The sequence below is a fragment of the Perissodus microlepis genome, chromosome 22 (assembly GCF_051167445.1).
Source record: "Perissodus microlepis isolate ML-2025 ecotype Zambia chromosome 22, ASM5116744v1, whole genome shotgun sequence".
In the NCBI taxonomy this organism is placed as follows: Eukaryota; Metazoa; Chordata; class Actinopteri; order Cichliformes; family Cichlidae; genus Perissodus; species Perissodus microlepis.
The window spans coordinates 9845578-9916323 of NC_140481.1; the positions used below are offsets into that span (position 1 = coordinate 9845578).

Here is a 70746-nt window from a genome sequence, read left to right on the forward strand (position 1 = left end):
CTCTGCTTTTTTCCTATAGTAATTGGTTGTAGAAAAACCTGATAATGCCCAACTCTAGGTCGGGCATTATTTGCTGCCCCAGTTGAAGGACTTTAAGGAACTTAGGGTTGGGAGACTAACAAGTAGATCATGTGGCAAGTGCAGTGATATGGAAAAGGTACTGGTCTGTGATGGTGTAGCCATTGGCTCTGTTTGTCTGGGCTGAGGCTTGGTGGTGAAGACAGGGGCTCAGTCATTCAGATGAAGCTCAGGTCAACATTTCAACAGTTGCCTCAAGGTGCTTTATATTGTAAGGTAGACCCTACTATAATACATACAGAGAAAAACCCAACAGTCATAAGATCCCCTAATACGAAGCACTTTGGCAACAGTGGGAAGAAAAAATGCCCTTTTAACAGAAAAAAATACTTCCAGCAGGCTATGGAGGGGCAGCCATCTCCCACAACCAGTTGGGGGTGAGGAAGAAAAAACAAAAGACATGCTGTGGACAACATCATGCAGTGATATAAAATCAGTTTAAGAACTGTCTGCCTGTTTCTCACAGACTCTGTATGGCTTTAGCTGATGGCTTCTTTGTTTGAGGAGATTTTGTTTTTAATGTGCTTTCATGAATCTGATATTATTTGTATAAAGGTTTCTAAAAATGTGTCTTATCATCGGTGAAAAACTAATACCGCTTTTTTCCAGAAATCTGCATTAAAAGGGACTTCCTCTACAAACTACAGCTGGGCTCACAGAGGAGACCAGATTGAACCTCGCTTTTTAAACTTTTTTTGTCTGCTGCATTTCTGCCTTGAATCAAAGCGGGCTGTATGATCTTAAAAACAGATAAAACTATTGTGTTCAGAATCAGAATACAAAATCTGTATTTGTGTTCAGTTTTAAGAACAGAGTGGATGGTTTCTGAAAAGTGTCTTAGAGGTGGTGAAAAACTGTAAGACTGCAGGTCAGCCGGGGTCTCAGCTCAGCTTGGCAGCAGAGAGACCACTCTCATCTTTCAGTCCAACAATACAAGTCTGTTTTAACCAAGAAATTAATTAGAGTTGAAAGCTGAAACCCTGGGAGAAGGGGGGGTTGAAGGTTATATGGCCTTTAAGGTTTTGTAAAGTGTCTATAGTTGTGAAAAGTTTTATCATTTCTTTATTTGTACATAGAAAACAAACAGAAAACACAGCTGCTTTAAAATGATTTGACATGCACATTGGTCCCTGACTTTTTAAAGCCGTTTAATGTCTTTAATTTATTGTTTTGCGTTCATGACCACAACAGGCTGAAAATCCAGTTCATGGCATGTTTTTACTGCTCCTCTTTAACAGAGGAGTTTCCCTGTGTAATAATGATTACGATGCAATAAGCACAGACACTAACGACAGAATCTCTGTTGTCCTTGTGACACATTGACAGTGTGGAAGCCCCCTTCATAACAATTTTTTTTGGTTCACCATGAGTTGAATATGTGGAGGAAAATGGATGGATGAATGGCTCATTATGCGGTCAGGGTGAAGTTAGCTGGTTTGGCCAATCAGCTTTTGATTCCTACATGATGTCAGAGCTAGTCGTAATTTTTTTTGAGCTACTCATAATTGAATCCGAAATTGAATGACACATCCTCCCAGATCAGACGTGTGTCCCTGGATGATGTCATTCCTGCTCTTAACCCTGCCTACAAAGCTCTGATTGGCTCATTATAGCTGCCAGTTAACACAAACACAGACTTCAGAGTAACTAACAAGCCTGAGATGTAGTGGAGTGATTTGAAGGTGGGTTCTGCAGGTAACAGGTGACCAGCAGGTCACATGAGTCACAGTAGTTACAGCTCACTTGTTTTCACTTGATTGTGTAATCAATATGTTTGACTGGAAGTTAGCAACAATTTCTACCTGTCTAATCTAAGGTAACCTCCAGGGGCAGACCTGAACATCACCTGGTTAGGATGGGTCACCTGCTGGTGAACCCTACTCCAGTGCAAAATGGGATGGATTTCAGGGCCAGTGAGGACCAGGAAAGTAACATTCATATAAGAACCAGTACGTGATCTAGTAGTTTTAGTCTCAGTTGTATTTGCAGTATTTTCATAGATAGCATGAGCAGCCCCTCCCTTCCTGTCTGAGTATAAATACGAGTGTTTGAAGGAGGAGCTGCAGCTCTTCAGGTGCGTCTCTTTAGCTCAGCACACACCTGTCACACAGCAACATGCTGCCAGCGTGAGTATTTGTAATACTACTATTACTACAAATGTTACTCTATGTACTGCTAAAGATACCAGCATGAGTGATACTACTAATATTACTGGATTTTAAAATAATAATACTGCTCTACACAAAGCTATTGATGACTACTCCTTCATTTTATTCTTGTTATACTGTTATCCTCCTGTGCTTGTACTACCAAAACTGTTTCTACTGCACTATATACTTTTGATACTACTGCTACTAACAATAGTATTAATAATATTAATAATAATAATAATAATAATGCACTTAACATTGATAAAACTACTAATGCTACTGCAGTTTAAACTGCTTCTTTTGCCACAACCATTATACTGCTAACACTAATGATACCACCGCATTTTTACTGCAGTAGTATTAATAGTCTACTATTACAACTACTAATAATAATACACTTTATACTGTGAAGACTGCTGTTACTCATATGACTTGTACTAGTGCTACTATAACTGCACTATACAACAAACACTGCTGCATGTCGGTGTTGTAATACTTTAGTACTTTTGCAGTTCTGCTGTGCTTCATGTAGTTGAAATCATTGGTATTACTTCATCCTGACTGGATGCAGATTATTACTGACTGTTTTTGACTGTCAGCTCATTTGTCCAATCAGATCACTAAAAAAGTTTCTTGTTTTTTGATCCAATCAGAGTTCAGCCATCGTCATTCCACGTGGTGGTGGTATTGATTATATTGACAGCGGTTTGTGTATTGATTGATTTCAGCAGAAATGGACTCATTACTAATGATCATTGATAAGGTTTATTGGTGCTGATTATTTTATTGTCCCTGTATCTTATTGATGAGTGTATGTGAGGCTGATTCTGACAGTGTTGGTCAGTACTGATTAATCTCCTCTGTCACAACAGAAATCTATTGATCATGTCCATGGCCGTCTTTTTGACAACAGCAGTTTCTACCGCTCCCTTGGAGGGTAAAAAAAAGAGAAGCTATGTTTTGTATCTTATTTCATTTTATTATTTCTGTTTGGAGAGAAGACTTTCTGTGTGTCTTCCAGAGAAGGAGCTGGAGGAGGTGGAGGTTGAGGCCACAGAGGAGGGGGAGGTGTCCGAGGAGGAGGAGGGTAGGCCTTGTGTGTGTGAAAGAAGCCAGCTTTTATTGTGAAAAGCAGATTCGTGTCAAATTGTTCATGAAGCATAAACTCAGAGTTCATACTGATGATAAAATGAAACCAAACTGAGGTCACACGAATGGAACCTGACCCTCACACAAACCTCAGAGTGAACAACATCATCATCGTCTGTGATCTTTTCAAACGGTTTAAACTTATCATAAAGACACAAACATGTCACACATTTCAGTCACAAAGCTTTTTAAGATATCTCTTCAGGCAGTGGGATTCTTTCTTTATTAATGAAACACTATATAACCATGACATAACCTTAGGTAATCAGTGTTTGCCAAATATTACCTGGTGTTGGTTCTTGGGGTTTGTTTGGGTGAGTAAATGTGTGTGAGACATTCTCAATGACCCCTCTTCGGGTCCCTGTTCAAAGTACAGTGGGTGTGAGACTGTAGGGCTGACAGTGAAGGTTTGGAGAAGGTGGTGTTTGCTGTTTTTGAGGGAAAAATGACAAAACCCAACAGCTTTTTCACAGTACTCAGTCTTAAGAACATCACCTATCTCTCATTTGTGTACTAAAATGTTTTTACTGACACAAACCACTACATCCGGGTCAAGATAATATAGGTTTTCTTTGTTTATTGTTAATTTGTTTGTGTTTGACTGAATTCATTTCAGTGTAACTCCTGTAGGATGCGTGGCCTCTGTCCAGTAAATGAAATATTAGAAATCATAAATCTGCAGTGAGTGCAGCACATGTGTTAATGCTAAGCTAGGTGACATACGCGCATAGGGGAAAGTTCAGGAAGCCAGAGGGAAAGGTAGAAGGAGTCAGAGTTTAAAAGTCAGAGCAGAAATAAAAAGACACTAAAACAGAGAAGTGTGACATTTGTTTAAAACTTCTAATTAGACATAAATGTTGGATGTCTTCTCTTTCCAGATGATGATGACTCCAAGAGTCAAGATAAGATTGAGGGTGAGAGGCAAAACACACTGTGACCTTTGCCCTGTAGTTTTATCTTATAAACCTGCATAAACACAAAGAAATGAAAAGTTCAAACATCAGACTGTTGTTTAAATGAACGTGACGTGAGAACCTTATAAACATCTCTTTAAAAATCTGTGTGTAATATATGTTTTTCAGTCTTATCTAAATGTGTCACAGAATGAATCTCAAATGATGCCTTTGGGTTTTTAATAATCTCTGGAAACACAAGCTTCATTCATGCCGAACACCTGACAGTTTGCTCCTCCCCCTCCTGCAGGAGCATTTGGTGGGCAGCGGACCACCACGGCAACGGTGGTGGCAGTGGGGGCTGCTGGGGGTTCAGGTGAGTAGACCCGATCAGGTTTTTCCTTCCTGAATAGTTTTTTTGTTTGTTCCAACTGGTCTCAGGTTTAATCCAGATTAACTGGCTGCTTTTCAGATCAGGATTACCCTGAATGGGTCTAGTCCACTTCCTGAGCTCCTCAGGTTACTGCAGGATGTCCAGAACCACGGCATCACGTACAGGACAAACTCTGCAAAAGCAAAAGTAGCAAATATGTTACTAAACACTCTCTGCAGTCTTTGAGAGACTAAAACTCTTAGTTTGTGTTTCTTATATTCATATGTAGCTGTGTACAGTCTAATTTCAGCTAACTGTAATAATCTACTGCCTGTTCATTTTTTAGCTTTATTTGATAAACACGGTGAAGAGAAGACAGGAAGGCAGGAGCAGAGAGAGAAGGAAGAAGGCATGTGGCCGCGGGTTGGACTCAAACCCAGGCCAGCCGCTCTCAGTCGTATGGCATGTGGTTTCCCGCTCAATGCATTGAGCAAAGCGCTCCCAGACTGTTCATTTTTAAAAGAAATATGAAATCACCATTATGTTAGAAAGTACTGAAAAATAATATTTAGTTTTTGTATTTCACACAAGCAAATATTGAGGAAGAAATGTAAATGTTTGATGATAAAATTGTGCTTCTTTTTTATGGAAGTAAAGATTATAAATGTGGAGGTTTTTCAGCAAGAAAACATGACGATGAGTTTTTGGTGACATGCGTGGTTTGACTCAGGTGTATTTTCTCTGCAGGTGTCTCCTCTGACATTCAGGATCTAAGTGGTAAGTTCAACTAAATGTATAGTTTCTTGAAGATGTTAGAGAAAAGTACAGAACGCTGATAGCTTATCAGAGTCTATCCCAACTTTATTGAGAGACATTCTCTTATTTGATTGAAATATTACTGATATTTCTGTGTTCTGTGTGTTCTGTGTTAGGCTTTTGGCTTTGGGACCTTGTGTAGTCATAGAAAACAGAGCTTCTCTGACATTTAGTTGTTAAACTAAGGTTCACGAAACAAAATAAGTAAGAGTTGAAAATTCATGACGGTTTACTGTTTTTCTCAGAGCCTGCTGTACACCCTGACAGTTATCATTAGAAAAAACACTCAACGTCAAATCCCAGAAACTGCATCATGGGAAGCCCCCAGCAATCTGAGGCTATTATAACATAACTAGCAGTCAGGCTCACCTGACTATATCCATTATCAAAGAGGAAAGTTTTAAGCCTAATCTTAAAAATAGACAGGGTGTCTGTCTCCTGAATCCAAACTGGTTGCTGGTTTCACAGAAGAGGGGCCTGAAAGCTGAAGGCTCTGCCTTCTATTCTACTTCCATTCTAACTCTTCAGTCTGAGAGCAAATATACTTGTTTAAAAATTATGTTTATTTTCAGCTTCCAGTGGTCAAACAGCAGGGGGAAGAACACATGAAGGAACAGCAGGAAGCTCAGCAGGTAAACCAGGTGAATCTCATCCAGAGAGAAACGCGATGACAAATATGAACATCTTAGACAGTAAAATGTTTGATTTGAATGGTAATCAGATTTCAGTCATTCTGCTCTGATCACTTCTCTGACTTTTATTAGGTTACAGTCTCATCAGTGGAAACACTCCCTACTTAAAGGATCGCACAGAAATCTGTGTGGCAATTTAATACTTTTAAGAGACATGTTACACTCCAAACTCTTTACAACGGTTGAACTATCCAGTCATTTTGCTACATCAATACAGTGTAGTGCCTCTACTCAGGACCAGTAAATATTAGATGGATTCTATAGCGTTTTTCTACTCTGAGCACAAAGCAGGTTCTACAACTTGTCCCATTCATCCATTCTCATAAGCACTTTTTACTTATGCTATTCCTATGTAAGTGTTTCTATCTAACATTCACACATATTGATACTCTTGGTTGCTCTCAAGTGGGGTTAATATCTTGGCAAATGTCTTTGGCCTGTATTTGCATGCAGACTGGAGCAGACAAGGCTCAAACGACCAACCTCCCTATTAGTAGGTGACCTGCTCTATCTCCTGAGCTACAGCCACCTCTTATTGTACTGCAATATCAATTTCAACACAGACTCCAAATATCTACGTAGGTTTGGAAGGAGGTTTTGATTTTAGGCTCTCAGGAAAAAAGTCATCACTGAAGTGAACAACTGGGACCCTGTTACCTTAGGAAAGCTCATAAACAATACACAGTACACAGTCACACAACCTGGAAAATAACACCTGCTCTTCATAGGTGTAAAACAAACAAAATCAAAGGAGAAATGAAATAAAATTAATAAAACAAAATAAAGTCTTCCTGTTGTAGAATGACAGAAGTCCAGTCTGAATTGTCTTTTAATGTTCCTTGTGACCCAAAAAGCAGTGCCTGTAAGGAAGTGTGTGTCCCTTCAAAGCAGTGCTTTAAAGCACAACTACCCATCTACTACCCGGGTAGGACTAATAAAACATCTGAATCCCAAGGAATAGCTTGACTCAGCCCTTCAGAGATCTCCCACAATCCAATCGCATGGCTGGCCACACCATTTCACCATCATCCAGAATGTAATTGGGCTGTACTCACCATCAGTGGTTCTCTACAATCCTGTGTTGGTATTTTTCAATACTAATATTGCAACACCAGTTGTTTTTTTCTACTCAGAATTCATGGCCAGGATCTCTTTGTCTTGCTCTGATACACACTTGGCCACCATTACTGGAAACAATCTCACAAGGAAGTGTTAGACAATGCTTCCTGTGCTCAAGACATAAGTTCATTGCACAGTCTGTAAGGGCTTTGAACATCTGACCATTTTACTTTGTTGTTTTTAATCACTGATTTTTGTATTTAGAAGCTAAAAACTGCTCCTGTTGTTACAGGTTCTGCAGCAGCTGAGATCTCTGATGTCTCCACAGCTTTGATCCATTCTGCAGGTAAACAGCCTGGACTTTTTTAAAAATGGCAGATATGTGGACTTTTATTTTGAAGAACAAACAGGGTGCAGTCAATAACTATTTGCAGCCTGTATCCATTTGGATGGAATAAAACTTCATGTCAAAACACTGAAATCATCATCAAATGGCATCATGACATTACAAAAACGTAAACACAAGAATTAAGGTGTTTATCATTAACGGGGAAACAAATCCAAGCCTATGTGGCTCTGTGTGAAAAAGTGATTACCCCCTAAACCTAATAACTGGTTGGAAAACCCTAAGCAGTAATAACTGCAATCTAGTGTTTGCAATAACTGGAAATAAATGCTGTGGAGGACTTTCCCTCTCATCTTTGCAGAATTGTTGTAATCCACCCACAGTGAAGGGTTTTCAAGCCTGAACCACCTTTTTAAGGTCACCCCTTATCTCAACCAGGTTCAGGTCAGAAATTTGACTAGGCCCCTCTAAAGTCTTTGCTTTATTTTTCTTAAGCCATTCAGAGGTGGATTTGCTGGTGTGTTTTGGATCATTATCCTGCTGCAGAACCCAACTGCACTTCGGCTTGAGATCACAAGCAGATGGCCAGACATCCTCCTTCAGGTCGTTTTGGTAGACAGCTGAATTCATTGTTCCATTTACCACAGCAAGTCTTCCAGGTCCTGAGGCAGTAAACAGTCCCAGACCATCACCATACCGGCATCATATTTTACTGTTGGCATGATGTTCTTTCTCTGAAATTCTGTTACTTTTATGCCAGATGTACTGGACATACACCTTTCCAAAAGGTTCAGCTTTTGTCTCATTAATCCACAGTATTTGTGAGCAGAGGTTTTCATCTCGGAACTCTCTTTTTTCCCCGTCTTGTAGAGTCATGAACGTTGACCTTAACTGTGGCACGTGAAGCCTGAAGTTCTTTGAAAGTTGTTCTGGGGTCTTATGACCTCTTGAATAGTTGTTGCTGCGGTCTTGGAGTCATTTTTGTCGGTTCACCACCACACCATCACACCTCTTCCTTCATGGTGGTAACCATGTAGTAGTAGTAGAGACCATCCTTTCACAGCGGGTGGAACTAAAGATCTAAAATTTGGACTCATCAAAGGAAAGCAGATTTCTACTCATCTGATGTCCATTCCTTGTGTTTCATGACCAGAAACAAATCTTTTCTGCTTGTTGCTTTTCCTTAGTAGTGGTTTCTTAGCAGCTTTTTGACCATAAAGACCTCATTTGTACAGTCTCCTCTGAACAGTTGATGTAGAGATGTGTCTGCTACTGGAACTGTGGCATTTACCTGGGCTCTAATCTGAGGTGCTGCATAACATAACTGAATGTCCCAACCCCATTAAGAAGGCAATAAATTCCACAAATAAACCCTGACGAGGCACACCTGTGAAGTGAAACCCATATCAGGTGACTACTCATGAAGCACACTGAGAGAAGGCCAAGGGTTTGCAGCACTGTCAACAAAGCAAAGGAATCTAAACTATAAGACATATTTAGAGTTATTTATCTTTTTTTTCTTTGCTTAATAATTCCATATATCTTGCTTCACATATTTGATGTCTTCAGTATGTATCTACAAGGCAAAAATAGTAAAAATAAAGAAAGTCCATTAAATGAGAAGGTGTGTTAATCAATGATTTCTGTGTTTTAAGGAGACAAGCATTCCTCTGCTTTATCTCACACAGAAACAAATGGTAAGTCCAATTATTACTCTGCTGACATTTTGAGAATTATTGATTCATTAAGCTCAGCACAACAGCTGACTGTACGAGCCCTTTAGCATAGAAAGCTTCACATCTTTAAACCTGGTCTTTGTCTGCAGGTTCTGCAGGAGCTGGCTCAGAGACCAACAGTAAGTAGCTTTCAAATCCCTCAAACAGAGACCAATCAATAGATCATTGATTAAACATCAATGAGTTGAAGACCTTTCAATATGTCTGTGAAGATTCTCAGTTCATTGTAGTCTAAGGAGCTTGGAAAGAAAAGCATGTGGACTTCTTTAAGTTTCCTTGAAGAGGTTTCACCTCTCATCCGAGAAGCTTCTTCAGTTCTTGGGTCAAATGGTGGAGAGTCCCAGATTTAACCCCTGTGGGAGTGTCCCCCCAAGAAGGACAACAGACCCCCTATTGATCCTCTACCTAATCACACGAACCAAGGTGTGAAAACGGGTGTAGGTCACAATCAGCCAAGGTTTTTGGTGAGCTCATTGTGAAACCAAGCTCCATCCTATTATGTGATTTCCTGAGGTCAAATGGCCAAGGACGTGAGTGGGCGTTAAGGCATCTGGGAAGCGATCTGGATTATAGATGGTAGACAGTTGGTGTCATAACCCACCGCCTCTGTTCAAGGATGGTCATTCACAGTGGACATAGATGGCATTGGCATCCTCGAAAGAGTGACCTTTGTCCTTTAGATGCCATTGTCCCTCTCATGGGGAAACACCCACAGGGCTTAAATCTGGGACTCTCCACCATTTGACTCTAGAACAGAATAAGCTTCTCGGATGAGAGGTGAAACATCTTCAAGCAACTTAAAGAAGTCCAGACGAAAGATCTTACAATCTCTTCAAAAAATTATCAATTCTTGTTTTGTTTTGTTTTTTTGAGGTAATGGACAGAAGCTCCTGAATGGAGGAGGAGGGGGTGGAGCTGGCAGTCAGACAGGTAACGCGGTATGGAGAGGGGCTACAAGGGAGACAGGTGAAACCTATTTTTTAAGAAGCTCAGAGACATTAAGTTCAACTCTCTTTTCCAGATGCTGTGGGATTCTTTCAGGGTGACGTTTCTCACCTGGGTCTTACAGGTGAGTGTCCAGGTGAGGTGTCTGTGACATCACTTTTACTTCATCAGATCCAAGTCAGATTTTTAAGTGCTACAAAGGCAAAGAACACTTCTATGGCTTTAAGGAGGAATCTCTCAGCAGCTGTCATTGACTTTTTCTCTTTTAGGATCCATAGAGCCATCTAGCCATGACTTCCTGCTTGGCATGATGGGTAAGTTCAGCTGCTCTCATTTTACAAACCAATAATTTTCTTAAATCTAAAGCTTGATTTGATGATAAACTCTGAGGTCATTCCAGATACACACTGACTCTTTTGGTCTTTTGCTCCAGCACTGACTCACAGAGGGATGTGGCGACACAAACAGGCTTTCTCTGCAGTAGCGGGCTCAATAAAACCTTAAACCCCAGTCAGAGATAATGATTATCAGATTATTAGTCTTCTTTGTTAGGCCAGGCTCTCTGCTTCACTCCCTGAGAGCCCTCAGACAAAATGGGTTATTTCACAGGTCATTTGTGAGTGACACATTATCAGATGATGATGATGATGATGATTAAAACGTCAAGGAAGAATATAAAAATATCACATAGAGCAAGATGGGGATGTATGTCACAGAGCAGTAAAATATTTTAATTACAGCTAATTATTTTACCTATGAGTATGGTCAATGCTGCTGTTTATTTCTGTAGACACTAAAACTGGTGAGCCAAATTGTGTTACAGGAAGTTCTTTAAATAAAAGGGGATCAGATTCCCAGGGCGCAGAGACTACAAGTCTAACAAGAAAAAGTTTATTCGTGGAGGTGGAAAGCAGGAATAAAAGCAAACAAAATTCTAAAAAACGTATGCAATAAAATGTTCTTGGTACCCTAAAATCCCCCAAGAACAAATAAAAACAATTCTTAAAACTACAATAAAATGTTCTTTGTACAGTAAAATCCCACACGGTCCAGCAATTCAATTGTCCTACAACCCAATACGAATGTTCCTTATATGTAAAAGTTAAAGAGAGGAATTCCTCTTCTGAAGTGGGGACCACCCCAGCCTAGTCCTAGGAGAAACCTCCCATCTCTGTCTCATCCCTCCACTGGGCACCCCACATCACAACCCAGCTTGCACTCCACACTCGAGTCTCTCGCTCGCTGCATCGCCCTGTAAATAAACATACTGGCCAGAACCATCGTCTGACCTGGCTAATAGCCATGTCATATCTGGCCCTTCCCCTTGCTCAGCCAACTTTCTTTAAACAAGTCCTTTCCCCAGCTGATAGGCCACACCCACACCTCAACAGACGCCTGCTATTTGCTAACTGTCCAGAGTCCACAGTGGATTAAAACAATATCATGCAAAAAAACAAAAAACAAAAAAACAAACACTAAAAACATGCAATACAAATATCAGAATAAAATCATGCAAATATAATCAGAACCACACTCACAAATAAACATTAAAATCAGAATAAGACCAATTATAAAGAAAAAAACAAAATACATCTCCGTGACAGCTGCACCTTAGTTGTGAGATCTAAAATTGGATCTATTAAGGCTTCCTGCTACCTGCTGCTCTCTGGCAGGTATCTCCATGCCCTCCTGGGTTTCAAATGCACCTTAGACCACACATGCATCAACACTACATATGAGCGGGTGGAGGGAGGTTTGGAGTCTTCACATACCCCCGCTACCCCCACACCCTCTAGCAGATCATTACATGAAGGAACTTTTTGAATACAAGCACGCTCATGCTCACAGGTGTACACACGGGTGCTCACACACACAAACTGCACTCTTTTTGGCTCCTACCTCAAAGCACACTGTGCGCTGTCGATCTTACGTGCTGCATAGTAATATTCAATATTTAGTATTTACTGTTATATTCACATAGATTATTGCGATGATGTTGTTTATTATATTGCTCTCCTTTTTTTTGCTTGTTTGATATATGTATTTTTTGTCTGTTTGTTTTGTTTGTTTTGTTTTTTGCTCTTTATCACCATTCCTCTTCCCTGCTGTTCGCTCTTCCCCTACCTCTCTTTCATTCTCCCTTTTCTTTCCCCCAGTCATGTCTGTCCTGTGTGTAGCAAGTGAAAATAAAATAAAATAAACAATTATATATATATATATATATATATATATATATAAAAAGGCTTCCTGTCCCACAGCCTGATGAAGGAGACATGGAAATCAGATCAGAGTGAATGAATGTGATTGGTTGAACAGGTGTTCTTGGCGTCGATGAGACTTAGCAGGAAATCATAATCACGTAGAACAATATTCACACATTTTCTAAATAATCACATGAACACATTCTTGTGACAATGTGGTGCACAGCTTGTGCTTCATTCAGTGAGTATGGTATGATTTACCACACATAAAAAAAATATTCCCACGGCAGAGAATCTATATTACACTCAAAACATGCTGGAAATAATTAAAATAAATAAATAAAAAACAGTGACAATGTGGTTGATTCAAACCAAAACTCTGAATATAACATTTTACTGATCAGGTGATATTTTCATATAAAAAGAGAGCCTCTTTCATGAGATATAAAGACAAGACACAGATAAAAAGCCATTAATGTCGCTTTGTAGTATACCTGTCAGATGTCTGAGCCAAGAAGAAACACAATAAACATAATTCTGTATTTTATTGTAGTGAAATGTTTCTGTGTTTTTAGGTGGTGATGCTTTCGGTCCAGATGGTCACGTTAACATCCCAGGTTTGATTTCTTTCTGAAACACTTAAAGTGATTCTTTGATTAGTGAACTTAACCATGAATACTAAAGCTGGGGAAAAGGGCTCTGATGTGATTTAGGGTTTGTTGTTGTTGTTGTTGTTTGTTTGTTCTTTTTTGATTGTTTGATATTGGTGTTAATTATTGTTTTGCTTTTTGTTTCTGAATTATCACAGGTAACATGACAGCACCCTCTCACCTGGAGCCTTCAGGTATGACTTCCTCTTCATTTAATAATGTCTGAAATTGGACAAATCACGCTGGTTGATGTTTTTCTTTTGGTTCAGGTGTGACAGCAACTCCACATGCAGATCAGAACAGTCTGAACTCACTTGCAGGTGAGTACAGACTCCTCCCCCACTAACGTCATCCAAATATATCACATGATGTTTTTGAACTGTCCAATTGTTTTTATTCAGCCAAAAGCATTATGTAGCTGCTAGTGGCAGTTCAAACACAGCATCTGTGTTTGTATCTCTGCTGTTTCCTTTCCTTGCTTGTTAATCTTTCCTACCTCCTGTTTCCTGGTATTGAAGATCTTGTTCATCATTCTGATGCCACCGTTGATCAGCCAGGACCAGATCAAACTTTCCTGAGTTCAGGACCTGACCAATCATTACCCAGCTCTGTATCTGGCTCCTCCCACTCTGCAGGTTGTGAAAGGAAAGACTTTTACTCTGAAAACCAGATTAACTTTTACTCTGAAGTTTACCTTCATCTCTTATTTAGTAAAGTAAAACAGCATCTTTTTCCTTTTCAGGGGCAGTGTCTTCATCCTCAACACACATTGAAGCTCTCAGAGACCAGAAAGGTGATCTCACACTGTAGCATAAATGTAATCCCAAAGGTTTTAAACTTTACATTAGCTCCACTGTAGACTTTTCAATGTTGTTTCTTTTTTTCTAAACTTAAATTTAAAAAAAGACACATTCTCTGGCACCTGAACTAAGGAAAATATCAATAGTCCCGATCCTTCATTATCTGTTAACCATATTTCATATTGGTGCTGTATTTGTCCTCACAGATGCAGCTGATTCAGCTGATACTGATGGTAATTCCTCAGAGCTTCATGCTCTTAAATTTACTGCATATAAAAATACCTTCAACTATTTAATTATTGTTTGATTTTCTGAATTTACTTTGTGTTGTTTAGGAAACGGTCGACAGACCCTGTTGACAGACACAAATGGAGGTAAACGTTCACCATTTTAGTTCACTTCGATAAAAATATTCAGATCTGCAACAGAACACACCTGAGTAGACCAGATTATCCATCTGTCACCCACCTCGATGATTTGTCCATTCACGGTAGCAGCAGGCTAAGCTCCAGACATTATTCTCCTCAACAGTATCTTCCAGTTCCTCCCTGAGAATTAAGAGTCTCTCACAGGCCAGATGAGATATATTACCTCTTTGATTTTCTTCATAAATAAATGAATCGTGGAACAGAGGACCCCAAAAAAGGAAGAAGAAAATCCCATCTTTAATCGGAAACAGGCATTATTCATACACTCTGCGTATGCAAAAGGCAAAATTTAAAAGAAAAAACTCCAACAGGTCATATGTGAAGGGGGGAAAAAAGAAAAATCTATCTTTCCCTTATCTGGATTCACTTACCATAAGATTTATGATCAGGATAAACGTTCACATGAAGCTTACTATCTGTCACATTAGCCCAGGGTTTCCCCTGCATGTTTACATAAAAGTGGTAGTGTTGGCTGAATCTGATCATCACAAAGGTCTCGTGACTCTTGTTCCACAGAAAATGATCTGTGAATGTTACTTACTGGGCAGCACAGTAGTATGGTGGTTAGCACTGTTGCCTGCATTCGACTCCACCATTTGGCTGGTTGTATGTTTTTCCCGTGTTTGTGTGTGTTTTCCCCACGCTTCTTCCCACAGTTCAAAGATATGCAATTAATGGGATTAAGTTAATAGGTGATGCTAAAGTGTGAATGTCCCCCCGTTACCCTGATAAGGATACGTGGAAGAGAACTGCAATTGCACTCATCCACTGGTCCATCTCAATCATCACTCAAGATTAAGATCCTGAAATACTTAACTTCCTCACTTGGAGCAGCAACACGGAGGGAGTAATCCACCATCTTCTCGCAGAGGACCATGGCTTCAGAGAAGGAGGTGCTGATTCTCAGCTTGGCCCTGGTGTAAGATAATGGTCATGTTCTGAAAAAAAACAACAGTACTACCTCATCTTCAAAAAGCAAAAGCCCTCTGTATTAATTTAGTGATTCTTCATTTGAACACAGGTGAACATAAGACATTTGTTGAAAAGTCAGATAGTGGGTTCAGAAGGATTCCTGGCTCAAATCACCCCCTTAGATACTCCTCACACCACCTTCATTGCCAACATTTGTTTCTTGCTGTTTGTGTTTCTGCAGCAGAAAAACTGGTTTCCTTCAGCGATCTTTATACTGATCTCACAGGTACAGTCTAATCAAGCTAATTATTTATACCAGATTATATGTTGGAATTCAGTGTCTCCATTGTTCCATCGTTAGACTAGTAAACTGTTAACATTATGAGCTAAAAGAAGCTAAAAGTCCGGAGTATGTAATGTTCACGTCACCAGGTCAGGGAGTGGTACTGCTCAACATGAAGCTCTTTAAATGGTTTGAACACTTCTTACAAAAATAGCCTCACATTTTAAGTTATACAATTTTCAGTCAAAGACAAGGCGTACAGGAAGTACAGGATAACAGCCAAAGTGCAGAATAACTGGAAACCACACCTGAGTCACCTTATCCAGTCGTTAATCTGGAATCAGGATTGTATTTTAAATGATCAGTGAAATAATGCGATAAATAAAACTGTGCTGATGATGTCATCAGGTGGTGCAGAGTCAGTAACCAGGATTAACGTCAATCTCACAGGTGAGGTGAACAGATCAAAAAAATCTGTTTACTGATAAACAGTGTTAGTAATGGATGAAGCTCTGTGTTCTGTCATTTCTAGCTTCAGGTCTTGGATTCGGGCATGATGTCACAGGTACTACTACTTACTATGACTATGAAGCTCATTGGTTCATAATCCGGTGTGGGGGAGGGGGGTTATCCACTTTCTGTCACATGATCATGTGTTACAGAGTCTCCATCCATTATGATTCAAACTGCGTCTGTCGATGTCACACAGACACATAACCCAGGTACACATATCTTTACATTTGTCTTTACAGTTGTCCCTGGTTCTCTTTGTGCATTTGTGTGTATATCTTTGTGTATGGCCGTCTGTCTCTACATCTGTCTTTCTGTCTGCCTGACTGTAAATCTATCTGTACATCTGCCTGTCTTTCTGTAGGTCAGCCTTTGCATCTGTCTGCTTCTGTACACCTGTCTGTACATTTGTCTGTATATCTGGGTTTACGTTTTCCTGTCTGATTCTCCTCTGCTTTATTCAGTTTCAGGCATTCACCCTCACACAGATCTGGTTACCATGACAGCAGACTTCTCTGGGACAGATACAGGTATGTCCATCTCCCTTCAATATACTAACAGTTAGTTAACAGACAGGTGAGAGGTCAAAGGTCAGATGTATGTTCTGTGTGTTTCAGTTGCAACAGATCATACAGGAAGGCTTCTCGACTCTAGTAAGTTCTACTATACCTATTCCCACCTAAAAAAAAAAAACAGTCCAATCCCAGCAACTTGCCCTAACTCACAAGGGTTGTCACACAGCCAAGTATACAACATGCTCTTTATACACTTAGAGGGAGCCTGCAATTAATCGAAGTTCCAAGGGCTATGGTGTTTACTTATGGTTTTGTAGGGGGGGGCTTAAAGTTAAAAAAAAAAAAACTTTATTGATCATGTTTTGATCATTTCTTTGATCTTTGCTTATTGATGCTGTTTAAAAAAAAAACCTAGATGTCCTTTGTCGCCTCTGAAGGGTGAGGTCTAAGGAGCTTGGAAAGAAAAGCGTCTGGACTTTTTAAGTTGCTTGAAGACGTTTCACCTCTCATCTGAGAAGCTTCTTCAGTTCTAAGGGTCAAATGGTGGAGAGTCCCAGATTTAAACAGAGTGGGAGTATCCCACTGTCCAGACACTTTTCTTTCCAAGCTCCTTCCATTACGATGACCTGGATGACTGAGAACCCTCACAGACACTCTGAAGGGTGAGAACTTTACAAATCAGGCAGTTTAAAGTGTGAGCATGAAACAAAGCAGCATCGCTGAGAAGGGTGTAGATCAGTGTCATGTGGTCTATCACGAGGTTCTGGCTCATTCCTGTTAATAAACTCACATTCAAACGCAGGAGAAGATTAAGTTGTGAGGTTTAGTGTTTGTGACTGACTGGGATTGAGTTCATGTTTCAGAGTGTCTGTTCTTATTCTGCTGTAGGTCTGTGTCTCTTTGTGGGTGTGTCAACACCCACTGAATACACAATGTGTGTGTCGTTTTTTTCTTTTGCAGGTCCTCCAGCTGTGACAGATCACACACAGATGGCTGGTAAGTCTTAAAAATGTTCACAGCTTTAAAAGGTTTAGAACACATACCTGAAATACGGACAGAGCCTGTATGCCACATGGAAACCTATGCCCTCTAGAGGACTACGACTGCATATGCTCTTTTCCACATTGCCACCATATTGGAAAATTCCATGTATTCCATGTCTTCTATGTACTAGTGGGGAATTGTAATCTTACCAAGTAGTTAAAAACACACACCGGGGGGGGGGGGGAGTTCCCTAAAAGTTGACATCAGTGGGATAAACGTTTCATCACTTATCCAAGTAACTTCTTCAGTCACCATAAGACTGAAATTTCCTGGATGGTTGAGCATGCATCCACATCTTTTATTTGTGAACTTCTGCATTTGTGATTTTTGTGTAAAAGCATCAGAGGTAATAAGTAGGAAATCTTTGTCATCCTCAGGGTAAAAACATCTAATATATCAGGCCACTGACTAATGATTGCATAGTTTCTTCAGGGGGAGGGGCTTAAGCTTTTCAAGCCTGGGTTAATGCTAAGATAAGTTTCTTCTTTGGTTGTTAATATCAGTATTTTTGTAAAAAATAAATAAATAAATTGCAGATTGGATGAAGAGAATTCTTCCCTCCAAGTGTACTTTCTCCTTTGCATCTGTGCCCCAGAAGGTTCAAAGGTGTGCTGGATGCGGTTTGGGGTCCCATTTTTTGGTTAAAGGATATTTTGCTGTTTGTATCTGATATGAGATCAGGTGCTGAAGGCTTGTTCTTTCTCTTTTCTTGGTTCTGCTTGTTCTCTGCAGGTTCAGTTACTGAACAGTACAACCCATCTGGTCAGGGTCCTGAAGGTTTGTTATCATCACACTCTTGACTCGAATCTTTACAATATTTCATTTAATACATTTTCTCTATCACTGAAGATGTCCTGAGCAGTCTGATGTTTCCTGTTTAGTTTACACTTTCTTTGTATTCAATGTTCATCAAACCCTGAAACTGATTTTTGTTTAAAAGAACCTAATTTCAGGGTCATGAAAACCCTGCAGCATCAGTACAGGATGTTTTAGATCTGTCCCTCCAGATCCAGATAGTAAAAACCCACACATAAATTCATTATGTGTTTTAACTCATACCAGAGGGTATAAAAATGATCCAAAATATGATCCATTATTTAAACCGTCTATTGTAGCATGCAACAGAGAAGCTTTGCAAACACATGCTGGAACATGTTGAAAACAGGTTTTCAGACCCGTTTTCTGTCAAGCCAGTGTGTTAATTAATTCGGAATGTTTTTATTTTTATTGTTCTCATGTGAAGCTTTTCACTGAATCTTAGTTTCTTGTTCAGGTACAGAAAATGTGGAACTGGAGGATACCTGCTGACTTCCACATCAAACCGCGAGTTCGCTTCCTGCGTTACCGTTTCCAGTGTACCGACCAATCAGCACGGCCAATGAAATCTGACCCCTCCCACTAGCTGTAGGCCCCTCCAGTGAATGGCAGCAGGTGTTTTTTTGTTTGTTTGTTTTTTTAATATTTAAAAATGTCGGTTTATAGACATTTATTTTGTCTTAGAGAATCATGGAGGGAAAGTAAAGAAAATTAGTCTCAACAGTGTGCTGATTCAGATTTGATCTGATGACAAAAAGGAAGTGACATGTTCATTGTAAAACATGGTTTAAAAATTCTGTAATAAATGTGTTTGTTGAACATCAAAACTGAGAATTTGTCTTTTGTCCAAACTGGTCACTAAACTGTCGTCCTGGATTTTGTGAGCTCTGAATAAATCTTACTATTCATCACTGATTGAAGAAAATAAGAACAACCCCAGGTTTCTCTTATGCACTGTAGCCAGGCTGGCAAAAAGTCAGAGCACTGTTGAGCCAACTATTCCTTTAACGTTGACTAGTAATGACTTCCTGAACTTCTTCATAAATAAAATTTTAACCATTAGAGAAAAAAATTACTCAATCATCTCACAGATGTATTATTATCTACAGCTACTTTCAGTACCATTGATATTCATTTAGAGTCTTTTTCTCCAATTGATCTTTCTGAGTTAACTTCAATAATTTCTTCCTCCAAACCATCAACGTGTCTTTTAGACTCCATTCCTACAAAACTGCTCAAAGAAGTCCTGCCATTAATTAATTATTCGATCTTAAATATGATCCACCTATTTCTAATAATCGGCTATGTACCACAGGCCTTCAAGCTGGCTGTAGTTAAACCGTTACTTAATAAACCATCTCTAGATCCAGCGGTCTTATATAATTATAGGCCAATCTCCAACCTTCCTTTCATATCAAAAATTATTGAAAGAGTAGTTGTCAAACAGCTAACAGATCATCTGCAGAGGAACGGCTTATTTGAAGAGTTTCAGTCAGGTTTCAGAGCTCATCACAGCACAGAAACAGCTTTAGTGAAGGTTACAAATGATCTTCTTATGGCCTCTGACAGTGGACTCATCTCTGTGCTTGTCCTGCTCAGTGATGGGAATAACGGGGTTACTAACGGTGTTACTTTTTCAATAACGAGTAATCTAACTAATTTCTATTTCTATTGTTACAGCGCCGTTACTGTTACTAACAAGAAAATGCGGTGCGGTCGCATACTATTTTTCAACAAACAGACAGTTGAAGCTGTCTTCAGCTTACCGCATCTTATATCTGTTGCACGGAAGCGACCCACGTAAAACATTCATTATAGTAGTCATTGTAAACAATATATACGTGGTGTTTTTTCCTCAATAGTTTTGTCACGTTTACTGTCAAAGGACAGCGCTAGCAAGCGCAAGCTCTGCTTACAACCAAAAAAAACAAACTGCCCTTTTGTGTTGGTGGAAAAATGCACCATGTCGACCAATCAAAAATTATATGGCAACATGACATTTGGTTGTTTAGGGAGAGGGGAAAGTTTTAGGAGTGACAGCGAGAGAGAGAGAGAGAAAGACAGCAGAAAAAGAGAGAGAGCGAGTTTTGAGATGTGAGAGGTTTGTGACGTTTAGCGTGTTTGGAGTGTGTAGTTAATGTGTTGTCTTGTGTAGTTGGTGTGTAGTGTTGTGGATAATTTTGTGTTGTGTGTCAGAACAATGAGGCGACTGCTGTCTCCAGGTAGAAAACAGAAGTGATACACCTGCTGCTGTCAGACCTGCAGGTATCAGGCTGTGATGTTCTCCTTTACAGTGGACAGAAATTATTTTTTGGAGTTGCACAAATAATTTGTGTGGCATCTTATTGAATGCAGAACAGCTGATTGTTATGTAAATAGTTTGAAATGGTTCTAAAAAAAAAATAAAATTAAAAAAAAGGGTAAAAGGCTTTAAATGGCTGCAAATAACTTTGTTGTTTGCAAAACTTGTGCATATGATTTTAAAATTGACAATTTATATTTGCATTTAAAGTTATGAAATATGATTCATTAAACATGTTTGTGGTTGTTACAGTAAAAAATATAACCTTTTGTACTCGGAATTTAAGTTTTTTGTCTGATTTTAGATCCATTGTGCTAATACACTTTGTCAAAATGAAACCAGAACTGTAAATTCAGATACATGAGGTTGTGCTGAAAAGGATGATACCAAACAAGGCAAAGTAAATAGTTTTTAAAGGTGAAATATATAGGTAAAATCGAAAGTAGTTAAAATGGCCAATTATACCCTGGACCCCAGAGGGTTAAACGTTTGTGTTTTTAAGTAACGCAATAGTTACTTCTCAAGTAATTAATTACTTTTAGAATCTTGTAACCCAGTTACTAACTCGGTTACTTTTTTGAAGAAGTAACTAGTAACTATATTTAATTACTTTTTCAAAGTAACTTGCCCAACACTGGTCCTGCTAGACCTTCGTGCAGCGTTCGATACTGTCGACCACAATATCCTATTAGAGCAATTAGAGCACGCTGTAGGTATTACAGGTACTGCGCTGCAGTGGTTTGTATCATATCTATCTAATAGACAACATTTTGTTCATATAAATGGAGAGTCCTCTTCACACTAAGATTAATTATGGAGGTCCACAGGGTTCAGTGCTAGGTCCAATTCTGTTTACATTATGCATGCTTCCCTTGGGCAGTATCATCAGAAGGCATGGCATACATTTTCACTGCTATGCACATGACATCCAACTTCATCTATCCATGAAGCCAGATAACACACACCAATTAGTTAAACTGCAGGAATTTCTTAAAGACATAAAGACCTGGATTACCTCCAATTTTCTGCTTCTAAATTCAGATAAAACTGAGGTTATTGGTTAAACCAAAATGCTGCAGCAGGAGTACTGACAGTACTGACCTCAGTGGCAGCTGATCCTGGTCCTTGGGTTGATGAGCTAAGAGGTGGGAAATGGGCAGAGCAAGCCTATATGGAGACCTGCAAATTGGGTCATACCACAATTCTGAATCTCGTGGGGGAACTATTTAAGTTTCCCCTTTGAGAGGGTGTCCTGCACTGCACACTGGCATATTTTCTGACAACAGATGAGGTGTAAAATGGTAAATGGTAAATGGCCTTTATAGCGCTTTACTTAGTCCCTAAGGACCCCAAAGCGCTTTACACGTTCAGTCATCCACCCTTTCACACACACATTCACACACTAGTGATGGCAAGCTACATTGTAGCCACAGCTGCCCTGGGGCGCACTGACAGTGTACAAGGAAGAATGGCTAGAAGAAATGGAGGGGAGACAGCAAGCCTTGAAAATCACTGACATCTTTGCTGGGAAAGAAGGGGTGGCAGCCTCATGTGATTTGGGTGAGCTACAGAGCTCCTGGTAGAACTTAAGCGCAGATGCAAGCACCTCACACCCTCATGTCACGCTGGCAGTTGGAAGCAACTATGAGGCTAGAACACTGGGCCCAATGGTCAAAAAGAGCCCTGAGCTGGACCTGTGAGGCTACAGACACACCAAACCTATGGAAGGTAGCAGAAGAAAACATGTAGCGCATTGCTTTTTCCTTGGAGGAGTACACCAAGCCCAGGGGGAAGGATTTACCCCGATTCAATGGATGAGAGAGGACAGACATTCCAGACACACAAAGATTCTTAGACTCCATTTCTTCTGCTATCTGGACCACCACGCCACATGATGTCCGTCTAGTTGACACAGCCCGGGTCCACATCACCCTGAACCCTGGTGAAGGTCTGGTCTGGTGACCCCAGTACGACACTATAAACGGATTACTGGAGGCCAGCGTGATCATCCCATATCAGTCATCATGGAATATGCCAATACTTCCCGTCTTTATGGGCCCAGGTAAGGGTAGATGAATGGTACAGGATTTTAGACCCGTGAACAACACCACAACACCAGACGTTCTTCATCCCACTGTAACCATTTGCTTTACTCATCTTCCTGTTTAGGTTTGGAGGCAAAGTCACCCTCTACAATGTAGGCGATTGTAAATTCTCCTTAATTTTCTCTGCTCATGTTCTACATCCTGCTTCTATCATTTAAGAAACATTTCTAAATTGAGCCCTATAGTATCTCATTCTGAACTGGAGATTGTTATTCATGCATTCATTTCATCGCAATTGGACAACTGTAATTCACTGTTTACATGTCTAAACAAAAACTCCCTGGAGCGTCTGCAGATTGTCCAAAATGCTGCAGCAAGGATTCTGACAAAAACATCTAAGTACTCTCATGTAACACCATTGCTTATACAGTTGCACTGGCTCCCTGCTGAATTCAGAGTCCATTTTAAGATACTGGTTCTGACATTTAAAGCTCTTCAAGGACAAGCACCAGCCTACATCATTGACCTTTTACAGCCCTATGTCCCTAGTAGGTCCCTGAGGTCTTGTGATCAGGGCCTACTTGTTATTCAGCATACAAGGCTGAAAACCAAGGGAGATAGAGCTTTTGCCACTGTGGCCGCCAGACTGTGGAACTCTCTTCCTCAGAACTTAAGATCTGCGGACTCAGTGATCACTTTTAAAAAACAACTAAAACACATCTTTTTAGAATTGCATTTTGTTAACGTTTGACTGCTTTTGTTTTATACCTTGTGAAGCACTTTGTGATCTTTTATCTAGAAATGTGCTATATAAATAAAATTTTACTTACTTACTTACATAATTGATTCAACCTGAGTACATTTATTAGAATTGTTTTTATTAGAATTTAGACTGAAATTAAGTTTGCATTTCCATCTAACTAATATGATTTTATTGTATTATTATAGCACAAGGTTCAGTTAGCATTGCAGAATTTCTTTTTTACTTTTACTTGAGTAAAGACATTGAATCACTTCTTTAACTTTTACCAGAATGTTATTTTTAAACCATGTCTGTACTTTTGCCAACACTACTCCCTATGCTACTGAAACTTATTAACCTTAGAATTTATCCCAGAAAACAGTAAAATGAACCTTTAATTATTTAAATTTTAACTATGAATTTGCTGTATTCTTCTTATTTCAGTTGCTCCAGGGGTCTTAACAGCGGATTATCTGCCTCCATGTCCTCCTATCCCAGCATTCTCCTCTGTCACAACAGTCCTCCCTCTCTACATCCATGAACCTCCTCTGAGGTCTTTCTATTCTCCTTGTGCCTAGCAGCTCCATCTTCATCCTCCTTTGTCCAGTGTATCCATTCTTCCTCCTCTGCACGTGCCCAATCTTACCTCACCTCTCTGTATCCAAACTGCTCAAAGTGGGAATCCTACACATTACCATCATATGTCTAACTACATTCTCCTCTAACACCACCTCTCACCACCTTTTAGATTGCAGTCTCTGCATACAATACAGTCCATCTGTGAGTACCTTCCTCCCTCTTAATGAAGTAAATGTTCACCAAATCCATTTACATCATTTTCTCACAGTGCTGCTGTGTATGTCAAAGAATGTGCAAATGTGAAAGACATATGCACATTTAAAAAAAAAAAGCTATTGTTTAAACTGGATCTGGACTGATACATTTAAGCTTCCTGTTCCACAGCCAGATATAGCAAACATGGAAATCAAATTAATTTTGACTGACTGAAAAGATATTTTTTGTGTGTGTTCTATTCTAGTAGCTGCAGGGGGTAAAAGGTCTGAGCTAACTTTACAGCTGAGCTTCACTGACTGTTGTTAGAAAAGTAGCACTTACTATAAAACATGGTTTCCTAACAGATAATCTATCAGGCTGAAAACATGCTGGAAATAAACATAGTTGATGTTAAACTGAAACTCTGAACTTTACCTGCTCCTGACCAGGTGATATGTTCAGCATCAGCTAACGTGGTGATTTAGCTTACTGACACATTCATTTCACTTTGTAGAGACAACGCAGTATTACCAACCTTATGACATCCTCAGTTTGATTTAAATCAACCAGTCATTCATTCACATGCTGCTGTTTAAAAACATTTTATTGAATCAAAATTTTACAGTCAGAATACATCAACATTTCATCTGCCCTTTGACCCCGTCTTTGTCCTCTCTACACGTTGGGCGCCATCATGTTAGCCTGGAGGACTCGGGTGGATTTACCACTTGCCTTAAATATAATTGTACTATATTAAACAGATGTGTTAATACTGAAGGGAGCTTTCTGTTTGTTCAGCTCTGACCATGTGACCAATAAAATATCCTCAGGACTTCAGGTGTTTCTTAGCCATCAAAGAGACGACTGGTTCAGGTGAGCCACAGGTGACTTAGCACACAGAAAAGCTGCTCAGTAAGAATGACGACATCACAGATGAGCCCTGTATCACAGCACTGAGCCTGAGATGTGGTTGAGATCTCGGCCTTTGTTTAAACTTTAACCAAGTGAAGCTGTGAGGAATGTTAACCCTGTGTCTGATGACATAACAACGTGCAACCCTGACAAATTCAAACAAAGTTTCCTTAAACTGGCCTTGCAAACACAAACACAATTGGCAGCATGGACCATCATTTGGTTTCTGTCAGTTACCTTCAGAGTTCCATCCATGAAGCTTCTGCAGACAAGAATCTCAAACCTGATCCAAAGCATCTCTAATATACAAGTCAAAAAAGGCTCTCATACCATCTCAGACATGTCTCTGCAGTATTTCTGAAACATGGGGACACAGCAGTGAGCAGTGATGTGAACTCATATTTCGGGAACAAACTGAATATAATAGTAATATAAACTGATGGAAACAAACTAATGAGAAATAATACTGATCCACATGGCTCTTTCATATGGGTGGGCTGTCAGTCAGGTCGCACAGCACTTGTTGATAAAACTCCAAAAATATTCTGATTCTTTTCAATCTATTTTACACAAGAAAATAAAGACGACCATAAAATCTGACTTCAACATGCAAAACGCATTCAACAGCAACAAAGGCTTCCATTTAAGCTTCAACAAAGAAGAAAAGAACAAGAGTAGAAGAAGAAGACAGATTAATATTAATAACATCTGTGTAATAAAAACACAACCTTTGACCTATTGACTGTTCTCATCTATTGCTGCAACTGAGTCAGTGCTCAGGTGTCACATTGCTATGGTTACTCAAGAGGTCAGAGGTTGGAGTCCAGACTGGCGTGGTTCAACAAAGTGGTGCCTGGGTCCTCGGTGTGGGGGTCAGAGCTGAGAAATGGCTCAGTTTCCAACTCCAGCAGCGCTGGCAGGTCGGCCCCGCTGTCAGATTCAGACGTTTGGACAGGTGTATACTGAACCAGCTGCTTTCCTGCACCAATCAGAGAGCAGCACAGTGTCATAACATGACAACAGACAGGTGGATAGAGCAGCAACTTACTGAAGGTATGACTCACCTGTTCCGCTTTCTTCACTTCCCTTAGGAGCTTCATCAGACAGCAGCTAGTGGGAAACAGTAACATCAGTGAGACAGGTCTGACATCATCGGCAACAGTACGCTCTTATTTTTGAAATAGCAGACCAAAGAATGTGAAATTTGCAACTCACGTTGTCCAAACTGTCGAGGTCAAAGTCTGCAGGCGAGCCAGATGAACTGAAAAACTAAGCACACACACGCACACAGTTAGTGACACACAAACACAAGTGATAATAATGTGAGGTGGTAACAAGAAGTCAGGCTAACCTCAATAAGTGGAACTGTATCGAAGGAGAACGTCTGTGTGTTGAGTATGTTCTGCAGGTTCTCTAAGCCGCTGTCGATACTATCCACATGATCCAAAAGCTCAGACCTGAGGCACACAGGTGAGACAGGTCTGATGTTAGGTCGCATGTCTGCCGTAATTCTACATTTTCCTTTATGTCTGCAGAGATCCAAACTAATACATGATCTGCATCTCAACTGTTCCATACAGGTGAGCTCAGTTTGAACCTGCCAGTTCTCTGCTGTTAATAATCTTATGCAAAGGCTCCACCCCTCACCCTGGCCACACACAGTATTTCCTGTAGTCAGAACATGCCTGAAACATTTCCAGCTGTGAGCCACCTAAGAAACCTTTTTTGACCTGTTGACCGGATTGCTTACTTCTGCACTTAATATTGACCAAATATAATCAATTAACTAGCTCATGACCTCTGACATCTGGACCTCACACATTTGACAAGAAGAAAATGCAGAATGTCACCAGAAGACTTCAAAACTTTCATATTTACAAATCAATAATTGTTTGTAGAGTTAGTGATTCACTTGTCAGGTTGTGCTGAGAGGAACCGCCAAACATCAGGTGGGAGTCCACCTGCAGAGGGAAGGGGGCGGGGTCTGAAGGAAGCACAGGGGTTTTAATGACACACTTGTCCTGCAACAGGACCATCACCTAAAATGTAAGACAAACTGAAACCACACCATGGTTAGTTAAGAGGCTTTCAGATAAGGCAGCGCTGCACTTGCCATTCAAGGGGCTGAACAGGAGGAGTTTCCTAAACTTGTAGCACAAACTTCAGACTGAGGTCTAACTCGCACACTCCTGACACAAGCTTGCAATCTGCATTCAGCAGAACACTTTCAGTATCCTGTCTGAAAGCCACTTTTCAGAAAGACACCCAGAAAGTCAAGGTGACGGATGCAGGGGGTGGGGCAGCTGTTCAGGGAAGCTGCAGGTGTTTGTTGGGGCAGTTTCTGGAGAGATGCTGGGGAAGCTGTCAGCAAAGGGTGACGGCTTCCCCAGCGTAAGGGTGGACTGAGGACAGTTTAATAGACAGTCTACTGAGACGGTTTATTGGGCAGCTCTTTGCAACCTCGAACACAGTTTCAGCTTTAGTCAGAGCAGGGCCACTGTTGGGGAAATACTTGGGCTAACTCTTGGTAAACGCTCATAGTTGTTCATCGCAGGTGGTACTAACACTATTAGAAGTCTCTATGAATGTTTCACAACTGCATACTGGTGTAGTCACACTTACCTGTCAATACAGGCGATGGCTTGACATTTCTTCTGAGGTGTTGTTGTGCTGGGGGCTGTGTTTGCTGTGGTAACAGAGGTGAGTGATTGGGTGGATGAGGCAGAAGTCAGGGGGCCAGTGGAGACGGGGCTCATCACCACAATGGGACTGGCTGCTGAGAGAAAGATTTTTATTTACCAGAAATGCTCTGAACAGGAATCAAACTGCTAACCACAAACTTAATGTCTACCAGTAGGAGCACTGCTCGTGGAGGTGACTGGGGTGGGTGGCTCATTCTCCTCTAGGATGGAGTTAATGAAGGTGGTGGGGGAGAGGGGCGTGTCCACTGGTGCAGCCACTTCCTCCAGAACAGGACACACCTCCACCTCCGGACTGGACGGCTCCTCTTTGATATCGACTGATTGGCTCTCTCTGCAAGGAGGTTATGCACTCTGACTTCTGAAGGATCAATCACTTACTGACTAAGCAGGACTAATCTGATCAGTACTCACCCTTGGTCCGTCCAATCACTAGCCAATTCATCTGAACCAGATGTGGCCATGTCTGTGATGTCAGAAATGATCGGTCCTGAAGTCACAGAGGTGTCAGCTGAGAAGAGATTGGCTGCAGCCTGAAATGAAAAACACAAAAGCACAAGTGACCAAGTAAGGACAAAGATCTGCACAGGTAGATATGAAGAGTCTAGTTTTCAAAGCTAAAGCTAGACAATCAGCTAATGTCACTCTGAAAGATAATCACTGCTGACTGTGCAGGTCTGAGTGAAAGATGTAAATCAGAGACAAGTTACCTGCTCCAATGAGAAGGGACGGCTATATTTGGGCATTGAGTGGGTGTTGCCAGAGTCGTTGAGCATCAGAGGACTGCAGAGAGGTAAAATGAATAAACGAAAATGCAAAACATGTACAGAGGAAACTGAATTTAAGGTCAGGTATGAGAGGGAAATGGAACTGGTACTTCAAAATAAAAGCAAAAGTTTGAAATTTGGGCAGTTGGATCCTCATTTTATCACCTGGAAACATTTGCTTGAAAATGTTCTTAGCAGAGAAAATCTCACAGCATCCAATCTGCACTTTGAAATTATCTAGTGTCTAAGTCACAATTTTAACATTTTGTGGTGTTCAGTGTAGCATTTGTTGTAGTATCTATGGTATCAAAAAAACACTTGCATCTTCCTCTTGACTCCTAGCAGTCTGTTGGACTGAATGAGAGACACCAGGAACTGTATGAGCTGGAGAGAGAGAGAGACGGGCAAAGAGTTCATTAATGTTAAGATAATGTCTGACAACTATGTGGCATCACTCTCCCCTGAGGTTTTCATATTTTTAGAGGGATCACATCAGGTGTATTCTTATAGAGTTCTGCTAATTGGAAAGGTGTGGACAGTGAGAACAGGTACCTTGTTGACAACTTTCTGCTGCTGAGTGTGTTTCTGTCTCAGACTGGCCACCTCTCTCCACAGAGCCTCGTTCTCACTGAAATACAAAATCAGCCTTTAGTCAACACTGCCGAGTGGTTTCTAGCCCCGATTCTGGTTTGGTACTTACTGTTTCATTGTGACGATCCTGGAGTCGATGGTTTCTTGTTTTCCCTTCATCAACTGGACATCGTTCAGGATCTTATTCACTTCCTCTGCACAGATTTTCGCATCATCCTGACGCACTGATGACACCTGTTCCAATCACAGCATACCGTTACCAAGGAGATGGACAGGACAGGTCAGATTGGGTTCTGAGTTCGTAGTACCACATGCACAGCGATAGATTAAAGGCCACTCTGACCCCACATTAAGGGGGCTATACAAAGTATTTATGATTGATTAGCTGTATCCTGTGATGTCACACAGCACTCTGAATCATCACCTTTCAGAGGAAGTCCTGCAGAGTCTGCCTTTAGTCTATCACCTGTCTGCATTTTTAGGTATTCTCTGGTGTGTGAGGCACTACATACGTTGGTGACTTTGCGTTTGATGTTCTCCAGCAGATGTTCTTGTCCTCTGATGAAGAATGGGTGCTGAAACTCTGTGTCATCTCTCTCTGGTTTCACCAGACCACCCTGCTCAATGTGCACCACCTTACGGAAACCATCTGAGAGAAGTACCATTACACCATCAATAAAGGATGTGGACACCATGAATACAATGCTACACTCGCTAATATCACAGCTGCTCTTTCTGGCTCTTCCATAGTCCAGATGCCTTTGCATGCACAGTGCTAGAGGTGGAGCATGCACAGGTGGGCCTGTCCTTTTTTTCTATCCTACTTTTTATAAAGATGGTTCTGCTGAGCGTTGAGAAAAGTTCAGCTTTTCAGCATACCAGTCAACTAGCACTTCTTTAGTGACATGGAGAAAAAGATCGTCATGATGAACGATCAGCTTGATATACACAAACCGGTACCTCCAGGGCACAGACCAGTACCGGTCCGTGAGTCGTTTGGTACCGGACCACGAGAGTTGAGGCTCAGGTGTGAAATTTGTGGTTTTTATCTGTTTTTATCGTTAACTCTGTTTCCCTGGGTCTTTTCCCATGTGTTATGAATAAATGTTCTTTTTTGGGGGGGTACCGATACTCGTTTTATTTGTTGAATTTATCCACAACACCTTTAAGACCAGTCCGTGAAAATATTGCAGGACATAAACTAGTCTGTGGCGCAAAAAAGGTTGGGGACCACTGGCTTAGCTCATTAACTGCTATCTTCTCATTAACTGCTATGTTAACTGCAGGCTACCTTGCCTTGTGATGACTGGTTGTTGCTGCTATGACAATTACAGCAGCAAAGAAAACCCGCTAAGCACCAGACATTTGACTCATATCTCAATGTTTCTTCACAAAGCACACCTGATTGGATGAATCTTCTTTCCCAAAAAATAAATCAATGGAAAAAAAAACAGTGGTGATAGCCCCACCTCTGAACAAGCTATCATTCAGAGGTGGGGCTAACACACTGATGATTCCTTGCTGGTTACTCACACATGTTGAGTTGGCGGATAAAAGAGGCCATGTTGTTGTGCTTGAAGAACTTTGGCAGAACTTCTTTGGAAAACCGCCCCTGGTCGAACACATGGAAACTGGTACCACTCTTATACAACAAGAGAAAAAGAATCTGTATTATTGTGGTGGCTGTGATTCAGGATGCAAAGCAGGTCATCTGTTAATCAGAAGGTTAGTGGTTTAATTCCTCTCTGCTCCATTCCTTGGGCAACATACTGAACCCTGAGGTCCGGGTGCTCTTCGATGCGTTCATTAGTGTGTGACTGTTAGACAGAAAGCGCGCAGGTTGAAAAAAGTGTCGTATGAATGTGTGTGAATGAGACATGGTGTATAAAGCACTTTGAGTACTTGAGTATTAAGGAATGTATAAGAACCACTCCATTTACCTTATAATCAACCGAGAAAAACAGAGACTATATACGCTCTTACGCTCTCAGGAATCTCCAGGAATAGATCTGAAAGTCAGAGCACACTGCTAACACTTTAATCTCAGCTGTCTGCTCTCCTGCAGACTGTGTCTGACCAGCTCACAATTTATTGATTATTTCAACATTTTTGTTTTTTTGCACATCAGGCACTGATGAATAGATTACTGATTGGAACTCTTATTTAAACAGAACACACTGCAGATGAAAGTGAACTCTTTATTTGGATCATCTATCCATGGAAGAAAAACAACGATATAAAGAGAACCCATTAATTTTGGGGACTTGTGATCCATATCCTGCCGCGGAAGCTTTATTTAAAGGAGGTGAAGAACAAGAAAATGTTTGTTGTTAAAGCAAAAGTAAGCGCTACATAGCTAGCTTAATTATGACAACCTCAATCAGGATTTTTTTTCTTAAGTATTTTTAATGATCTTTAGGCATGAAAAAAATATCTTGTAACTTCATTTCTTAAACATGTATTTTTAAAATAGTTTTTTACATGTCCACTTAGGTGGACATTTGGAATGGGTGGCAGGGTATGGGGTGACACATCAGTGTCCAGTGTAGTGGTTTATGTGCAAGTATACCATCAACTCTGACACAAATACAAGAAAACAGCCTTTGAATAGGTGTCCACTGTAGTGACCACTGTGCGTGAAAGGGTTAAACACAAACTACCAAATGTAAATCTTACATTTTGCTGACTTGGATATTTACAGTGTAGTTCCAGAAAAGTTCAGGTAGTATTAACTTGTCACAATAATATCATGTCATAACAGTAAAGTTGACCGAGTATTTTTCTAATGCCAGTTAAATCATTCCTAAGGTTTCAGTGAGCTGCACTGACAGCCAGGGTTGTTGTGAAAAGCAGATGTAGCCTCTTGATGTAGTCAAGAGTTAGGAGGTGTGCTTACATGTTGGTGCCATAATCAAAACTCCTCTCTGGCAGTTGTAAATAAATGTTGATTACTGCATCCGATAGCACAGCAACTATCTGGCACTTTGGTTTCTAGTTAAACTAGGAGACGTTCAAAGGGAGGCTGGAGAGCAAAGGACCGCAGTATTGTTTTTGCCATCCGGGTGGGTGTGTGGCAGTAATGAAAACCATGGATTAAAGGTTCATTTTCCTTTTTAAACTACACTAGGAAATTACACTTGAGAATCTTTAATCTGGTGTTACATGACCTTCAGCTGTGGGCGGAGCCTAATAGTTATGCAATTAAAAAAACAAAAACAAATAAACAAACAAAAAAAAAAAAAACACCTAAAAATCAGGAAAATAAAGATGGAGACCTCTTGGTGATAAGTGACTGATTTCAGTGCAACTGGTAGTTAACACCTGCAGCTGTACAATGTGTGGGCTATGACACTACAGTGACATCATAGGCCGTCATCAGCTTATTTGAATTCAGGCTTTATGCCAATCACCAAAACAGCTGCTGGGATCAGTTTGTCAGAAAAACAACCGTCAACTGATCATTTACTGACTAGCTGATGATGTCTGAAATCATTTGACCTCTGACGTGAGATCTGTTAGCCTTAATAGCTCACTGAAGCCAAGCTAACTGAGCTGACCTCTTTTCCTTAGTCAGTAAATAAAGTTTGTCAACAAACCTGTCTGCATTCCAGTTTAAATAAAGTTGTGTCTGTTTCTGCTGTGTAAATAAAGTTAAACTTGTCTGCGTTAGCTGTTAGCTATTAACGTGCGTACCGGACTCCAACAGATGAGCGGGTCGGTGTCCGGGTCCTCCACCAGGGTCCACAATTTGGTCAGGAAGGCCGGGACGTTCCCGCTGCTCAGCACCGCCCCCCCTCCTCCGGGATATTCCATCTGAGAGACGAAAATCGAGCACACACCTGAGCTAACGACGCTAACTGCTAGCTGCGTCAGAAAGAAAACAACGAACTACGACTCGGGTCCCTGATCTGACTCGGACCGTGCCGGTTTGGTCCCGCTGCTGAACTCAGAGTTCCCCGCGGGGCTGCAAACAGACGTGCTGAACTTTATTTCACTTAGAGCACCGACAACTCCGCAAATCCGATAAAACACAACTGCGCAGATAGCTGCCCAGCGCGGTCTGATGGCGTCAGCACAATACGTAACCCTAACGTTCTGTCGCGCAGTGATGTGATGAGCAGTAAGGCGGATTATTTTTTTTATTTTTATTAACTTCATTAGCAATTCAAACATTACAGATATAAATGAGCAAAAGACAATGTCAGGGGGTTTCGTGTAATAATAATTAGACACAGGCTAATCACAAGATACCAAACAAGGAGCATAAATTTATAGTTTTATTGCTTTTATATTATGGGGATGTATAGTTTTAAAATATTGTCTGGTTTCATTTATAAAGCATTGAAAAGACGGTTTTGCATTTGAAATTTTGGATTTATGTATATGAAATTTAGCCATTAAGATTAGTAAATTAATCAAATGAAATGTGTTTGCCCTATTTGCAGGGCAATCAAAAAAGCCAAACAATATTTTTCCGTAACAAAGATAAGATAAAAGAAACAACAAAAGCACAAACATCTTGCCAGAAAAGATTAGCGCATAAGTAGGATCAAAATAAGAGAGAAATATCTTTCTTCTGACAGTTAAAAAAATGAACAGTTAGCATCAATGTCTTTTTATATCGTACAAGAAAGGTTCTGGTGGGTTAAAAACGATGAATAATTTTAAAAGATATTTCCTTTAATTTCTTGGCTAACAGGAATTTCAATGGTATGGTCCAAATTTTCTTGCATTCCAGGTCCTAGTATAAATTATTCCAGTAAGCAACAGCCATTGGGACACAAGTTCTGTCTTTCTGAAACAGAGTTCTTATGCCAGGGTTGTTTTTATTCTTTATAGTGGGAAAACAGATCTGTGTAACAGAGGTAACAGGATATGTATGTGTGTATATATCTATATCTATATATAGATATATATCTATATCTATATATAGATATATATCTATATATCTATATATAGATAGATAGATATCTATATCTATATGTAGATATATATATATATATATATATATATATATATATATATATATATATATATATATATATATATATATATATATATATATATCTACACACATATATATATAGATATCTACACACATATATATATAGATATATATAGATATAGATATATATATATATATATATATATGTGTAGATATAGATATATATCTATATCTACATATAGATATAGTTCCAAATATAGTATCTGTGCAGAGAAAAGTTGTGTTTATAAAGCAACGACCAGGAAAGAAGCATCTGGTCGTTGGCAAAGTTGGACAGTTTTAAGGGGATTTTATCAATATTGTAATTACAAAATAAAACAAAGACTAAAATTTATTTATTTATTTTTTAATTTGGAATAAAGTTCCAAATTGATGTTGGGTTCCTGAGAAATTGTTTGATCCAGTTTACTTTAAACACATTGTTTACTGTAGAAAAGTCAAGAAAGTTTATGCCACCATGTTGGTATGAGTTGGATAAACTGCTCCCTTAATATAATGTATTCTATTCTTATAAAGGAGTCTGTCAATATCCACCAGGGTTTCTTTATTTACATCAAGAGACAAAGCAGCATAAGTCAATCGAGATAATACCTCCGCTTTGGTGTGTAAAACTCTGCCTTTCAGAGATAAATCCTGTTGGAGCCAAGAATTTAGTTTTTTGTTGTGTTTTATGTCAAACTGGATTGAAATTGAAGAAGTATTTGGTGGTTTGACTTTTATTAATTACCAAGGTAAGTGATCGACTCTTTCACTGGAATGCCAGCAATAGAGGGACTGGTAGAGTTTCTGAGGGCAAGCAGTTCACATTTACCGATGTTTAAGTGGAGTGCTGAAGCTACAGAAAAAGCATCAGTTGTGTTAATGTCTATCTGCACCTGTGAAGCACTTTTTAAAAAGAGGGTGGCATCATCAGTAAGCTGACTAATGAATTTTTCTTTTCTGCAATTGTAATGCCTTTCAGGGGACTACGTTTAATATAGTCAGAGAGGAGCTGAGCACAGATGAGAAAGAAATATAGGGAGATGGGGCAACCTCGCCTGATACTACGGTTCAACTTAAACCTAAAGGATGTACCTGCATGAAATTTGATGGAACAATTAGCATTTTTGTACATTGTTTAAATAGCATTCTGAACATAAGGGCCAAAACCAAATTTGTCCAAAGCCTGAAAAATAAAACTGTTCAATAGTATTGAACGCTTTACAGAAATCTATAAATAAGCTAAAACTATCAACCCTACAAAAATCTGCATAATCAATGAGGTCAAGAATAAGTCTAATGTTGTTGGATATGTGTCTGTTAGCCATAAAGCCAGTCTGAGTTTCATCAGTAATATAATTCAAAACAGCTTTCAGTCTTTTGGCAAAGATCTGAGCTGGATCTAATACTCATTGTTAAGAAGGCAGATCAGTCTCCAGTTGTCAAAATAAACAGGATCCTTCTTTAGCTTTTGAATCAGTGTTAACAGACCTTCTGATAAAGTGGAGGGTTGGACGGACTGATTTATGAGTCTTTCAGTGTACACATTAAGAGGAAATGGGCCTAGTTGATCTGCAAAAGTAATGTAGAATTCAGAGATTAAGTCATCTGTTTCTGGGGAATTATTAAGTTTAAGACGTTGAATAGCAGGTAGAACTTCACCAACAGATATTGGCCTATCGCAGAAGTTCGTCTTATCTTCCTTTATAGTTTGCGAATCAGAGAGTTGTTCAGAGCAGCACTCTCATTATAATCTGACTTGTATAAAGCTTTATAAAATTTGGAACAATATTAAGTCTCCGAACAGAGATTTCTCTAGTTTAAAAAAATAAGATGAGTGTTGTTTGCCTTCTTCTAACCACCATCTATCTCCTTGATCTCATAAAGCCTCCTGCATTCAATTTATAAATGTCATTTAATTTATTCTGTTGCAAAACTAAATCAATCTCATCATCTTCCGATAGGTTCAGTTCAGCTTCCATAGGAGCAGTTATCCTTGTAACTACATTAATTTCAGTTTTCCTTTGTTTTGCTGTTGAAAAGCCATACTCACTTAAATATTTAGCGGCTTCAAATTTGAAAAGCTCCCAGTTTTGACAGTGAACATGACTGGCTAGGGATTTATCCCAGAAACATTTAATCAATAACAGAATATCTTCAATCCCTGTCTCATGTTTTAGAAGGGAATTATTACGTTTCTAGTAGCAGCTCCTACGCGCTTGGGCAGCATGAAGACTTAAAGAAACCTGAAGTGATACCGCTTTGTGTTCTGTAAGTGGAGTTGGCATTATATTGACTATTATGTTATTCTTATCTAAGCAATCAGGGACTAACCAGAAATCAATACGGGATTTAGAAGAGCTGGATTTATTATTCCATGTACAGTTTGGCTTTAGGGTTCTTAACTCTCCAAATGTCTATTAAAAGAATTTTTTGCATAAATGTATTTATAGCAGAGAGTTATTTGAGCAAGGTGGGCATCTGTCTAAGGAAGGATCTATTATATTAAAGTCACCTCACACTAATAACAGAAGATTAGGGTATTTGATCCAACAAAAAGTATTTTTCTGACTTAAGAGTTAAAACTGTATATGGCAAGAAGAAAGACATTATCAACACTGATGGTAAATTCTAACACATAATGACCTACTGGGGTATACTTCAGAGTGTATAACATTCTCATTAAATTTGTTCTTCTTTTTTTTTCAACTTTAATTTTTATTAGTTTTAGTTAAAAACGATACAGTAAAGAAAATTACAAAAAAACGAACATATATGCAGTCTGGAGTTTACATTTCTTTTTCCACCTATCACATGCAAATTTCTTTTTATGTTGTGTTTTTGGTGCCACTTCGGAATGCTTTCCACTTCCTCCATTGTCTATCATATTTACATCGCATCAGTCTAATATTGAATGTGATTTTTTTCCATCTCTGAGATACCCTCTACAATCCTAATCCAATCTTGTTGAGTAGGGTCTGGGTGTAACCACTTCTTTGTGATTGCTTTTTTAGTTCCGGCTAGAATTATTTTTACTAGATATAAGTCCTCCTTTTGTATCTGTTCCTTTATGTTTCCAAGGTACATCACTTGACAGGTGTTTGGGAGTGCATAACCCAGAATATTATCTATGGTCATTTTAAGGTCTTCCCAATACTTTTTAATTTGTATGCACTTCCAGAATACATGTGAATGATCTGCTTGTGTTTCTCCACACAGTCTCCAACATTTCTGTGGACTTGAGATCTGTTTACTTTTAATTTTGGATGTAATGAAAAAACGCGTCAAATTTTTCCAGCAAAATTCCCTCCACAACGGCGAATTCGTTGTGCTGTGTTGTATTTCACATATACTAACCCATTCCTTCTCTGTTATAGTTATGGCCAGTTCAGCTTCCCATTTCTTTTTAAGGTAAAAGGTTGTGTCCTGTCTATCTTCTTCTAATGATCTATAGAAGGTGGAAATTGCTTTGAATTGTTTATGTTCGTAGCAATTTTTTACTAGTCCAATAACACCCAATGGTTTTTCAAGCCAGTCAGTCTTTATTTGCTTTACACAATAGTCCCTTACTTGCAGATATCTAAAAAAAATATCTCTATTTTCCAATTTGTATTTATTTTTTTAGTTGTTGGAAACTCATTAGTGTTCCATTTTTCATTAGAGTACAAACTGCTGTAATCCCTTTTAACTCCCATCGTTTGAATGTTTGGTCCAATTGTCCCGGCTTAAATTTTTTATCGTGTCTAAACCATCTCAGCAAAAATAATTGTTCTTTTAACTGATGTTTTTCTATTACTGTGTGCCATATGTCTAATGTAAATTTCACAATTTGATTCATTCTACTTTTGTAAGAGGTCATTAATTGTTTGTCAGAGATAAAAATTTGAATTTTGTTTCCCTCAATTTCTTTCTCAATTTCCTTCCACCGTGCCTCATAATCTGGTCTACACCAACAAACAAGAGGTCTAAATTGGGCTGCGTAAAAGTATTCCCTTAGGTTAGGCAAAGCCATCCCTCCCTTACACTTCGGGAGTTGCAATGTTGTTAACCTTGTTCTGGGCTTCTTCCCATCCCATATAAACCTTGACATCATCTTATCCCATATTTTAAATTTACTTTGAGGTATAGGAAGTGGGAGTGATTGATACATGTATAGCAATCTTGGGAGAACGTTCATCTTTATTATTTGGATTCTAGAGTAAAAAATTCTTTTAAAAAAGTCTTTTTTGTTACCCTCCACCTGATTGTAGTTTGTGTCAAACATAGCAGATAATGATTTTGTCAAGGTTATGCCCAAATATTTCATGGTATTCAAGTGCCACTTTAGTTTATATTCATCTCTAATCTTTTGAGGTGGTGTGTAGTTGAATGATAGAATTTGTGTTTTGGATACATTAATTTTGTAGCCCGATAAGTGTTCGAAGGTATGGAATAGTTGCATCAAAATTGGAAAACACTTGTCAGGATCTCGTAAGAAAACAATGACATCATCAGCAAATAATCCAATAAGATGTTTTTGTCTGGCTAGAGTTACCCCCTCCATTAAATTTGTTCTTAAGAGTAATAACTCCTGCTGATCTTTCTGATCCATTTGAAAACCATAGGTCATTGTCCCATTGCGTTTTCCAAAAAGCAGTATCCTTTTAAACAGTGTGATTCTTGAAAAAGATAAATAAAAATTCAATTCAATTCAATTCAATTCAATTTTATTTATATAGCGCCAAATCACAACAAAAGTCGCCTCAAGGCGCTTCATAGATACAGAGAAAAACCCAACAATCATATGACCCCCTATGAGCAAGCACTTTGGCGACAGTGGGAAGGAAAAACTCCCTTTTAACAGGAAGAAACCTCCGGCAGAACCAGGCTCAGGGAGGGGCGGCCATCTGCTGCGACCGGTTGGGGTGAGAGAAGGAAGACAGGATAAAAGACATGCTGTGGAAGAGAGACAGAGGTTAATAACAGATATGATTCAATGCAGAGAGGTCTATTAATACATAGTGAGTGAGAAAGGTGACTGGAAAGGAAAAACTCAATGCATCTTGGGAATCCCCCGGCAGCCTACGTCTATTGCAGCATAACTAAGGGAGGATTCAGGGTCACCTGGTCCAGCCCTAACTATATGCTTTAGCAAAAAGGAAAGTTTTAAGCCTAATCTTGAAAGTAGAGATAGTTTCTGTCTCCCGAATCCAAACTGGAAGCTGGTTCCACAGAAGAGGGGCCTGAAAACTGAAGGCTCTGCCTCCCATTCTACTTTTAAATACTCTAGGAACAACAAGTAGGCCTGCAGAGCGAGAGCGAAGTGCTCTAATAGGGTGATATGGTACTACAAGGTCATTAAGATAAGATGGGGCCTGATTATTTAAGACCTTGTATGTGAGGAGCAGGATTTTGAATTCAATTCTGGATTTAACAGGAAGCCAATGAAGGGAAGCCAAAACAGGAGAAATATGCTCTCTCCTTCTAGTCCCTGTCAGTACTCTTGCTGCAGCATTTTGGATTAGCTGAAGGCTTTTCAGTGAGTTTTTTGGACATCCTAATAATAATGAATTACAGTAGTCCAGCCTGGAAGTAATAAATGCATGAACTAGTTTTTCAGCGTCACTCTGAGACAGGATATTTCTAATTTTAGAGATGTTGCGCAAATGGAAGAAAGCAGTCTTACATATTTGTTTAATATGTGCGTTGAAGGACATGTCCTGGTCAAAAATGACTCCAAGGTTCCTCACAGCGTTACTGGAGGCCAAGGTAATGCCATCCAGAGTATGAATCTGGTTAGATACCATATTTCTAAGATTTTCAGGGCCGAGTACAATAACCTCAGTTTTATCTGAATTAAGAAGCAGAAAGTTAGCGGCCATCCAGGTCTTTATGTCTTTAAGACATTCCTGCAGTTTAACTAATTGGTGTGTGTTATCTGGCTTCATGGACAGATAGAGCTGGGTGTCATCTGCATAGCAGTGAAAATGTATGCTATGTCTTCTAATGATGCTGCCTAAGGGAAGCATGTATAATGTAAACAGAATTGGTCCTAGCACTGAACCCTGTGGAACTCCATAATTGACCTCAGTGTGTGAAGAGGACTCTCCATTTACATGCACAAATTGGAGTCTATTAGATAGATATGATACAAACCACTGCAGTGCAGTACCTGTAATACCTACAGCATGTTCTAATCGCTCTAATAGGATATTATGGTCGACAGTATCGAACGCTGCACTGAGGTCTAGCAGGACAAGCACAGAGATGAGTCCACTGTCAGAGGCCATAAGAAGATCATTTGTAACCTTCACTAAAGCTGTTTCTGTGCTGTGATGAGCTCTGAAACCTGACTGAAACTCTTCAAATAAACCATTCCTCTGCAGATGATCTGTTACCTGTTTGACAACTACTCTTTCAAGGATTTTTGATATGAAAGGAAGGTTGGAGATTGGCCTATAATTAGCTAAGACTGCTGGGTCTAGAGATGGCTTTTTGAGTAAAGGTTTAACCACAGCCAGCTTGAAGGCCTGTGGTACATAGCCGATTATTAGAGATAGGTTGATCATATTTAAGATCGAAGAATTAATCAATGGCAGGACTTCTTTGAGCAGTTTTGTAGGAATGGGGTCTAAAAGACACGTTGATGGTTTGGAGGAAGTAATTATTGAAGTTAACTCAGAAAGATCAATTGGAGAAAAAGAGTCTAACTTAACATCAATGGTACTAAGAGTAGCTGTAGATAATATTACATCTGTGGGATGATTACTGGTAATTTTTTCTCTAATGATAAAAATTTTATTTGTGAAGAAGTTCATGAAGTCATTACTAGTTAACGTTAAAGGGATGGTTGGCTCAACAGAGCTCTGACTCTTTGTCAGCCTGGCTACAGTGCTGAAGAGAAACCTGGGGTTGTTCTTATTTTCTTCAATCAGTGATGAATAGTAAGATGTTCTGGCTTTGCGGAGGGCTTTCTTATAAAGCAGCAAACTATTTCTCCAGGCTAAATGATGATCCTCTAAATTTGTGACACGCCATTTCCTCTCCAGATTACGAGTCATCTGCTTTAGGGTACGTGTTTGAGAATTATACCACGGAGTCAGGTACTTCTGATTAGAGACCTTAGTTTTCACTGGAGCTACAGTATCCAGAGTCGTACGTAGTGAGGAGGTGAAATTATTAACAAGATAATCGACCTCTGTTGGGGTAGCGTTCAGATAGCTGCTCTGCTCTGTGTTGGTACAGGGCATTGAAGATGATAACAGTGGGTGGATTATATTCTTAAACTTAGTTACAGCGCTTTCAGAAAGACATCTACTTTGATAAAATCTACTCTCCACTGCTGTGTAATCAATTATTGTAAATGTAAATGTTATCAGGAAATGATCAGACAGGAGAGGGTTTTCAGGAAACACTGTTAAATGTTCAGTTTCTATGCCATATGTTAAAACAAGATCTAGAGTGTGATTAAAGTGGTGGGTGGGTTCTTTTACATTTTGAGAGAAGCCAATTGAGTCTAATAACAGACTAAATGCCATGTTGAGGCTGTCATTTTTAGCATCTACATGGATGTTAAAATCACCCACAATAATTATTTTATTTGAGCTCAGAACTAAATTAGATATAAAGTCTGAGAAATCAGACAGAAACTCTGTGTAAGGCCCAGGTGGACGATAGATGATAACAAGTAAGACTGGTTTCTGAGTTTCACAGCTGGGGTGGACAATGTTAAGCATCAGGCTTTCAAATGAATTAAAAGTCTGTCTTGGTCTTTCATTAATTAATAGAAAAAAAAGACAGTATTCTGTTGATTTGCAAACAAAAACAAAGCTTTACGCTTAACAGTGTCTCTTAAACACCTGACAATGAGAGAAAAAAATTGATATAGACAATGTGGCCTTAACACAAAATAATGAACAGTTTACTTCCCTTAGTGAACATAGTACTGACATTAAGAACTTTTAGCCTGAACCTCAAAATTGTAGATAATCCCTTATGTGACATCTGTAACTTTATACCTCATCAGCGCAGGTGCTGCTTGATCCTCAGGCGAAGTGAGCGTTGGGTGCACCTCCTTTCCCTCAATAATCACACGGACCCCGGCAAAGTGAGCTCTTTTTCCTTCTTTCCTTGCAGTGCTGTCAGCAGAAGACACATCTTCAGTGACTCTCAGGTAGTTTTTTCTTCAGGAAGGTGTAGTTTTTAGCTTTTCTCCAGATCTGGTCACAAGCTGATCTTGTTGAAAACTGAATGATAACCAACCTTGACTTCTGATTTTCGTTGTAGCGGCCCAAGTGATGAACTACATCAACGCTGTCCCTAAATCCTGCACTAGTCTACCTGACAACGGCGCAGCAGATGTCAAAAACCTCTGATGTTATTTCTGGAAACTGACAATCATGTTAAACCAAACATACCAACTGTACCCCAAACAAACAGAACCCTACTAGTGTTTCCTTATTTTTAAATTCTAACAGTGAATTGAAGATGCTCAAAGACATTATGGAGAGTTTTATTGATCGGGGTGAAAGCACTCTTCTGATCAACAAGTTCACCAATAAGTCATCAAATGATCAATATGTTCATTACATCGATGGTTTTTGGCTGAACAACTATCAAAATATCTTGCATTTCATAAGGGGGTGGGACAACGGTGAATTTACAGTTACAAGAACCAATTTCGTTTCACATGGTCATGTGGGACAGCAACTGGCAGGAGGACTCTTCATTCCACTTCAAACATCAGGAGCCCACAATCGAAAAAAAACCCTCAAAACCACAACTACCACGATCTTGCTGCTGATGAAGAAGAGGATGAGGCTGATGAGGTGCTTTCAATGTATCTCTGCAGGAAGTGGTTGAGGCTGAAGACCACACCCCAGCCGATGGCAGGGTCCATGTTGATGAAACCATCTAAGTTCATCTGGCACTCTGAGGGGAAAACGCAGCCCAGTATGATGACATCATAACTACATGGTACACACGATTACACACGCTAATAACTGGGAAGTCATGTGACCTGCAGTGCATATAGGGGCGTACGTAGGGGGAGGCATCTTCCACGATCCATCAGAGTTCCTCATGTGAGATCGATCAGATGCGAAGTTCAACAGGAAGCTGTCAGCAGGAACCAAACGAAACTTCCTGGCAGACAGAAGGGGAAATTGTAACTATGATGTCACTCAGGTGTGTGTAGTTTCCTGTCATGATGCTCAGCTGTGTCTTACCTGTGGTATTCTGGTCTGATGTCACTCTCTGAGCGTAAGGCTTGGGCAGCGTAAAGCTTCAGGCTGCAGGGAAACGAGAGCGTTGAATCCAGATCATACACTAGAGAGTCCGATTGATCTGCCTGCAGCAGGATCACATGGTAGTCCTGAAACACAACGATGTTATCTTTAATGTCATTTTGACATCATTTGTGTTTATGTCTGTGCTCTCACAGTATTAACAGTGACATCACAAACCCAGATAACCGGCAGGTCTCCGTGTCCAGACTTCTGCTTCCACAGAGGAACCTCAAAGGAGAACAAATACAGAACATCAGCTTTAGAACCTGACCTGAGATGTTTCAAAAAACCTAAAAAACCAAGTGGATGTTTTTAGAATGTGACAGAAGTTCATGTGTTATTGTAGGGTCTTTACCTAAGAATATAAAGCACCTGGAGGCACCTTTTGCTGCGATTTGGTGCTATATATGTAAAACTTAAATGACAGATGTCTAAAAGAACATGACAGGTGTTTCACAGAACCATCCTTTAATCCATTTTCTGCCACTTATCCGCATTCGGGTCATGGTGCGGCAGTCTGAACAGAGAAGCCCTCACCCAAGCCACCTCCTTTAGCTTATCCAGGGGGACGCTGAGATGTTTCTAACCCAGCTCTGAAATGTAATTTGCCTCCTCCTAGCATTTCATGCGCAGAATAACTCACCTGGGAGTTATCCAGGAGGCATCCTTGCAGGATGCCCGGACTACCTCAAACTGGCTCATTTCAATGTGGAGGAGCAGTTGGCTGTATTCTGAGTCCCTCACGAATAACCAAACTCTATCTCTAAGAGAGAGCCCAGCAACTCTTTGAAGGAGACATATTTCATTCAGTTTCATTTATATAGTGACAAATCCCAACAACATTTGCCTGAAGGCACTTTATATTGTAAAGTATATACAATAATAGTTTCTTCATAACCTCTCAGACCGCTTTCATCTTTTTCTGTATTTCTTTGGTATAGTCGTGATTAACTTAAGACGGTCCAGCCTTCATATGTTACTTTTTGTTTCTATGCCTTGCCATATTATGTGCTTTTTAAACTGGTACTCCAGGAAGCAAACAATAATAGCTCAGTGGGCCCTTTCAATGTGTGTGTTTACATTCTTGGCAATCTTCAGCAATGAGCAAAAAAAGTTTGTCACAAATCCTATGCTGTCATTTCTTCCAGACCCCTCAGGAATTCCGTGTATCCGTATGCTGTTGCGTCAATCAAGACTCTAGATCATGACATTTAGCAGCTAGTTTAGCCACTTCTTGAAGTGCAAGACAGCAGTCCTACGTATTGGTTTAATATGCATGCTGAAGGATATATCCTGGTCAAAAACGACTCCAAGATTCCTCACAGTGTTGGAGACCAAGGTAATGCCAACCAGAGTAAGCATATTGTTAGATACCATATTTCTATTATTAGGGCAAGTACAATGAGCTCAGTTTTATCTAAATTCAGAAGCAGAAAAGTTAGAGGTCATCCAGGTCTTTAAGACATTCCTGCAGTTTAACTAATTGGTCTGTTTTATCTGGCTTCATGGGTAGATAAAGTTAGGTGTGATCTGCATAGCAGTGAAAATATGTGCTATGCCTTTTAATGCTCCTATCACATAACCCCGTGGAACTCCATAATTAATCTTGGCGACGTCTGTGGAGAGGACTGTCCATGTACATAAACAAATTGGAATCTATTACATAGATATGATTCAAACCACTGCTGCGCATTATGTTTAATACCTACAAGCATGTTCCAATCGCTGTAATAAAATGTTTCCCCACCACCTGCTCCAACTCACCACCAGACGATGATTAATTGACATAGAGCAGCAGATCTGATGATACAATTACAAAATCCATCATCTTCATTTTAAATCTGACATTATACTGGCATTTGGTTCTCACCGTTCTCGTCTCATTGGAGATGAAGATCACAAACAGATGTTCCAGCGGTGCGGTTCTCTGTTTTCTGACATAGTCACAGAGTTTCCAGACATTTTCTTCACTGCAGAACAAGAACAGACAGAAGGGCAACAGACAGTCAGCCTGTAGGACTTCCTGAAAGTTCTGAAGGATTAGTGTGTCCTGCTGATCCATCTGATCGTTTTTATTGATGGCTAATAGAAAATGTTTCACCAAGTCTTTAACTCCAATTCAAATTCCACACATTGCTATCAAAAACATTCACTCCTCAGTCAGAACCTACACAACACAGAGAAGAACACACACCTGAGGACAGTCAGGAAAAATGGATGAAGAACTTTTCAGACCGGAATCTCAAGGTGCACCGTGGTCCTAAACACAAAGATCACTACTCTCCTGAGTGACAAAAATACCTACGAAGCCTTAAAGCGAGACCCCACAAGCAGCTACAAAAAGAAAGTTATAGCTTGCCTTCAAGACCTTGAAAAGGACAAAATCATTGACCGCCCTTTATATCATCGCCTATACCCAGGGGATGCCATACCCTGCATTTATGGACTTCCTAAGATCCACAAAGAAGGTGTCCCACTCAGACCCATTGTTAGCAGCATAAACTCAGCCACTTACAACATTTCAAAACACCTAGCTACCATCTTAGCACCTCTGGTGGGGACCACCCCATATCACATCAAGAATTCCACCGACTTCACCGACAAGGTCCAGAAACTTACCCTGGACCCAGATGAAACCATGGTGTCCTTTGATGTAGTCTCTCTCTTCACATGCATACCCACCATGGAGGCAGTGGAGACTGTCAGAAAACGACTACAAGAAGACAGCTCCTTGGAAGACAGAACCAACTTCACCCCCAATCAGATTTGCACACTGTTAGATTTCTGCCTTACCACCACATATTTTAAATACAACGAGGGTTTCTACAGGCAAAAACATGGCTGTGCCATGACCTCCCCGGTGTCACCTATTGTAGCCAACCTTTACATGGAGGAAGTGGAAAGGAAGGCTCTTGGCTCTTTTAAAGGGAGAGTACCTAGCCACTGGTACCGATATATAGACAACACCTGGGTCAAAATCAAAACACAAGAAGTGGAATCGTTCACTGCTTACATTAACACTGTGGATACAAACATCAAGGCCACCAAGGAAGACACAAAGGATAACTGTTTGCCTTTCCTGGACTGTGCCGTGCGCATTGAAGAGAATGGAAACCTCAACATTGAAGTTTACCGGAAGCCCCCACACAGGGACCAGTACCTCCTCTTTGACTCCCACCACCCTCTGGAACACAAATTTGGAGTAATCAGGACCCTACATCAGGAGAAAATGTTCCCTCTAAGCCTGAGAGGGAAAAAGAAGGAACACACACATGTTAATGAAGCTATTAAAACAAGCGGTTATTCTAATTGGGCTTTCATCAAGTCTGCAAAGATGCACAGAAAAGAAGATCAGGCACCAGCTAGGGAGGATAAGAAAGAAAAATGCAACAACATTGTCATTCCCTACGTAGCCGGTATATCAGAAAAACTCCAGAGAGTCTTCTCCAAGCACGACACCAACTGTTTGCCATCTATAATCAAGTTTTGAGACCTTCCCAGACGCCTTAATGCCCACTCACATCCTAGGACTTCTGACCTCAGGAAATCACATGATAGGGTGGGGCTAGGTTTCACATTGAGCTCACCCAAAACCTTGGCTGATTGTGACCTACAGCTGTTTTCACACCTTGGCTCATGTGATTAGGTAGAGGATCATAAGGTGGTCTACTTTCCCTCTCGGGGGGGGGGATACTCCCATAGGGCTTAAATCTGGGACTCTCCACCATTTCTCCCTAGAACTGAAGAAGCTTCTCGGATGAGAGGTGGAGTGGCTGTAGCTCAGGAGGTAGAGCAGGTCACCTACTGATCGGAAGGTGGGTGGTTCAATCCCTGGCTCCTCCAGTCTACATGCCAAGTATCCTTGGGCAAGATACTAACCCCAAGTTGCTCTCCAATGCATCCATCGGAGTATGAATGTGTAAGTAAAACTTTATTGATAGCACCTTTCTAGATAAAAGATCACAAAGTGCTTCACACAAGGATAACAAAGCATAAAACAAAACAGACAACAGTTAACGCAATGCAATTCTAAAAAGATGTGTTTTTAGTTGTTTTTTGAAAGAAGCTACTGAGTCCAGAGACCTTAAGCTCAATGGGAGAGAGTTCCACAGTCTGGGAGCCACAGTGGCAAAAGCTCTCTCTCCCTTAGTTCTCAGCCTTGTATGCTGAATGACAAGTAGACCCTGGTCACATGACATAAGAGACCTGCTAGGAACATAAGGCTGTAGAAGTTCAATGATGTAGGCAGGAGCTTGACCATGAAGAGCTCTATATGTCAGTACCAGAATCTTGAAGTAGACTCTGAATTCGACAGAGAGCCAATGCAGCTGTATTAGCAACAGTGTCACATGTGAGTAGTTAGATGTTTTGGTCAGAAGTCTTGATGCAGCGTTTTGAACAATCTGCAGACGCTCCAAAGAGTTTTTGTTTAAACATGTAAACAGTGAATTACAGTAGTCCAGTCTTGATGAAATGAAAGCATGAATGACAATCTCCAGTTCAGTGAGAGATACAATGGGGCTTAGTTTGAAAAAGGTTTCTTAAGTGATAAAAGCAGGACCGAACCAAAGATTTGACGTGAACATCCAAAGTGAGAGCTGGGTCAAAGATTACCCCTAGGTTCCTGATAGATGATTTCACAAATGTTGCAAGAGGACCAAGAGCATTCATTATCTTAGGTACATGTCTGTCAGGAGCACATACAAGGACTTCAGTCTTTCCTTCGTTAAGTTGGAGGAAGTTGTCAGCCATCCAAACTTTAACAGATTCTAAGCACTCATTCAAAATCTGCAGCTTAGAAACATCTTGGGGCTTGAAAGAAATGTATAACTGAATATCGTCGGCGTAGCAATGGTAGCAAATGTCCTTAAAGGGGCTCAAAATATGCTGGAGGGGAAGTAGACATATTAAGATCAATAAAGGACCCAGCACAGAGCCTTGTGGCACACCACACGACAGGGATGTGGAAGATGACCTGTATTTAGAAACTGCCACAAAAAAGTAATGTTCATACAGATATGATGAGAACCACTCTAAGGCAGATCCAGATACACCGACCAAGTATTTCAGCCTTTCAAGTAGGATGTGATGGTCAACAGTGTCAAAGGCCAATGTGAGATCCAACATCACCAGAACAGAACATTTTCCTGCATTGTTTTGCATCAAAATGTCACTGGAGACCTTAAGAAGGGCTGTTTCAGTAGAATGGGTTCTACGAAAGCCAGGCTGAAATTTGTAAATTTGTGTGTCAATGTAGTTAGAAAGCACTAAGTATAGAGAAAGTGCTTGTGTGATTGGGTGAATTTGGCATGTTGTATACAGCGCTTTGAGTACTCTGGGAGAGTAGAAAAGCGCTATGTAAGAATCAGTCCATTTACCATTTACCAAATGTCTTCAAGCAACTTAAAGAAGTCCAGACACTTTTCTTTCCAAGCTCCTTAGAATACAATAACCTGGATGACTGAGAACCTTCACAGACATACTCTCTCAAGAATGTTTTTCCAAGAACTGTGCTGGCTTTTTTAGATGTTTTTCAGCAAAGTCCAATCTAGCCTTTCTATTCTTGAGGGTTTTGAGTTGCTCACACCTTGCAGTGAACCTTCTGATCACTGGAGGCTGTTGTTCACTTGGTTGGCTGTTGCAAAAGGGTTTCTCTTCACCATGGAAATGATTCTGCGATCATCCACCACTGCTGTCTTCCTTATACATCCAGGCCTACATGCAGATGAAACAAGCATTGCTTGTTTTACCTGCATGGACAGCTTCTTTGATACATGTTGTCTGTTCACAGCAAAATCTTTTAAATGCAAGAACCACACCTTAGATCAACTCCAGGCATTTTATCTGCTTAATTGATAACAGCATAATAAAGGAATTGCCTACACCTGCCCATGAAATAGTCTTTGAGGCAACTGTCCCATTACTTTTGGTCCCTTTGAAAAGAGGGTGGCACATGTTAAGAAGCTAAAACTCCAAAACCCTTTGTCCAAATTAAATGTGAGCACCCTCAAATGACAGCTGGGAATCTACACATTATGTCCATGTCCATTAAATAACTATAACTGGAATATGTTTCAGTAAACAGGTAAAAAACCAAAACTTTTGTCAGTGACCAAATATATTTGACCTCACTGTATATCAGCTAGAGGTCAAAATCACCTGGCACCTTATGATACATTATTATTATTACAATACTTTGTTCACTATTCGATATTACTGCAATTTTTAATATATTGTCATATGCTGAGTATGACAATAAAATAGATTGTCTCCCACCTGTGTTTTTTCTCTGGAAATGAACACTAGTAGATAATAGGTCGACAGAGCTGGCAAAGTTGGTAGACATATACAGTCTATACAAGATGCAATATTTGTTCAATACATATTTCTTTGTAGTGGAAAAAAACATTAAAATTACCAAGAACAATATAACAATGATTTCTAGAACTTGTGTATATAATTTGACATTTCTTATCGATGTAGGCTGATAGTAAGCACACAATACCATTTCATTTAGTGTAATGGTTTATGTGCAAGACACAAGAACAGAAAACATTGAAAGTTACAAATGTATTGTGCATGAAACAGGAATTAAAACGTGGTGATAGAGACAGGTGCAGATGCGTGTCACAAGTTACTCTGGATTTGGCTATGGTACTTGGCCACAGGTGGCGCTAGCTGACGCGACTCTGTTTGAGTACACACAAAGTAAACTGCACGCTTTAGTTGTGAGGCCAAAAACGCTGAAATCTGAGTAATAAAAATGTATGAGGGAAATGATAACGAAGACAAGATTTTCCAGATGGTTGACTCTTGCTGTCTAGTGAACAGCATGGTGAGGTTTGTCTTGTATTATGTTCATATGGACAAGTCAGAGAGATACATGTTTTGAAAAGACTAGGAACAGGCGCATCTAGTACACGTAGGGCGGCCGCAAAAATGACGTACAAGCAGAGCGCAGCGGCCAGCCAGCGCAACACAAATTTTGGGTCCTTCACTCTAGTTAGCAGTGAGCGCAGCACACGCCACGTCCGATATGAAAGGTCCTTTAAGATGACAGGAGCGCTGATATAAACAAACTGAAGCAAGAGCGGCAGAGGCTGCTTGGGCTCCGCTCCCTGGAGAGTGACATTGACGACCTGAAGAGGCAGATCTCTGGACATGAAAAGACCAGTCAGGAACCAATGCAGATGATACTGTTCAGAAGGCGCACCAGTGTGATCGACAGGAGAGGACAGTAAATGGCCTCAAAATGAGGCTGGTCAAATCTGCAGAGGAGCACGAAAAGGTCTACACCAAAATCATGAAGGAAACATGACTCTGATAGCTGAAATCAACAAGCTGCGGAAGGAGCTGCATTTGGCCAGGACTCAGGCTAAAGACATCAAAGATCAGCTGGCTCTCTTAAAGAAGCCCAAGAAGTCACAGCCCATCTTAGAAGAAGCAGCCTACCAGGAGCCCAAACAGCTAGGAGTCAGCTGATTGTCTTTTACCTCAGCAATAGCTCTGCAACTAACACACAGCAGCAGATACACATATAAGAAGAAAGTTGTTAGTATGATTGTTGTATTCATTCATAATGTAAATTGATAATGAATGTGTGGATTTGTATGTTACCATAGCAATTTACTGCAGAAAACAATCATATTGATAAAGGTTTGATCACTGACCTGTAAAAAAATTTAAAAAAATAAATGAAAGGGCCTTTAAACAAGATGGGGCGATAGTCAAACTGACCAGCAGATGTCACTGTGGACATGGGTTTCAGATTTTTTCGAAGCCTCGATACAATTCGATTGTATGTTTGTTGATAACCTGATATTAACACTGTTTAAAGGAGGATTATTATTCCTTACAGTGGTCTTGTGATTTTTATTCTCTCACTGACAAATTTAAAGAAACTGCGCTAAAAATTAAACGGAAATCTGAACTAGCCAATCATTGTAGTTGCAGCTGCTTTGACCAGACGTGTGTTTACAATTCTCAGAAGCCAAGTAATGTTCTGACACAGAGCCTGCACGTCACCTGTTGCAGGTATGTCGGGACTCACCAGTAGCAGCTCGTGTACACGCAGTCCTCGCGCATCGGAACGAGTCTCCGATTCATGATCGGGTGTTACACTGAAAGAGCTCCAAGGGAAACGGACTGACGCCAAATCCGCTAAGGGGACTTTCAAATTAAAAGCATCGACAAAGTAACAGTGAGACTGGGGTCCAACTGCTAATTTCACTTCGCTGCCGCCACAAGAAATTAGCTTCAGTGCTCCCTTAGTTACCTCCTACATTAGAGACGCTGCATCCTTCATGAAATGAGAACACCGTTTACAGCAAAGCACTATGAGAGAAACAAACGGACCTCTGAACCTGTTAGCTAGCTTAGATTTTCAGAGAATAACTACTTTAGCAGTATACAGTCCCCATTCACTCAGCTTAACTCCTGCTCAGCACCATAAATCATCAGAAAAGACTTGTTTTTCATTAAATCTCTTAGAAATTTTAATTTTTGTAGACATCTGCACTGCAAATTTTGCAAGTTTTAATTTGATTTTTGATAAAATACTTTATCAAACTGAACTGAACAAATCTGTTCATATCAAATTGATTATACGGTGAACTAAAAACTACATGAGTGAAATTTTCTCACTGAAATATAAATAAAATCCAGACAGATCTGGATCATCACTCCAGAAACTAATTCAAAACAAGCTAACGAGCAAATCTAAAACTAGAATAACTGTGGTGAGATGGGCGGAGTTCACAGGGGGTCCAGGCTCCTCAGCTAACTCTGTAAATATGGCTGTCATGATATCTGAACTTAACATCTTAAACCTGATCGATCACCCACAAATAGCTAATTATGCATGTTTTTATTCATCTTTAACGGCCCTAGACAGGAAAGGGATGTCACACTGCTGATCAATATCAGCTCCTTTCACCAGACTGACAGCATACACACATACACTCAAAAACAGTTCAGTTTATTCAAAAAGGAACTGACATCACAGCAAGGAGACCAGTGAGGTAAGGACTCATGGTGTCACATGTTAAGACATTGTGTCTGAAAGTAAAAACATTAGAAAAACGGCATCTGTGGTTGCTAAGCATGTTGCTATGTGAAGAGGCAGATAGTAGCATCAGCGCCAGAGGAGAAGACCCAGGGTTGCGTGGGGTGAAAGGTCACATCCAGAACACCAAGATCATGAGTCATCACATGACCTCTGAGGACTTTCACTGGGACGATGAGTGGATTCTGCAAAAGGTCACTGTGGAGGTAGCAAGGAGGGGTTAGAGTGTAACTGAGAGGAGGAAAAATAAATTCGAGGTGCGAGGTAGTGTGTGCGTGTATTACTTGTAAACAGTCCCGTGACAGACTATCACTGAGCCATCATCAGACGCCGAGGCAAACAGCGGGTACAGTCTGTGATAGGCCACACCCCTCACTGCTTTCTTATGGTGTCTGCAGAGAGAAGGTGATCCATACCACATGATAAATGATTAAAAACAAACAAACAAAAGAAAACAACATCTAATCAATATGTAGTATTCTACAATCAATGATGACACACCAATGTCAGCGTCATGATTGGGTAAACATGCTTGGAGACCACTCTGAACCAATCACAGCTCTGATTTGTTTGAGGTGAGACTCAGTTAAGGTCTTTGTTTGCTCAGCAGGATTTAAACTCCTCACCTTCCCGGTGCACGTCTGACTGAAATCTCATTTCCTGAACTGCTGCACCTGCTGGGCTGTGAAGGCACTGCAGATCTTTTTTCTTTTTTTTTTTTTGTCAATTTAAACAATGCTGCTTTATGTACAAATCAGCTCTGGCTATGCAAAATTCTGTTGGCAGCAATGTATAAAATGTGAAAAATACAAGCTGAACACAAGAGGGAGCATTATAAAATAAAATAAAGAGCTATAATCATTTTAAAACCGGGATACCATACAAATAAACTACATGGCAGTTCTGAATAGAGAGTAATTCACACTTTTCTTAGGGTTTAAATGTAAACCAGACACTTCAGAAAATATGTGGATTTTATTGATGACAAGAGGGATTTGTTCTGACCTTTTGAGGAAAAATGTAGTATCATCTGCCAGCTGAGTGCTTAGGTCTATACATGTGACATTGTGATTTTCATAACAGTCACAGCTTGTGTGACTGTTGCGCAGTGGTTGTGGTTTCATTGTCAGAGTTGGGCACATCAAATGTAGCAGATATGAATTATTTTAGATTCATGCACTGAATTCCACTTTCATACCAGCTGTATAGTGTCTAATATAAAGAGAGCATAAACAGTGATGGTAATTACCCAGGACAACTCAAACTCACAAAGTACTTGTTAAATTTAGGTGTGTAAAGAGCAGTAAACCTCAGAACAGCAGTAGCCCAGATCAGCTGATCACAGCCTGTGGACTAAGAAAATCTACTGGAGCTTTCAATAGAAATTATTGTGAACTGTGATCGTTTTCCTCACACTTGAACTACTGCAACAAGCCTTTAACCACCCACCTCACCAATGTGAGCTATGGTCTCAGTAACCCCCACTCAGGCCACTCAAACATGGACTCTATTCAATCTTTTTCTTTGCACTACTTTGAAGCACTTTGCTGGTTGTTCTCTAATTTGGGCCTTTCTATGTGCCTCCCACTTTAACAGCTTCCTTACTCATTTTCTGTTTAGAGACAAAGTCACATTCTACAACGTAGACAACAGAAAATAGAGCAATTTTCCCCCTTCTTATTCCTCTGCTTATGTTCTACTTAACTGATTCAAGCTGAGCGCATTTATTAAAATTGAGACTAACATGAAGTTTGTATTCCCATCTAGTAATATTATTTTATTATTGCATTAATATAGCAAAAGGTTTATTTAGTTTTGCAGAAAAATAGGTGGTCGAAATGTTCTTTAAGGAGCTACTTTTCAGAGCCTGTACTTTTTCTGTTTTACTTGAATAAAGAAGTTGAATCAGTACTTTTACAGGAGTACTTTTTAAAATACTAGTACCTGTACTCCTAAAGTACAGAATGTCTGTACTTTTGCCACCTCTGCCCAACCAAACCCAAATCAGCCTCCTCCAAAAGGCTCTTCAGCCACAATCTCTCCAAATCTGTAATTAATCTTATAAATATTCACTTGTTAACTCTTAACCCACCTGTGCTTTCCCTTTACTCAGCATTGATGCAGCTGTCTGTGAATCTACTTAATTTATAACTTCTGACAAAGTCTAGTCTAGCTGTGTTAGATAATCACTCTAACAACACCACCATCTGCAGTGGACTGCATAAACCTGCAATATTTGTAACCTTGAGAGTTACTAAGTACAGCCACCATTTGAAGAAACCCTGACCTCCATTCTGGAGATCAGGTCTGAACAAAGACAGGAGCACTCAAGGTCACCTGTAGCTGACCAAGACATTGCTTCCATTGTAACAATTAACAAAGCGGTAATGTTGACAGCTCATGTCTAAAAGGGTTAAACTCAGATGATCAGAGTGACTGGCAGGTACGTACCGGAGCATCTTGTAGGGTTTAGTTGACAGATCGAGGTCAAACCAGCTCAGCTTACAGTCATAACTCCCACAGATCACATGATCACCTGCAGACACACGAACAGACAGGTGGGACAGCTGTGAAGAGAATACTGCTCGTATAAATACAGATGACTTTAGGACGAAGCAACTGCGGTGAGCGAAACGACCATTGCGGCGGGTTTATTGGAGCCTTTAAGACTTGTGTGTGGGGGACTGGGGTGTGGTTACCTCCTGGATGGACAGCCATGCTGGAGATCCACTTGGAGTTGGTTTGGAGTTTTTTAGTCATTTCTTGTTTGACGAGGTTGTAGATGCGGATCGAGCGCTGTGTGGCCACAAAGAAATAGGGCCTAATTGGGTGGAAGGATACGCACTGGACCAGGCCTTTGTTCCTGCTGAAGGGGTTCTGACTCCGCCTCCGGCTCAGCTGGTGGATATACACCTGCAGGTGGCTTGTGTTATCTGGCATCACTGATGCTAGGTAGTCTCCTTTAGCATGCCACACCACCTGGTGAACAGCCTGCAGAGATCAACAGCGATTAGGCCAGATGTGGATCAGAGTGGGGGGTTTAAAAACAAATGAATAAATCAACCAATCAGGTGGTTTTCTCACTTTGGGGTGTTGGATTTTGAGGCGGAGCCCCTGGTTTAGCTCTTCCCCCTCAGCCTCGCTCCAGACAACAGACCCATTTCCTTCTGCTGGCTCCTCCCCCTCCTGCTGGGCACTGAGGAGTCGTTCTGACGACAAGGTGACCTGTTTATCTGCCAGAGAGGGAGACAGGATCAAGACCACAGAGTCCCTGAAACCAGAGAGAAACAGAGGGACAGGATCACATCAGTGGGAGAGGAGGGATGAGTTTAAAATCCTGCTTGTTTCTAGAGTATTTAAAAGTATAATGGGAGGCAGAGCCTTAAGCTTTCAGATCTCCCTCTGTGGAACCAGCTCCCAGTTTGGATTCAGGAGAGAGAAACACTCTACTTTGTGTAGGACAGGGGGTGGGCAACTCCAGGCCTCGAAGGCCAGTGTCCTGCAGGTTTTAGATGTGTCCTTGATCCAACACAGTTGATTCAAATGGCTAAATTCTCCAGAGGCTTGAGAACAAACTAATCATGTGATTCAGATATGCTGACCCACGGTAATATCTAAAACCTGCAGGACCTGGAGTTGCCCCCACTGCTGCTGTAGGATCTTTACCTTAGAATGTACAGCACCATGAAGCACATGCTGTTGTGATGTTGTGCTATACAAATAAAACTGAATGTCACAGGCAGACGGAGAAAGAGAGAGAGACAGAGAGAGACAGAGATGGGAAGATATCAAAGAGACAAAGCGATGTCAGAGGTGCTCACAGGGCAACAGCCACCAAACAGACAGACGGATTTGGGTTCCAGGCAACGCTCTTCACAGCTCCGCCCACCTGGACCGTCTTCATACAACGAGACGAACAGACCTCCCAGAATCTGACAGAGCCATCATCACTTCCTGTGAACAGGGAGGAGAGAGATTACAGTCCCGCCCACACTCAATGAACTCATCCAAAGGATGCATGTTTTATTTAAACATCACCTTCAAACTGGGTTTTCAGTAAGTGCTCTGACCACAACACAGAAAACTCAAAAGAAAAGAAGATAAAAATAATATGGAGTTTAAAAAAAAAAATATCCAAAGCAGGTTGTTTTTAGGGAGAATTTCAAAGACAGAGTCGTGGAAAGCATCTATCATGGATACTCTGTGGCAGTACAGTCGGTCTTTACAAAACAGACTCCTGAATCAAATACTTATTTCCTGATACTAATTCAAAGACGACTGGACTCCGCCTTTCCAATAAATACACCAAGGAAAGTGTAAACGGATAAGACCACACAGAATAAAGCTGCTTTGCGCACAGACACAATTTGAGATTATCAGGCTGAGGTCTCTGTGTGGAACTGTCATCATGTCTGGTTTTAAAACAGTAACAACAGAATGCTCATCTTGAGACTTAATCAATCAACGAAGCTGCCTGCATCTTTTACACACACTCTGTGCTGCAGGTGTGTAGACTGGTCGGTCAACAACCCTGCCTGGGATCAAACACTTGACTCTCACTGTGAGCTTTACACCACTCAGTCACGATGTCAACAGTTTCTATTGATGTGTGAGTGGGACAAGCTGAGGTTACCTGAGGCAAGCCACTGTCCCGATGGAGACACACTGATAGAGCGAACCAGACCGCTGTGACCTCGATAGACCTGAACACACAGATAAAAGATGTGAGAAAGGGTTCACCACTTTGTTTGTGTGCATGTGTTCAGGTGTGTGTGCTGTACCAGCGACTGTGTGGTGGGAAATGGCTGAAGGTCCTTTGGTTTGGGAAGTTGGGGAATCAGATCCTCTGGATTCACATTCACCTACATGCAGACAAACAGGAAATTATTTAAACCGCATGCCTAACAGGGCAGCTCCAGCTTTAGGTAGTAGGACAGACTGAGAAAGGTTACCCTCATCTTCCTCTGTCGTGGGCACAGATAAAGGTCCAGGCAGCGCTCAAACCTCTCGTGGATGAAATGAGAAAATGCTGGAACCTGACGGAGGCTCGAGTACTTCCTTGGAACAAACGGCAACTTTCTGTCTGCTGGATCCTGTTGCTCCCACAGTGCTCGCTGCAGACAGGTGAGGCAAATGAGGACAGACAGACGGGGGGGGAAGAAAAATGTGTCTTTGAATGCAGTTCTATCTATCCTCTGAACAGAAACCAGGTGAGGCAACGCATTGACAAACCTCCTCGTCAGTAAACAGATACTCGGGCGGTGGGTTGTAGGACTCATGGTGACCAGGTAAAGGGATTTTGGGGGCGGGCAGGTGCATCCTATGTCTGGCCAGAATGGAAGAGTCCTCGCTGGTCCACAAGTCGTAATACCGCCCCCTGCCATCATCCTCTACCCGCCTGGGTTTGATCCAACCCATTTTTATGGCATGGACCAGTTTGGACACCTGCAGACAGGCAAGTCAGACAGGTGAGTTACAGACAGCTGAGAACAGCCAGGTAAGCCAAGTGAGTCAGGTGCATTACCTTCTCCTTCTCTGTGAGCGAGGGGATAAAGCTGCGTTTGTCTGCAGGTCTGTTGGTGACGGGATGAATCATCACGTCGCTGCTGAAGAATTCTACCATTGGCTGCGGAAGAGGGGTAAAGAGACAGGTAGCCAGCGTGTTCTACATTTTTAAGCCACACTCACTTCTTGCTAGCTGGTCTGGGACATGTGGTTACTAAAGGGTGGATCAAGCAGGTAAATGCGAGGCTAGTGAATGGAACCCCGGTGTCACTCTGTGAGGGCATACCTGATACTCATTGAAGTTGACATCTCCAAACTGTCCTCTCTGCAGACGGTTCACCAGCTCCACCTGATCATCGGACAGCACGATGTCACTTCCTGTCTGCTTGTCATGCACCGTTCTCCTGCAGACAGCAACCTGTTAGCTTCATCAGCATTCCCTATCAAACCTATGAAGAAGTTAGCATCATGCTAACTGCTCACCAGTACTCCGGGTTCTCCATCTTATCCAAGAAGTCATCAAGCTCATCCTTGTTCCTTATTGGCTTGTAGATTTTTTTCCCATCCAGATTGTACCCAATGTGAGGGAAATCTTTGTACCACTCCATAGGAATGTTCCCCACTGTGTTCCTGATATCCTGAAGAACAATGTGAGCATGAGAAACCACCACAGGATGGAGAGGGGAACATAAAAGCAAATGCACCAATCAGAACATGTGTAAAGAAACATGTATCCTGTACAAAACATGTTGTATTGTAGCCACTTTAACAGGAACGTTGACAGGGGTTTGTCTTAGTTATGCTCACATATATCACAAGGCAAATGTTGATTATGTTAAATTTGATTATGGATTTAACAGGAGCCAAAGAAGAGAAGCCAGTACGGGAGAAATATACTCTCTCTTTTTAGTCCCTTTAAGTTTTCTTACTGTAGCATTTTGGAACGATTGAAGGCTTTTCAGGGAGTTTTTAGGACATCCTGATAATAATGAATTACAGTAGTCCAACCTAGAAATAATAAATGCATGAACTAGTTTTTCAGCATCACTCTGAGACAGGATGTTGCTAATGTTAGAGCTATTGAATAAAGCAGTGTTTAATGTGCAGGAAGGACATAATTTTTGTTTTGTTTTGGTAAAACACCGGTCCTGTCTGGCAGGCATGATCCGAATGCGTTGTTGTACCAAATACATTTGTTTTTACAAAAATAGCACTATGGATTCTCTGAAGGCTCTCTTGTTAATCTTTTTTCTTTTAGTATTAATAGTATTATTTTTATGGATATTATGTTAGGTCAAGGCCAGGTTGGTAAAAGACAGAAGAAAGCCGCTGAAGACCCAAGGCCACACATTCCGATGACAACCGTGTGTCTACTCCAACCAAGGAACTATGGACAGAGCTCCCACAGTCAAGGGTAGGTGTGACAGGGGCTAGAGGCAGCGGGTGGATGGCCACCCAGCACAAGCTATGGGTGGGCCCTAAATCCCAGACCCCTTGAGAACGGCACGACACCTGGGGGAGCCCCCACCGTGCAACAGAGAGCCTCCCTCCAATGACCAACGGGAAACAACAGGGAGTGGAATGCCTGCCCGCCCCCCTCCCAAAAAACAATGTCCCAGAGGGACTGAGGCTCAGTGAGCCAGAGACACAGACCTAGCCACACACACAAACTGCAGTACCCACAGTGGGTACTCCACCCTTTTCTGACTGAGGACCATGACTTTGGACGTTGATTCTCATCACAGCTTTTTCAGGCTAATAAAGGTCAACATTGGGTGAAACAGAGAACTCTGAGCTTCACCAGGAGGAAAAATCTCCCAGCTTTTTATTAGTGTACATGTGGCTAAAATTGCATACAATACACCAGACACAAGCAAAAGAAAAGTAATGACAAGCACACAAATGAATAAGTTTAGATCACCTCTTCATCTGAAGAATCGTGTTCATACTCATCTTTCTTCTTTTCTTCACTCACTTCTCCCTCTTTTTTTTCCTTCATCTACAGATGGAACAAAGTTTAGGTGATGTTCTGCAGCAGAACACTGAGGACACTTTTAACAGCAACCAATCAGCAGTCAGACCAACACAGAATTAAAACTTACCTGCTTACACTTTACCTTGTCGTCATCATCATCCTCCTCATCGTCATCAGATCCCTCTTCCTCATTGTCATCAGATCCCTCTTCCTCCTCAGAGTCACTCCCAGAATCCTCCAGTCCTGAGTAGACACTCTCCTCGCTATCTGATAAATCATCATCCTTATCTTCATCAGCAGGTTTCCTGTTAAAGTTGAAGATCTGAGAAGGAAAACCCAGAATTACTCAATTAAAAAAAACATCATTAGCACAAGCTAATAGCCTGTGCTAATGATTCTGAGTGATCACATACACTTAAATCAAACAATAACCAGCAACTAAAAGCAAAACATGTCAAATCAACTTGTGTACTCTACTCAGGACTGACGTCACTCTGTGCAACCCTAACCGTACACATGTTCTCTGACAACTACCTGCTGCAGTGCTCGTTCCGTCACAGTTTTACTGCCATTTACGTCACTGCTTCCATGTTGGATCGTTAGCTCTGGGTCGGTGAGGTTGCACCGACAATGCGAGTTAAAATCTGTTGAGGTCGTCTTCCTTTTAAAACTCCGACATTATAATGGAGCCCTAACCCGAGACTGACATCACACATGTGCACAGAGGATAGTTCTGTGTTTATTATAGAAGCAGCAACGCCCCGGTCCGGTCTCATGGCTCTGTGTCTACTCTGAGGGCTAAACAGCAGCCTGCCCCGTGTTAGCATGCTAGCTCGTTACTAGCATGTTACCAGATCTTCATCACTTTCCTCCTGTGTGTGTGGCTCACCTGGTTCTGCTCCTCATCCTCTTCTTTACTCCTCTTCAACGCTGTTTTTCCCCCTGCTTTCTTCATCGCTCCTCTCTGGTCGCTCCACGCGTTTCTATCCTCCTCGATTCAACCACGTGAAACCGAAGGTTAGAGGTCACGTGTCACAGCTCGAGGGCGGGGCCTGCTGGTGACGCCTCGAGCTTCTGGCAGAACGTCATAGTTACAGTGACACGACTTCTGCCGGGGAGTTTGCTGTTCTCCCCGGCTCAGATATTTGAAGTTTACGCAGCTACATTCTGGCCTGAAAATATCTTAATAGTTTATTTTGCGACCCAGAAAGAGTAATATTAAAACTAAGTTGCTGCAGTAGTAGTAGTTGTTGGAAGCTGGAATTAGCTGGGCCTATCTGGGATATGGTTTTTCAATTTTGTTGTCCGGGTGAAAAATCGGGAGAAATTCGGTAGAATGGTGACACCGGGAGATTTTCCGGACGGGCACTGAAATTCGGGATTCTCCCGGAAAAATCGGGAGGGTTAGCTTGTATGACTACGTCCCGCTGGTTAGCCACCACCATTTTGTCCGTCTGTATCTGGAAGTCCCACAGGATCTTAGCTCAGTCATTCTCGACCACCTTAGCTGGCATCTCCCATTTTGACCTTGGGACTTCCAGGCCATTCCTCAGCACAGATGTTTCTGTATACTATACTCTATTGCCTGTTGTAGTGTGTGCTAGAAATTAGGACTGGGCGATGTGAGGAAAATATGAGTAATATGACCCAGTTTGCAAGTCTCCATATAGGCTTGCTCTGCTCCTTTTCCACCTCTTAGCTCATCAACCAAGGGACTAGAAGAACTGCCACCCAGGTAACTCAGAAAACAAATAAAGGCTAAATCATACACATAACAGTGTAAAGTAAAATATGTGCATTTATTTTAGAATACAGGATCACGTAATTGTATAAATAAATAAATTCTAAACCAAAACAATTCTTTACTACCCTGTAAATTGAATCCTATGTTTAAAGAAAACCAAAATATTAGTGTAGTGTTATGTATAAGTCTCTATTGTAGCACTGTGATGTTTGGCAGATATTACCCAATATCTGTGGCTGTAACTGCAGCCATCACAATAGGGAACAAACATCTGCAACCATGCAGCTGCACTGCTTTTAAAGTTGAGCTGTATGTGAGGATGGGAAGAACAGACACAGAAACCACATCCTCAAGAATGAACAATAAATTGACCTTCCCATAGAGATTAATAAAGTTCTATTCTATTTTATTCTATTCTATTCTACATCAATGACCCGCATGTAAAGGAAAGATGTGTCCGGGAGAGAAGCCAGAACCACTGAGTCAGATCAAAAATGATCACAATCAGATTATCCCCCCTCTTACTTAAACTTATGTCCTGTTCCTACACGGACTGATCTGCTGCTGTGTCCATCGCTCCCTCCTTTTAAATCCTGTTTATCAGTTTTAATTCAGATGTGTCAGTCTGAGGGTGAACACAATCTAAATAAATCTAAATAAAACCAGGTTGCTGCCCCGACATCATGCCAGCGCATTTTGGGGATGGCACAGGCACCGATCGCTTTTCTATCGCCCATTTGCTGGGAGTAAGGGCGCCCTCCGTTTACGAGTGCGCCTGCTGCTTGCGGCACAGGTAGGAGAGGGCAGGGCGGCGGGGGATTCTCTGGCTGACTGGAGCGGCATCTAATAACCAACTCGCAAAATAAAACAAAATAAAAACAAACCAACAAACACGAAAACACCAGACATTATGATACAGACTTATAATCAGTGCGCCTTCTTGCTGCTGTGTTGAAGTCAGTAAGTAAACTTTATTGTCATCTCCGCTATATACAGTACAGTAGACAGAGAGACCAGACACAGCCGTGCAAGTAAACAAACAATAAATATAAGAAGAGTAAGAAAATAAATATACACTTTAGAACTAGGGGTAAAGGGATCAATAACAATTTAAAATTTACAGTTTGATGATTTAAAGTCTCGCACACAATCCCTCGAAAGGGGAGGGGGACCGGCTGCTTCCAAATAGAGCACATTTCATTCATAGTGCTGTAAATCCTGTGGAACGCCAGGACTGACATAATGAATTAATTAAATACACCATTAAATAATTAGTTAAATGTGTCAATAATTAATTAAAATGTGAAATAAATAAATAATTAATTAAATGTGTCAATAATATTTATTTAATTAATTATTTCCCATTTTAATTAATTATTTCCAATTTTAATTAGATATTGGCACATTTAATTAATTATTTAATGGTGTATTTAATTAATTTATTATGGCAGTCCTGGCATTCCATATAAATCCTAGTCCATTATGTATTCATGATTTGAATCCTGGGTTGTGTGAAATCCCAGAAATAAACCCTAGACAAAGCAAATCTGTGAACTAAGGTGTAGGTCTATTAGGTCAGCGGTCCCCAACCTTTTTTGCGCCACGGACCGGTTTATGCCCGACAATATTTTCATGGACCGGCCTTTAAGGTGTCGCGGATAAATACAACAAAATAAAACTAGTACCGGTACCGAAAAAAAGAAAATTTATTCATAACACACGTGAAAAGACCAAGGAAAACCGAGTAAACGATAAAAACGATAACAAAATAACGCTGAAAACCGATAAAAACCCTGAAAACTATACATTTCACCCCTGAGCCTCAACTCTCGCGGCCCGGTACCAAACGACTCACGGACCGGTACCGGTCCGAGGCCCGGGGGTTGGGGACCGCTGTATTACGTTATGTTGTGGTGATCCTCGGGTTGGGGGATGGGTGTTCATACTGGAGTGCAAAATTAAAACCAATGGAAGATGGACAAGAAAAGTTCAAAGCCACCATGTGCTCAGTTTAGGAAAAAGGGAATAGGTATGGGCTCAAAATGTGGTCATAAATATTTTGTACTTGTAAAAAAGATTTGTATGTGTAAAAATGATTTGTGTGTGCGTAAAAAAGATTTGTGTGTGGACTTAGCCAAAAAAAACCCTGCAAGTTACAAGTAATTTTGACCCTATTTTTCTTCCTTTCATCTGATTGGTGAATGTCATGTCAATCACAAATGTAACAATCCAATCAGAGAACAGATGGGTTTGGCTGTCGGAGGGGCGCTTTTTTTGAACTGCAGGTCTTTGAAGGGAATAAATGCCCTTTTACATGCCAACCCAGCGTTTTCCTTCATCACCACGAAGGAAAACAGTCTGTGGTCGTCCGAGTTTGGTGATTTTTGTGTCACAGGTCTACGTGTTTAATATAGGGACTTCCACAGCCTTTTCAACAGCGCTGCGGACCGCGGGGTGGGGGCGGGCAGTGTTGTGGAAATGACAGTCTTCATTACAAAGCTTTCTTCGTTATGAATTAGCATACATGTTTTTATTGAACATTTGAAGAACCAGCAAAAAAAACAGAAACTCTTGTAGAGGACATAAAGTCAGAGATAGAAAAGACAAGGAGCAGGTGCATCTAGTACAGGTAGAGCTGCTGCAAAAACCCACAGAGCCCAGCAGCCAGCGCAACAAATTCTGGATCCTTTGCTTTTAGTTAGCAGTTAGCATTAGCAGCACATCCTGCGTCCCATGTGAAAGGACTTTTATGCTGCGCACTGTGACTCACAGCAATGGTCCCGGGTCAGCCCTGACTTTGTGTTAAACTAATCCTAAAGTAATAATGGTATTTCTAACCACTGATATACCACAACTTTATCCTTTCAACAGCTGCTGAAAGTTAGGGGACCTAGCTGCTATCGGATATTTATATAGAGATCCTCCAGCTTCAAACTGTATCACCCTTCAAGGACCTGCAGTTCAAAAAAGCGCCCCTCCGACAGCCAAACCCATCTGTTCTCTGATTGGATTGTTACATTTGTGATTGACATGACATTGACCAATCAGATGAAAGGAAGAAAAATAGGGTCAAAATTTGTACTTGTAACTTGCAGGGTTTTTTTTGGCTAAGTCCACACACAAATCTTTTTTACGCACACACAAATCTTTTTTACACATACAAATCTTTTTTACGCACACACAAATCATTTTTACACATACAAAAAATTTTTTACGCACACACAAATCATTTTTACACATACAAGTCGTTTTTACAAGTACAAAATATTTATAATATTTATAAGCAAAAGATACAGGTAAGCAGATGTGTCACTGGATAATGGCAGGTCATCCTGAAACAATCAGAATCATAATCAGAATACTTTATTAATCCCTAAGGAAATTATGTGGGTTACAGTCAGGGCTGGACTGGGACAAAAAATCGGCCCGGGCATTTTGCCTAGAGACCGGCCCACCAAAAATGTGACGTCATTCAGGGGTAAAACCGCAAAGGATTCTGGGAACTTGTGGCAAGCGGTACTAGCGCATGCAGGCTTTCAATTGAACTCAGTTACACAGCGATAAAAAGAAACACAAAAAATGGCAAGAAGCTGTTGTATTATTAACTGCAATAGCCGGTGTTGTGCCAAAAAGTGATTTCCGGTATTTGCCAAAAACTGATTGCTCGTATTTAAATTGCTATAAGTAACTTGTTGGGCTATAATATGTGAAACATATGTCAAATGCATCCCTCATGGATGACATAAAGTCATCTCTCCATCTCTCTCTCCTGCTCTTTTATTTCTCTCTCTGCTGCTCTTCTGTCTCCTCTGTCACAGACTTCTCCACTTTTGATGATAAATCAGCCTGGTGCAACATGTAAGGATTGGCACAATTTGTTAAGATTTTGAGGAGTTTGAGAAACTAACCTTAAGCATAAAATAAAATTTACTATCAGTAACTTCATAGCACCCGCCCAGCAGTATATAAACTCCGTCATGCTAGCTAGTACGCAGTACCAGTTATTCTAAGCGACTGTAAAAAGTCAGCACAACGAAAACAAACTACAACTAAACTTGGTTTATATCTGACACAGATAGACAGCAGGTCATAACTTCTTACCTGAAGTTCAGTTCCTCTGCCACTATGACCGGCGGCCGCCTCGGGTCTCTCCTCCTCTTGCCTCCCCTTTCCCTTATCCACCTGCTGGCCTCCACCACTTGCTGATGTTGCTAAATCTGTGGAAGCTATTGCCATAGCTACCGCCAAACAATTCAGTTATTTTTACACATTTGGCAGCGTCTGCCTGAAGGGCTTGTTTCTTTTTGGCCCTAATTTTTTCTGCACCTCCTTTCCTTTTTTTGTTCTCCATTTCTTTAGTTCGTCTATAAGATTGCTAAACAAGGGGGAGGGTGCATCCCACCTCCTCGGCTGTAATTGGTCCAGCCCAGAGTCGATCATGACCAATTGGCCAACCCAACACCTTTCATTATTTATACCCTTCCAAAAAAAAAAAAAAAAAAAATCGATCGGCCCATAAAAACAAAAAAATCGCCAGCGGCCCACCGGGCAAATGCCCAGTATGCCCGATGGCCAGTCCAGCTATGGTTACAGTTGTTCCAAGAAGAAATTGTAGAAATAGTACCAGTAACAGACTAAACTCCAAACAATACATTAGGTTACAGATTTTACACATTTAAGAAATAGCACTAATATATACAGATCACTCAATTATAAATATCAAGGATTAACAGAGGGGATTATAAATAAATATCAAGAAAATTGACAAGAACACCAGAGGGAGTGTTCACCCAGGGGGCCAAACAGGCTAGGACCGCCACTGATGAAGGCTATATGCATTTCCAAGAGCTGGAGTGGGGAACTTAATCTTGAAAACTACATGACACACTGGCAGACAGAAAATTCTGGGGATCTGGAACACAGAAATAGAATATTTAAACAAATGTAACCAGCTAACAAATTCATTTTTTATTTGATCTTTTTAATTATTAAATTTTATTTTATTTTATTTTATTTTGTGGTTTGGTGCTGTTTCTTAACTCAAAATGTAATTGGACATTTTGAGTTAAGTAACAGCACCAAACTCCAATAACACTTCCCTCATGGTGCTTTATATTGTAAGGTTAAGACCATACAATAATGCACAAAAACTCCAACCCCCTAGAGCAAGCACTTTGGTGGCAGTGGGAAGGGAAAAACTCACTTTAAAAGAGTGCCAGCAGAACCAGGCTCTGGGATGCGGTGGCCATCTGCCTCAGCCAGTTGGTGATGAGGGAAGGAAGTTGGGAGAAGAAGAGGGGTTATTTTTAACCACTCTGGTTTTAAAATTAAATTTAGATGCCCAATTTAAATGAATATTTTAAGCCAATTTAAGAGTTTTGTCACATAATCACATGGCATGGCATGGCATGGTTTTTGAAGGGTTGCTTGACTTCATGAAGAGTACTGGAGAATCCCACCTGTCATGGAGTTCATTGTATACTGTCAGGCTGAGTTGTTCAATGTTCTCTAAGGACATTTTGTAGTTTATGGACAAAATTTTGGGAAAGCCTCCATATAATAAAATCTGATGTTCCTGGATGCCATGTTGTTGTTTCATTTTCTTGGCTCATAGCATGCATTACCAGATGTTTAGTGACATTTTTCACCACTTCCTTGTACTCTTCCCTGTTTTTAGAGACACTGAGGACTCTTCTTGGTAACGACAACAGCTTTTTGGTGAAGGTTGGGACGGTGATATTATCAAGTTGTTCCCTCAGATTAAAAATCAAATATTTTTCCTCGCAGTTGTGTGTTTTGCAAAGATCCTTGAGAATGGCCTTGTCTAGATTTTACCGCCATTTTAGGGATAGATCCAAACGTTTTAGCTCAATTTCAGGCCAGATTTTCTCAATCAGGCGATCGCTGATGCAGTCAAGAGTGAGGCGCTCTGTGAAGAGCTTGTATTTAGAGAAGACTTTTTCTATGGCCTGTGAAACCACCAACTGAATCACTCTGTTGACACACAACCTTTCCCCCATTTTCAGTGTTTTCTCCAGTGTCGATATTTCAGCCTTTGTCTCCAGTATTTTCTTGATCTCATCTTTAAATACTATCTGCACTCCTTCTAACACTTGTTTTGACTGTTGTATTTCCTTTTTTGCCTCTTCAACATATTTCTTCTTCACTGACAGTGCTGTCTGCACTTCATTCAGCGTTTTTTTTGCTTCTTCGCACTGTTTGTTTGCGAGTTCAGTATAGTTTGTCTGTTTTTCGAGTGCTTTTTCCACTTGGTCATCTGTTGGTGGTGTTTTGAAACCACTCTTCTCTGCGCTCTGATACACGAGGACGTGTATCAGACTTCTGATGAGGACAATTCTGGGGTTGGAGTCTCTACTGTCTTTGTCTTAGCCTCCGCAAATTCTTTTGTCTGCTCATCCAGTTTTTTCGGCATTTCTTTTGTGTCCTTCACCACTTTCTGCTCTTCCAGGACTTTCTTATTTTCTTCCTCACGGACTGTCTTCTCCTGCTCCAGATTCTCTCTGTGTGTTTTCTCATTCCACATAGTTTCTTTCAGAGAGGCCTTGTGTTTCTGAAGCTGTGTGAGCTCAGCAGACAGACTTTCCTTCTCCTGTTTCAGGATCAGGATTTCACTGTCCCTTTGCCGAAGCTGCTCTTTCAGACAGTTCATCTCAAGGTGATGGTCTTTTCCTGACCTGAACAAGTCTGTTCCTCTTTTTCTACTCCAGGTTGGATCTCATATTGGTCCAGCTTAGCACGCAGCAGTGAAATTTGTGCTATCAGCTGTTTGATTTGCTCTTTGGCTGTCTATGAATCCTCTTTTAAAAGCTGATTTTCAGACAGAGTTTTTAGGAAGGCTATCCTAACCTGAATGAGGTCGTCCAGTGCACTTTTTGGCAGAGTGCACACAAATTCTGGTTTTCCTGTCTGGTTGCTCATTTTTGACATTTAACCCTTGTGCGCCCTGGACCAAAAAAAAAAAAGAAGGGGGGGGGGGGGTCATGCAGACCCCGGCAGCGCGGACCCAGGTCTCGTCGCGAAACAGGGCGCTGGTTCGCGGTGGGGGCAGATGGGGGTCAGGCGGACCCCCGGCTATAGCGGGTCTCGTCACAGCGTCGGACAAAGGCACCTAATTGGTTGTAACCCTCCATCGATCGCGTAAGTTACGATGGCAAACCTTGGGGTCTGGAGGGACCCCAAAGCGCCACGGCAACAACTCTCAACTTCACATCATCATCATCATCGTCTCCTTCTCGAGAGTGTTCGCGTACACCGACCTCAGTGAGGACCTCGGACTCTCCGTTCCTCCTCGACCTCCTTCCTCCTTCTCCCCCGTTCTCCTGCTCCCCGCAGGCGAGCGCTTAGCCGGATGGGCCCCGGGTTACGCGTAAACCAGCCCAAGTGGGGACCGCGGGCGCTCCGTGCTCCGTGGGTACTCTGTGACCCCTTAGTGATCATGATGGGGTATTTCGCCACCCCACACCACATTCGTAAGTTACGATGGCAAATACTGGGGTCTCGAGGGACCCCGAACCACCGGAGCAAACATCTCTCAACTTCACATCATCATCATCATCATCATCATCGCCTCCTTCTCCTTGGTCCTTCTACCCTGCGCTTGCAAACGCTCAGCTTTACAGAGGGTAGTCTTCACGTAAACCGGCCCTCTCCTCAGTTCTCCTGGGCCTCGCTGTTGGACGCTTGGCTTTACAGAGGGCAGAGTTCGCGTAAAACGCCCTCCTTGAGGGCCTCAGACTCTCCCTGCCGCCTTCCTACCTCCTTCTGCTCCATTCTCCTGCTCCTCGCAGGCAAGCGCTTAGCCGGGTGGGCCCCAAGTTACGCGTAAACCGGCCTTCGCGAGGACTGGGGGTGCTCTCTACTCCGTGAGTACACTGTGACCCCTTAGTAATGGCGATGGGGTATTTCTCAACTTCACATCATCATCATCGTCTCCTTTTCGGCAGTGTTCGCGTAAACGGGCCTCAGTGAGGACCTCGGACTCTCCCTGCCTCAGCGTCCTCCTTCTTCGTTCTGCTCCGTTCTCCTGCTCCTCGCAGACGAGCGCTTAGCCGGATGGGCCCCAGGTTACGCGAAAACAGGCCTCCGTGAGGACCTCGGACTCCCCCTTTCTTCTAGTCCTCCTACCTCCTTCTGTTCCTTTCTCCTGCTCCTCGCAGGGGAGCACTTAGCCAGGTGGGCCCCGGGTTACGCGTAAACCGGCCTTTGCAAGGACCAGGGGTGCTCTCTGCTCTGCGATTACTAAGGGGTCAAAGTGTACCCACGATGGGGTATTTCGCAACCCCAATGCACATTCGTAAGTTACGATGGCAAACACTGGGGTCTGGAGGGACCCCGAACCGCCGGAGCAAACAACTCTCAACTTCACATCATCATCATCGTCTCCTTCTCGGCAGTGTTCGCGTAAACGGGCCTAAGTGAGGACCTCGGACTCTCCCTGCGTCCTAGTCCTCCTTCTTCCTTCTGCTCCGTTCTCCAGCTCCTCGCAGGTGAGTGCTTAGCCTTATGGGCCTCAGGTTACGCGTAAACCAGCCTTGGCGAGGACCGGGGATGCTCTCTACTCCACGATTACTATGGGGTCAAAGTGTACCCACGATGGGGTATTTCGCAACCCCAGTGGACATTCGTAAGTTACGATGGCAAACACTGGGGTCTGCAGGGACCCCCAAGCACCACGGCAACAACTCTCAACTTCACATCATCATCATCATCATCATCGTCTCCTTCTCGAGAGTGTTCGCGTAAACCAGCCTAAGTGAGGACCTCGGACTCTCCCTGAGTCCCCGTCCTCCTTCCTCCTTCTCCTCGGTTCTCCTGTGCCTCGCTGTCGGACGCTTAGCTTTGCAGAGGGCAGTGTTCGCGTAAACTTGCCTCCATGACGACCTCGGACGCCTCCAACATCCCAGTCCTCCTACCTCCTGCTCCTCGGTTCTCCTGCTCCTCGCAGGGGAGGGCTTAGCCG

General features: G+C 41.1%; 4 protein-coding genes across 8 annotated transcripts; 1 reads left to right on the forward strand and 3 right to left on the reverse strand.

Annotated features, from left to right (window-relative positions):
• The first annotated feature begins 2193 nt into the window (after positions 1-2193).
• On the forward strand, positions 2194-19070 carry LOC146362572 (uncharacterized). The gene is made up of 29 exons (XM_084918919.1): positions 2194-2204; positions 3101-3165; positions 3250-3315; positions 4256-4291; positions 4581-4646; positions 5391-5420; positions 6032-6100; positions 7503-7556; positions 9212-9253; positions 9382-9411; positions 10166-10222; positions 10314-10361; positions 10507-10551; positions 13014-13055; positions 13247-13282; positions 13358-13408; positions 13607-13723; positions 13831-13881; positions 14095-14121; positions 14224-14268; positions 15470-15514; positions 15920-15961; positions 16044-16076; positions 16174-16233; positions 16486-16551; positions 16639-16674; positions 17497-17532; positions 18313-18357; positions 18854-19070. The coding sequence occupies exons 1-29, from the start codon at positions 2194-2196 to the stop codon at positions 18886-18888; spliced, it is 1386 nt and encodes a 461-aa protein (XP_084775045.1). The 3' UTR covers positions 18889-19070.
• Positions 19071-24845: 5775 nt separating this feature from the next.
• Positions 24846-33304, reverse strand: hsf1 (heat shock transcription factor 1). 3 transcript variants are annotated; one of them, XM_084919480.1, is made up of 15 exons: positions 32922-33304; positions 30762-30870; positions 29741-29877; positions 29338-29462; positions 29190-29265; positions 28960-29021; positions 28581-28653; positions 28285-28403; positions 28023-28204; positions 27794-27944; positions 27084-27155; positions 26523-26628; positions 26387-26440; positions 26236-26281; positions 24846-26150 (listed from the first exon to the last, which is right to left on the reverse strand). In XM_084919480.1, exons 1-15 carry the CDS (start codon positions 33039-33041, stop codon positions 25981-25983), a joined length of 1602 nt encoding a protein of 533 aa, XP_084775606.1. In that variant the 5' UTR covers positions 33042-33304; the 3' UTR covers positions 24846-25980. The 3 variants fall into 3 exon arrangements, with proteins under 3 accessions (XP_084775606.1, XP_084775605.1, XP_084775607.1); XM_084919479.1 differs by having other exon boundaries at positions 27794-27947; XM_084919481.1 differs by lacking the exon at positions 27084-27155 and having other exon boundaries at positions 27794-27947.
• A 9383-nt stretch (positions 33305-42687) lies between these two features.
• On the reverse strand, positions 42688-51646 carry ntaq1 (N-terminal glutamine amidase 1). 2 transcript variants are annotated; one of them, XM_084919305.1, is made up of 6 exons: positions 51529-51646; positions 45349-45448; positions 43656-43706; positions 43419-43564; positions 43234-43335; positions 42688-43122 (listed from the first exon to the last, which is right to left on the reverse strand). In XM_084919305.1, exons 1-6 carry the CDS (start codon positions 51582-51584, stop codon positions 43026-43028), a joined length of 552 nt encoding a protein of 183 aa, XP_084775431.1. In that variant the 5' UTR covers positions 51585-51646; the 3' UTR covers positions 42688-43025. The 2 variants fall into 2 exon arrangements, with proteins under 2 accessions (XP_084775431.1, XP_084775430.1); XM_084919304.1 differs by having other exon boundaries at positions 43211-43335.
• Positions 51647-52434: 788 nt separating this feature from the next.
• On the reverse strand, positions 52435-61084 carry bop1 (BOP1 ribosomal biogenesis factor). Of its 2 annotated transcripts, none has more exons than XM_084919302.1 (16): positions 60912-61084; positions 60165-60344; positions 59969-60046; positions 58531-58685; positions 58334-58451; positions 58067-58168; positions 57775-57987; positions 57495-57656; positions 57324-57404; positions 57176-57245; positions 56364-56496; positions 55627-55813; positions 55242-55533; positions 54994-55078; positions 52827-52934; positions 52435-52740 (listed from the first exon to the last, which is right to left on the reverse strand). In XM_084919302.1, exons 1-16 carry the CDS (start codon positions 60975-60977, stop codon positions 52587-52589), a joined length of 2184 nt encoding a protein of 727 aa, XP_084775428.1. In that variant the 5' UTR covers positions 60978-61084; the 3' UTR covers positions 52435-52586. The 2 variants fall into 2 exon arrangements, with proteins under 2 accessions (XP_084775428.1, XP_084775427.1); XM_084919301.1 differs by having other exon boundaries at positions 60150-60344.
• Positions 61085-70746: the final 9662 nt, after the last annotated feature.

Bases quoted from the DNA above. Each gene is read 5' to 3' on its own strand.
- bop1 (XM_084919301.1), bottom strand. From the start codon at position 60,977: ATGAAGAAAGCAGGGGGAAAAACAGCGTTGAAGAGGAGTAAAGAAGAG. The intron at 55,534-55,626 runs GTGAGAAAACCA...TGATCTCTGCAG, and splicing joins TCAAAATCCAACACCCCAAA to GCTGTTCACCAGGTGGTGTG. The intron at 52,741-52,826 runs GTAATACACGCA...CTACCTCCACAG, and splicing joins TGTCACGGGACTGTTTACAA to TGACCTTTTGCAGAATCCAC.
- ntaq1 (XM_084919304.1), bottom strand. From the start codon at position 51,584: ATGAATCGGAGACTCGTTCCGATGCGCGAGGACTGCGTGTACACGAGC. The intron at 43,565-43,655 runs GTTTGTGATGTC...GTTGTGTTTCAG, and splicing joins GAGACCTGCCGGTTATCTGG to GACTACCATGTGATCCTGCT. The intron at 43,336-43,418 runs GTAAGACACAGC...TCTGTCTGCCAG, and splicing joins ATCAGACCAGAATACCACAG to GAAGTTTCGTTTGGTTCCTG.
- hsf1 (XM_084919479.1), bottom strand. From the start codon at position 33,041: ATGGAATATCCCGGAGGAGGGGGGGCGGTGCTGAGCAGCGGGAACGTC. The intron at 29,022-29,189 runs GTACCTGTTCTC...CTCTCTCTCCAG, and splicing joins AGCAGAAAGTTGTCAACAAG to CTCATACAGTTCCTGGTGTC. The intron at 27,948-28,022 runs GTAGACATTAAG...TCTTTCTCTCAG, and splicing joins CACGAGCAGTGCTCCTACTG to CAGCCAGTCCCATTGTGGTG.
- LOC146362572 (XM_084918919.1), top strand. The intron at 4,292-4,580 runs GTGAGAGGCAAA...CCCCTCCTGCAG, and splicing joins GAGTCAAGATAAGATTGAGG to GAGCATTTGGTGGGCAGCGG. The intron at 13,724-13,830 runs GTTGTGAAAGGA...TTTCCTTTTCAG, and splicing joins TGGCTCCTCCCACTCTGCAG to GGGCAGTGTCTTCATCCTCA.